A 72,089-nucleotide genomic window follows, 5' to 3' on the forward strand; every position below is an offset into this window, starting at 1 on the left:
CTGGTCAGAGGTGGTTGCAGTGGCTTGAGGTGGTGGTTTATTTATAAAATGGGAAGTGCACATTCAAGGAAACAAAATTTGAAAAATGAATGTAATGGTGTAAATAGCAACTCGCATGTTTGCGGCTGAATATTGGGCCAACTTATTTGAGTTCGGGCCCAATACCCTTCTCAGACAAGAAATAACCTTTGTCATTTCCTTGTTCTAATTCCTCCATCCCGTTGGGAGCACGAAATTGCAAAACCTAGCCTCTGCTTATGTATGCGTCGCCGGAATCTACAGAAGAACAGGCAAAACAGAGGGTTATTCCAATATTTATCGGTGATAAGATACACGTTTGAAGATAGATAGCGATATTCAATATGTCATCGAATAAGAGCGAAGAGAAATCTCAGGCCGCGGCGGAGAGAATTAAGGCGGCGGCGTTGACTGCGGCGAAGGGGCTTAGCCGTGCCCAGGCAGAGCGGGCAGCGGCAGCGGCTGCGCGGAACGTGAATGCGTACGGGCAGAAGGAGGAGGGGCCCAGCCGATGGCAGGAGAAGAGGGAGGCGAAGCGGCAGATGTATCTTATGAGCACCGAAAAGGCCGTGAAATTAGGCGAAAGGAAGGATCTCAAGCCTTCGAGATCCGCTTCTGGCGGCGCCGCGCAGTGCCAGAAGTGCTTCCAAAGCGGACACTGGACTTACGAGTGCAAGAATGAGAGGGTTTATATTTCTAGGCCTTCCCGGACGCAACAGCTTAAAAACCCTAAACTGAGGGTCGATACGCCTGTCGCGTATGATTTGGATTTGGATGGCGATGTTCCTGATGGTGATGATAAGGAGGAAAAGGAGAAGAGGAGGAGGAAGAAGAAGAAGAAGAAGAGTGAAAAGAAACGACGTCGTTATGATTCAGATAGTGAGAGTGACAGTGGGAGTGATGCATCTTCTGCCACCGGATCGGATTCTTCCTCTGAGAGTAGTTCTGGTTCTGATTCGGAGGAAGAACGGAAGCGGAGGAGGAAGAAGCAGAGGAAGAGATCAATACGCAGCCGGAGGAGTTATAGTTCATCTTCAGGGTCGGAGTCCGATGCAGGTTCTGACTCTGATTCGGATGATAAGAGCAGCCGGAGGAAGAAGAGGCGTAGTCGTAGGCGTTGAATGAGATCGTGGTCAGGTCCATGGAGACAATCATCAAGATTCTGCGATATGGTGCTTGTTTTTTATTTGGCAATGGGTAATGTAGAGTTTTGCTGGATGTTGATTTGGATGTTTGTTTATCCTTTATTGTTTCGAAATTTTAACTCGTGGTACTTGCAACTTAGGTTTATTTTTTCAACATTTAATTTTGTGGATGTGCTTTGTGTTATTGTTAGCTGCTCAAGAAGTTGGATGATATTTCCAATTTAAGCTATCGTATAATTCTGTGGTACTTTCACACTCATTTTTTTTGCCCAAGAACAAGTCTTGTCACCACTAGCCTCTAACACAATGTCATCGAAGTTCTTGTCACTCTTTATTCTTTCGCCAAAATTTAGCCGCTGGTCCTACTTGTCCTTTTCCGTATCCATCCCTTGTTTCATCGTTAGCATCTCTGCTTTGTTTTGTGCAGGTTCCATTCTCAGTTTGCAGTTCTTGTGTCAAGGTAGTCTGCTACCATAACCGTTGTAAAATCTTTATATCAAGCTATAGGAAATGACTCCCAGTTTTGGCTCCAAACGTAGAACCAATGTATTGCAACACCCTCAAAGAATTTAGCAATCCAACCAATTCGGTCTGCCCCTACAAACGCTGACAACTCTTCCTTCTTAGCCCAAATGTGTGTTTCTTCCATCTCTAGCACTGGCACTATCCTGAAGACCCGGCTGGTAGGATCAATTTGTTAGGAACCAAGAATTGCAAAAGGAAAGGAAATAATTTTTTTTATTCAATAATGAAAAGAACAAGAAATAGGGGAGCTCTCTCTCCTCCAGGGGTTTCCCCTTTACGAAGAGCTAATGTTCAATCTTCAAAATGAACTCCCCACCCCCCTCCTTTACTCTAATATTCTCTTGTTTATTGGTATGATTGGCGTGACCCATGATATCCTTCGAAGCAGTGACTACTATATTTCCTTTTAAACTCTCTTAACAGAACCCCAAGAGTTTTTTATTTTCATGCTTCCGGCGATGAATGTTTTCTTCTGCTCTCAAATTCTTGTTACCTTACTTTATTAATCTAGATTACTTTAAAAAAAGACCCAATTTAGTTTTTCTGCATCTAGATTCCTTAAACGAACTGATTTTGAGCTATTTCTTCCCTCTGTTAGCATACTGTCAATCATGTTTCTTAACTGGATTCTTGTTTCCTTTTTTTAATTAGGGTCGGTTGTGTTATTCTATTTCTTCTGGCGATGTATGTTTTCTTCTGCTCTCAAATTCTTGTTACCTTACTTTATTAATCTAGATTACATTAAAAAAAGACACAATTTAGTTTTTCTGCATCTAGATTACCTTAAACTAACTGATTTTGAGCTACTTCTTCCCTCTGTTAGCATACTGTCAATCCTGTTTCTTAACTGGATTCATGTTTCCTTTTTTTAATTAGGGTCGGTTCTGTTGTTCTATTTGTGGGTTTGTGCTTGTGTAATGAATATTACTCTATCACGTCATTTTAAAGCTCTAATGCTACCTAATACTTAATTCTCAGTATTAATAAATAGGTCTTCTGGATTAGTATTTTCTATCACATCTGGTACATCATTAGACAATATATCAGTGTAATGGATTATTGAAACCCTTATTTTCTTCCTTCCCTGCCTAAACCGTATGATTTCTACAATTTTGGAAAAGTTTGTCTCTCAGTATGGCTTGATTGGAATCTATTCTCCCCAGTATTGGTCATTGAAAACTTTTTTTCTATTTATTCATAGATTGCTGAAATGCATAGAATATGGCATTTATAATTTTTCGAGTTTCATTACCGAAATCAGAAAATGCAATATTATAATGACAGTATATTTTCTCTGTTGTTCGTTATGTATGAAATTAAATTAGTATTCTTTTGGGACATACGAAGTTTTTATATTTTATGTAGGCCATTTTCTTGTTGAAATGCTAAATAAGCTCCTTAAGACTTGGTGCTGAAACTCGTTGAGTTCACTCCTATTACTTGCAAGTGGCCCTGCCATCCATTAAATTCTAACTTGCATATCTGTTCCAGTGTCCACAAATATCAATGCATATATGATCTGTAGGTGGAAGAAGTTTCACTGTAACGCCTTTAATCTGAAATGTTTTAATCTCTTAAAGTAAAAGATATGCTTGTTTGAATGCAATTTATAGTACAACTTAAAGTCTGTACGTTTAAAAACTACTCATTTTTGCTGGTTATGGAGGTTTTCTGAAATTTCTGAATGTATGTAGGCACTTGCTCCAGGGGAAGAATGCATGGCGGGCATTTTTGTTTGGTGTAACCCAATTTGTGGCAACCGTTGTGGGAACTAGGGACTCTTCGTAACTTGGTCAAGCGAAGGTTCAGCATATCGCATTCTTCACTAGTGGATATTTTTGCTCACTGGTTATTAAAAAACAACTATTCGCCCTCACTCTTTAAACTCCAATTAATTATTCTTGACATAATTAATGATCTAAACCTTTAGTTTGTGGATTATTAAAGAAGTTTGCATGTAGTTTGTGAACTCCTGAATATTTAATTAAACGGCAATGATTAGTATTCGTGAGGACGTGTAACAACAATAATCATGTATGTTTGGATTGATTTCATTGTTTAAAATATGATGTTTAATGTATCTTTAGCTTAACTTATGTTTGGATTGATCAAGATGAATTAGCAGGAATTAAAACAATGCTACAATTAACTTTTCATAATTGTTTACATTGTTTAAAACATGATGTAATATACCAAAAGAAATGTATTTATCTCATTCTATCGAGCAAATATGTGGAACAAAAATTATTTGGACTCACAAGTTCACCAGTTAATTAGCATAAACTTCACGATATTTTCTTTACTAGCTTACGAGGTTTCAAGTTGTTTCAGTAAGTATAATCAAATTTATGGATTAATTGTTTTCATTTTCCAAGTGTTTATTGAATAATATTCATTAAGCTATTTATTCCAGTATGCTAGGATTGACATAGGACAAAATCATAATTGATGATTTTTTTTTACCATTTTGCCATTTCCTGTTCTTGTCTAAGGAATTAATGTTCAATATTCCCTTTTTGTTAGTCTTTCAAGGAATTAATGTTGTTATAGAAGTGAATGTAAAATTAATATTTTATTAATGTTACTTTAATTTGGATTTAGGATTCAATCCAATTCTCTTTCATTTTTTAAATTTATTTATTTGTAGTTGTTTTCTTGTATCAGGGGATGGAACATCCTAAATGTTTTTGTGAACAATACATTATTACTAGAAGCGAAAGGGATTCTTAGAAACTAATTCTTGTTTACCAATTTATACTGTATTGAACTGATTACTAACTTGGTAGATTCCGCAGATTTGTTATTGTCCAAAATTTTAATTCAATTATTTAATTTACGTTTAAATTATATTGATAATTTAGTCTAAAATTTATTTGATTTTAAATTTTCTGTTAGTACGAGAGAAATTGATTTATAAATTTAACTAACTAACAAGTATATATTCTAATTAAATCAAACCATTGAATAATGAATCCGTAGGACTCTTATATATATTCGACACTGGATTTATTAAATTTAGAGAAATGCATTTTACACTTGCATTATTTATTATGTGAAAGGAAGAAGAATAACACACTCATTTAGGAAAGCTCATTTAGTAAACTATAATTTATGTTCCACAAAATTTGTTCAGAAAATTTGTCTCGCAAAACTCATTTCATGTGTTCTGGAAAGCTTGTTTTGGACTAAAAAACTTGTTCAAGAAGACATCGTATGTATTCTAGAAAGCACGTTCTGAAAATTATATTTTGGAAAGTTTATTCCATAATGCATTTCATGTGTTATGAAAAATTTGTTGATAAAATCATGCTCCAAAAATTTAAGAAACCTTGTTCCGAAATTTTTTTTGGTATAGTCACTTTGTTGAACGGTACAATTGTCATTTTAAAAATTACAAAATGTATATTGAAATTATGGCGGTGCAGGAAGAAAACGCTGAAAGACATTATTTATTTCAAACTTTGCAGAAAATCATTCCATATGGGATGGACCTGGTCTGATGTTTCTTGGGCCTTAAAAAGTTCAAACACAAAGCATTCGGGGTTACTCCCTCCACCACCCCAACTTCTCCCTACACCACTCCAGATTCTTTTATTCCAAAAATACACTAGGTTAAAATTTTTTACTTTTATCATTTGCCTTTTTTTTTTACCATTTTTAAAACTCTAATTCATTCATTTGCAATCCCCACCCTCTCGCTTTTCTCTTTCTCTGTTTGCAAACAAACTCCACCCCCACTTTCTCTCTTCCTCTCTTCTTCACACCCCCACCCCCTCACTTTTCTCTTTCTTTGTTTGCACATAAACCTTTCCCCCTCACTTTCTTTCTTCCTCTCTTCTTCACACAAAGTCCCCATTCCCTTCCTGTCTCTCTTCCTTTTTTCTTTTGTTCCACATTTTTGTTGTTAATGCTTTGTTATTTTGGTGCTTGGTTCGTGTTCCTGCTCGGTTCGTGGTGTAGATTGCGTTGTGGAGTTTGGTGCTTGATTTCATTTTGTCTCCCATTTAGGTTAGTGGTTCATTTGAATTTTTGGTTGATTGGTTGTTGATTTGAATGTATATAATCTTTGTGTTGTGTATAAATTTAATGGATGTATGTGTTATGTTATGTAAGAGGTAGAAGAAGAGAATCGCGAATCCTTAAATGATGTGGAAAATCCGTTTAGCCTTCAATGGATGTTGAGATCCGTTCACGGATGTCGAAATCCGTTGAAGACTGAATGAATTTCCCATATCCATTCAAGCCTTTGAGTTTCAACTCTTTCAAAAAAAATTTGTTTTGTTGTTAGTTTATTAATTTATTTTTTCGTAGATTTTATTATTTGAACATTGTAAATGTTAATTTCTGTAGATTTTTTGTAATTTAATAATTTTTGTATTATTATTGATGCATAAAAAAATTGTTAAAACAAAAAACAAAATGTTTAATGGCTTCAACAGATTTGGGAAATCCGTTTCCGTTGAGCCTTTAATGGATGTTGATATCCATTTAAGTCTTCAATGGATATCGATATCTGCTTAAGGTAAATATGTTTTAACTACCAGGAATTAAATATTTTATAGGAGAGAAAAAGGAATGGAAAGGTGCAAGTAGAAGTATGTGGTAATATAGAGAGTAACTCTCAATAATTCGGTGTATAATTGTACTATAATACTTTATTCTCCAAAAATTAGGAAGGTTGTGACATTACTTTTCAAATACATTAGTCTTTGAAATTAAAAATAATAAGTAAATAAACATTACTAAAAATTTTATTTCCAACTATATAGTTTAGTGTTTGTAATAAATATCTAGTAAAAAAAAATCAATATAGACAAACAAAAACAATTATTCAATATTTCATCTTCAAAAAGAAAAGACGAAATGAATATCATTTGATAAATCTTGGACAAATGTTTGTTTCAATAACCAAATATTTAAAATAATAAACATTGATTATTATCATTATTTCTATTATCATGGCCAACCTTACCAATATTATTTCAATGTCATTTTTATATTTATATCAATACAATTATATTAAGATAATTATTTTTTAAAATATTGTAGTAACTTTAGGTTTATTTTCTTGTCCTCTGTTCATTATCCATTAAATATTTATCTTATATTCATCATATAACAAACTTGTTCCAATCGTCACTGACATTGCTAGTATTTTTTATTTTTGTTTCAAACAAGAGTTAGAAATATTCCAAGAGAAAAAATATTTTAAATTCCCTTGAAAAAACATGATTACTTCGAGAAAACTTGATAGGAAAAACAATTATTCTATTATTCTAAGTATATTTTTCTATAACGTATATCAATGACAAAAGAATTTCAATTTTAATTTTCTTAAATTTACTGAGTGGACCTTTTGCATTTATTGGGCCGTGTCTGTGTAACATTGTCTGGTAGTGTGGTCTGGAAGGTAAAATGCAAAGCAGAAGTCCACACTCCAAAACAAACCCAAAGATTTAACAAAGGAATAATTAATACAGGGGACCATGGTCCATGCTCGGAGGACCATGTCACTCTAGCTCTCACTCACTTCACGCAACAAAAATCAATTAAATTTTGCATCTGTTTCATGTTCTTAATTTTTATAGAAATACCTATAAAATAATTACATTGATCTTTCATTTATCGTCACATCTGCAATTCACATTAAAAAGTTACAATTTCCCAAGAATCATTCATTAATGCACCCTAACTTTTTTCTTTTTTAAATGTTCATGTTTTATACTATTGGGAACATTTAATTAACTCGTTTCCTCAACAACTCTGTAAGGAACTTTTTCTAATCTTAATTTTGTTTCAATATTAAATGAAAATATATTGTTAAACTATCGACACTCAATTATTCATCAAATATGTATTTTACGTCAAAACCAAATAAGATTAGGTATTATTCTATACTAAATCACAATGCAGAATTATATAATTGTATACGAATTTATATAAACGTAATTATGTACAAAACTATTAGTGTCAGGATTTTTTTTAAGGGTTTTTTTTAAGGATAGTTCCAATAAATTTGGGATCACACTTTAACGTGTGATCCAATCGTTTTGCTTCAGTGTAAATAATTATAAATGGTCTGTTTTGTGCGTTTTTTTACCTCCAAGCATCCTATTTCTTTTATTTACCTTTTAGATTAACAACTGGTATTAGAGCTCCATAAGAGGCCTGATCCAAACCGTGAGTGAGTGATTTCTTCCATCTCCCTCTTGGTAAGATGATAACTCCAGAATTTGTGCAACCCGCCATTCCCAAATTTGATGGTCATTATGACTTTTGGACAATGACCATGGAGAATTTCCTTAGGAGCAAGGAACTATGGAGTCTTGTGGAGGTTGGTATACCTACTCTTGTAATTGGCTCAGGATCCAATGGTGAGGTTCACAAGGGAGTTGTGGAGGCAGCCAAACTCAATGACTTGAGGGTCAAAAATTTTCTCTTTCAATCAATTGACAGGGAAATATTGGAGACTATCCTTGACAAAAGTACATCACGGACAATTTGGAATTCTATGAAACAGAAGTATCAAGGGTCTACAAGAGTGAAACACGCACAACTTCAAGCATTGAGGAAAGCATTTGAGCTACTCACCATGAAAGAAGGAGAAAAAGTGGACTACTTTCTAGGTCGCACCATGACTATAGTGAGTAAAATGAAGTCCAATGGGGAAGTAGTGGAACAGAGTGTTGTGGTGAGTAAAATATTGAGATCTCTAACCCCTAAATTCAACTACATCGTTTGTGCTATAGAAGAGTCAAATGACATTAATATTCTCACCATTGATGAGTTACATGTGAGTCTATTGGTGCATGAGCAACGAATGATCGGGGTACAAGAGGAAGAACATGTGCTCAAAGCAAGCCATGAGCACACTAGTAGCAGAAGCACTCAAGAGGAGAAGTTTGGTGGGTTTATAGGCAGTCGTGGCAGAGGAAAAGGAAGACAATCATTCAACAAGGCCACCATTGAGTGTTTTAAGTGTCATAGGCTAAGGCATTTCCAAAATGAATGCCCTGATTGAGACAATAAAGCCAAATATGCTGAATTTAATGATGAAGAGGAAATTCTCCTAATGGCACACGAGGAGCAACAAATGCAAGAGGATGAACAATGGTATTTTGATTATGGTTGTAGCAATCATATGACAGAAAAAAAGCATGGTTTCTAAATTCGGAGGAAGAACATTCCAAGACAGTAAAACTTGGCAATGATACTCATATGATGGTGGCAGCAAAACGTAGCATTCGGATGCATGTTAATGGCATCACCTAAGTACTGACTGAAGTATATTATATTCCTGAACTCAAAAATAATTTGCTGAGTATTAGACAGCTACAAGAAAAAGGTTTAGCCATTTTAATTTCAGATGGCTCCTGCAAGGTGTTTCATTCTACAAGGGGTTTGATTATGGAAACCCATATGAGTGGGAGTAGAATGTTCTATGTTACAACATTTATGACTCATACACAATCACTGTTTCTCCAATCAGAAACCAGTGAAGCTTATTTATGGCACTGTCGCTTTGCCCACCTAAATTACAAAGCGTTGAGTATCCTGGCTGAAAAAGAAATGGTGATAGGCCTATCTGCTTTAGTCCATCCGCCGAAAACATGTTCTACATGTTTGGCTGGAAAACAATCCAGAAGTTCGTTTCCAAGCCACAGTACCTGGAGAGCATCTTAACAACTACAACTAGTATATTCAGACATATGTGGACCTATCCAACCAGTTTCAAACAACAATAAAAGGTACTTTCTAACATTCGTTGATGATTTTACTAGGAAGACTTGGGTATATTTTTTGCATGAAAAATCAGAAGCATTAGCAAAGTTCAAGATGGTCAAGGCACAAGTTGAGAAGGAAGCAAGAGTTCCTATACTTTGCTTACGTACTAACCGAGGTGGAGATTTTCTCTCTAATGAGTTTGAAGAATTTTGTCACACATAAGGAATTAGAAGACAATTAACCACCCCTTACACTCCTCAGCAAAACGGTGTAATCGAACGAAAGAATAGAACGATTATGAATGCAGTTCCTTCTATGTTAAAAGAGAAGCATGTTCCCAAGGTGCTTTGGCCAAAAGCTGTCAAATGGTGTGTGCATATCCAGAACAGATGTCCAACAGTTGCTGTAGAGGATGTTACTCTAGAAGAAGCTTGGAGCAGCAGGAAACCAGTGGAGAAACATTTCAGAATTTTTTGGTGTGTGGCCTATGCACATATCCCAGATCAGAAAAGAGTGAAGTTGGATGACAAAAGCAGAAAATGTATTTTTCTGGGCATGATAAGTCTAAAGCTTGGAGATTGTATGATCTAGTCATAAAAATTGTGGTCATTAATAGAGATGTAATTTTTGAAGAAAAAGAAAGTTGGGACTGGAGTAGTTTGAAGCCAGAAACTCAGCAAGAAGAGATAATTTATGAAGCAGAAATGATACTGCAGCAGAAGATGACACTACAGCAGAAAAAATAGCAGGAAAAATAGTAGCTGATGTTGATACAAGTGAAAACAGTGAAGAAGGCAGCAGTACAAACCTGGACAGTACCAACCGGTTCATCTCAAGGAAGGAGTGCACGGGTAAGAAGAGTACCTAGGTGGTTGGTAGACTATGATACAAGTGCAAGTCTGCCAGAAGAAGAAAATTTGGCAGCCATGTTGGTGACTGAAATTGACCCAACATCATTTGAAGAAGCAGTTAGGAGTACACATTGGAGAAAGGCTATGATGAAAGAAGTAGAAGCTATAGAGAATAATCATACATGGGAACTCACATCACTACCAAAAGGAGTTTCACCAATTGGAGTTAAATGAGTTTTTAAAACGAAATTAAATGCAGAAGAGAAGGTAGAAAAACACAAGGCAAGGCTTGTAGCAAAAGGATATGCACAAAGACACGAGATTGACTACATTGAAGTTTTTGCTCATGTTGTTAGAATGGATACCATTAGATTAATTTTGGCAACTGTTGCTCACTTTAGTTGGAAGGTGTTTCAACTTGATGTCAAGAGTGTCTTTCTTAATGGAGAGTTAAAAGAAGATGTCTTTGTTCTACAACCTGAAGATTTTGTTAAGAAGGGAGAAAAAGAGAAGGTATGTTGATTGAAGAAAGCTTTGTATGGCCTCAAACAAGCACCCCGAGCCTGGTAACACAAAATTGAGACCTACTTTGCACAAGAAAAAATTGAGAAATGTCCTAGTGAACACACTTTGTTCACTCGATCACAGGGAGATAAAATTTTAATTGTTAGTTTATATGTTGATGATTTGATATTCACTAGAAATGATGAAATTATGTGTGAGGAATTTAAGCAGTCCATGATGACTAATTTTGACATGTTTGATTTGGGCATAATGAGTCACTTACTTGGCATTAAGGTTAAACAATATTCTACTGGAATATTTATTTGTTAGAGGAGATATGCATTAGAAATTTTATCACGTTTTGGAATGCAGGATAACAAGGCTGTGAAAAATCCCATGGTGCCAAGGACTCATCTGACAAAGAATAGAGAGAAACAAAGTGTTGAAAAAACTTTGTTTAAGCAACTAGTTGAAAGTCTGATCTATTTGACTGCCACTAGACCAGATTTAATGTACACAATGAGTTTACTCAGCAGATTCATGACTAATCCCACCCACTACAACACATTGGTGGCAGTAAAACGCATTCTAAGGTATATCCAAGGAACAACTGGTCTTGGAATCTGGTACAAGAAGGTGACTAATAGTTTAAGACTATTAGCTTTTTCAGATAGTGATTATGCTGAAGACTTGGATGATAGAAGAAGCACTTCTGAGTATGTGTTTATGCTAGGGGTAGGGACAATTTCTTGGGCATCCAAGAAGCAAAATGTGGTAGCTTTATCTACAACAAAAGCAGAATATATAGCAACAACTCTATGTGCTTGTTAGTGTATTTGACTTAACAGATTGTTAGAACAGATTGGGCTTAAAACTAAGACTAAAGTTGAGATTTTGTGTGATAATAGCTCTACAATACAATTCTCCAAACACCCAATATTTCATGGAAAAAGTAAACACATAGATATAAAGTTTCACTTTCTTCAGGACTTGGTGAATGATGGAGTAATCAAGTTAAGCTTTTGTAGCTCTCAAGACTAGTTAGCTTACGTTATGACAAAACCTCTAAAGTTGGACTAGCTTGAGAGACTTCGTAATTTGATTGGAATAACTAGTGTAGATGCATTAGTTTAAGGGAGGGATTGGTCTTTTAAGGGTTTTATCTATTTATTTGTTATGTTTTTGGTTGTTGCAGAACTTTCTCTTATTTTGTAGGGTAGTTTCAATAAATTAGGAATCACACTCTAATGTGTGATCCAACTGTTTTGCTTCGGTGTAAATGACTATAAATGATCTGTTTGATTATTTGAATGATAAATTTTGTGCGTTTTCTCTCCAAGCATCCTATTTCTTTTATTTACCTTTTATATTAACAATTAGTACCTATCTACAAAATTATTTGTATGCATTTTCTTTACAAATAATTTCATATGAAATATTACATATAAATATGTCTATGTATAATTTACATATATATGAACTTTTAATTTACTTATGAATTTTCACACTGAGATGTTTGTTATTAATGTGAAAATTTAATTTGAGACCAATAGTACATATGCGTTTGTATAAATATTTTTTTAAGTGTTGAAATATGGTGGATGTCGATGAGATATCATAAATTAATTGAGCAACATTTTGTTTGAAAAAATATAGCATTTGAATAACATACAATAATAGCATTTTTTTAACGTACTTATTGGAATTTTTGAAACCTACAATGACGACGGAAGCTGAAAAAGGTTGTGCTAGTTTTGTTTGAATGTTGAATGATAGCAATGGTCAATAATAGAGAAAACCTAACGAGTTTAAAGCTCCGACTCTTTAATCATGTCTCTACTTTAGCCCCCAAAAATGCATCATTGCAATTGTGGGGATCATGCTCCAACAAGACCACACTAAAAACAAAGAGCAAAATCACAGGACCTGTCAAAAACAATAGTACTCTCAAGTTTTTCTTTTTTTATCAGAAAAATATAATAACATGAGTTTGGTGTAAATAAATTGATAAATTTACTAATAAGTTATAATTCTGATATTCATTGACCATGTAGAAAATGTTATATGTAATATTAATAAATTACACCAAATATTATATTAATTAATTGGCTTGAATGGAAAAGGTGTTTGAAGGAAGATTAGTTATGATTACAAACTTATGATTTGATTTAAAGGATGGGAGCTGTCCCATTTAATATAATCCACACTTATGTTTAGTTATAAATAATTCCTTTTTTCATAATCATAATTGAATATTATAAGGAAAAGACCACCATCACCAAATAATGTTAGTTATTAAGGAGTTAGGTATTAGGATATCATTTTTATTGCTGTGATCTTTATCTAATAATAATGATAATTATAAGTGTAAATATAATTGTTTATTCTAATAGTATACATATCACATTTCTTTATATATATATATATATATATATATATATATATATATATATATATATATATATATATATATATATATATATGGATGGCAATGCAAAAAAATAAAAAAAAATAATTTATATATTTTTTAATTAAATTTAATTAAAAATAAATTAAAATTATATTTTATTAGTTTAAATTTAATTAAAATTAAATTAAATTTATATTTAATTTAATTTATATTATATTATATATATATATATTTTTTATTTTTTTTTGGTAATTTTATTTAAATTTTTTTTTATTTTTTGCGAGAATCCGTGGATACCCGTGAGTTTTAAAATATTCGCGAGTTTTTTTTAAACGGATATCCGGCAGATAGCGGATGCGATTTTATCTGACGGGTCGAATTATGGGTAAACACTATCCGTACCCGACCCAACCCGTTACCATCCTATATTAATAATATGTTTTATATTTTCCTCATCTGTATATAGAGAGAGTATTGTGTTCTTTTATATTAAGAAGAAAAAAAAAACAAGGCGTCTCTTTATAAGTTTAATTCCTGTCAATAAATACAATTTAGGAATCACACTCAAGTGACATTAATAACAAAATCAGAAGTTAAACTTGTTGACAGATATTATTATATTACATGAAATACGAATAATGACTAATTTGAATATTGTATTCTTCTATGTTTCAGACGTTGTTATCTTTTGAAGTAAACAATGTAAAAAAAATTGACGAAATTGGTTTTACGTAAGGGTTTTCACGTGGCTTATGATTGTCCTTATGCATCATTGCATAAAATTATGGCAATATATTTGACATTCTAAATCTACAATGAGAGTGGGGTATATATTATATGATATATGGTTACATATATTATCATATAAGATGCCCTTCTCATGAATTTCAAAAGGCTTACACCAATTATGTCTGTTATTGTCTGGTGTTCACATTCAAATTCACATCATGCTTATTTTGAATTCTATATTGCTTTCAAACAAAGAAGAGATGAAAGATAAGTGTTTTAAAGTCGTTTTAATAATATTTTTTATATTTTAAAAAATTCAATTTAACTAAACTTGTCTTTTTAAAATAAAAATGATAACGTAGTCAATTTTCTAAAATAACATATGAAGTTTATTTTTTTTAAAATAGAACAAAAATTTATAACAAAAATTTCTCACCGAAAATATAATCAATAAATATTAGATAAGCATTTGAAATTTAAAAGAATTTAACATGAGGTAAGGTGAACAAAATTATTGAAAAATTATAACTTACGTTTAGCTTATCATCCAACGAAATCTAATATATCTTGTTGATGTACTTAGTCAAAAAATAATGCAAATACCTTATATGATGATTATAGAGTTAGTCTTGCTGAAAGTTTTTTTTATATAATTGAAGTAGGAAACTCTCTTATTAACAAAAGAATCACAACCTCATTTTCTTACCGTAAGTCATTTTAAACTTTATGCTTAATAAAGTCTTAGACACTAAGTATAAAATGTGGCTAGTTGTTTAAATAAAATACCGTACTTCAATAAAAAAAAAATCATCCTCAACAAATTACATAAACTACAACTCCTTAGCATATTGAGTACTATAAAAAAAAAATCTTCCAACACTACAAGATTAATTAGTATTACCTACCTGTAAATTTGTAGACTATATAAAAAATTCATAAGTAAAATCAAGTTACTTACATATAAAAATTTGTATGTAGATCACTTATAAGTATTTGTTACATTCTTATAAAATATAATATAATAACTTCTTTTTTCTTCTAAAATTATAATGGTTTAAATATCATTTCATCATAAAATTAAGATTTAACCCATAAAATTATATATTTCTATTATTTTATATAGCATTTTTTATCTCACATAGGATCGTTAGTAACATCCCAAACATACAGTATCAAAACCATATAATAGGAATATCACAAATTAATAATATTACAGATAAGTCGTACAAAAGAGAAACAGTACAAATACGGCCGAACGACCTTAAAATATTACGAGGAATTTAATAACTGCACAAAAGCTGAAACTAAGTCGAACGATTTACAAAGGACCTATACCGAACGGCCTACAAAAGAAGTAGCCCAAAAGATGACCGAACGGTCACTACAAAGAGACCTATAACTGACCGAATGGTTCTACTGTTCGGTCTTAACTTCTACCTCTATCAAATTTTCTTCTTCTTCCAGTGCTTCTTCCAGTAACGCTTCTCCTTCTGCTCACATCCACACGGATGATCATTGCAACAGAAGGACACATACCGAATGTACAAAACGGATAAGATAGAAAAATAGGGTAAGCTTATGTAATTCAATTTAATCATCAACATGTATTTCACACAATTCACATAAACAAGATCATTTCATTCACTCTTACATGCAAAGCCTAATACTAGACTTTGATTGTTCGGACAGTACGAACTCTGTGTAGTTACGACGTTCGTGCACCCGGGTGATGTAGTAACTAGGATACCCTCAACAGCTGTTGTAAGACCCATGAAAAATATTTAGATTTAATAAATAGTAGTAATTTTTAATTTTGACGGATAAAAATAAAATTTAATAAAATTATGGCAAGAAAATTAAAATTTATGATAGATAATAATTTCAGAGGAAGGAGTTTAAAATTTTCAGAATTTATTTTAGAAGATTTTGAAAAAAAAAAGTGAATAGTAAAAAGTGAATAGTAAAAAAAAAAATTAAATTGTGGAAGAGATAAACACTCCACGTAGAATTGAATCATCAGAGATAAGAATTTAGCAAATGGTGATTAAAATAATATTTTTGAATAGTAAAAATGAATAGTAAAAAATGAATAGTAAAAATGAATAGTAAAATTTTTTTTGGCTATAAATAGCAAGGGAGGGAAGGCTGAAACTTGCACCAAAATTCTAGAAAAATTTGTGAGAGAAGAGAGTTGGAGGAAATTCTAGTTGTAGAGGGGAAATTCTGGAAGTTTTCGGAGAACGGTTTCAGAGGAGGAGATTAAGTCTAGAATAGAGGTAAGGGGAGCTAACCTTGAGTATTTCGTTTTGTATTATCTTGAGTCTTGAATATGCAATATTTTGCTTTTGTCTGATCTTAAATCTTGAATATGAAGTATTTTGTTTTTGTATGATCTTGAATTTCGAATGAGAACATGCTTCTGTGTTTAGATCCAAGTGTGATAGTTGTAAAATGTGATGTTGATTATGTTATGCCATTTGTATATTATTAGTTGTTTATTTTTGTATTTTTGGATGGATTAGAAGTTGTCTAACCGGCTCTGCCAGATTCAACTTCTTGTATTCCCCATACCTTTTATTGTTTTCTTATTTATTTATATTGTATTTTTGGAAGGATGAGAAGTTGTCTAACCGGCTCTGCCAGATTCAACTTCTTGTTTCCCCAGAACTTGTACTGTTCTATTTAATTTTTATTGCATCTTCCTGGAAGGATTAGAAGTTGTCTAACCGGCTCTGCGAGATTCAACTTCTTGTTTCCCCAGAACTTTTACTGTTCTATTTAATTTTTATTGCATCTTCTTGGAAGGATTAGAAGTTGTCTAACCGGCTCTGCCAGATTCAACTTCTTGTTCCCCAAGAATTTTTATATATTAAGATTATTTTAATGATTGTCAAACATTTGATTCTTCTCCGGTGACCATTTATAGTAATATTTTATTATTGTTATTTTGTTTGTAATATATTTATCTTGTATGATTTCTGAGATGAATGTATTTTATGATGTTGATATGAAATTATGCATCTGAACATGATATGAGTATTATGGAGAGATTTTGTAAGGGTATAATATGAGTTGAGGAATATGAGCATGATATGAGTCTAATGGAGAGATTCAGTAATGATATGGTATTAGTGTATATGTTGATGTTGAGGGTCCTGTAGTCGGAGGTTATCCTGATACTCTAATAATCATCCAGTCTCAAGTAGAGAAGGATGAATTATGTGGTGAGAGGGGCAGGAGATCCTGGTCTATGTGCCGGTTTTGGACATAGTGTTGAGGATTAACCTTGTGAATGATATGGAGTATTTTGGAAGTATACTTGTAAGAAAAAGTAGAAGTCATCACAAGTGCATAACCTCCCGCGACCGCTCATCAACGTATCATCCGGATGAGTGTCTACTGGGTATTGTGTTGTTTTTGGGGATTATGGGACGAGTGTCTAATAGGAATTGTGGTATGATGGTATGAGGATGTCTGGCATAAAAATTATATGATGTTTATATCAAAGCAATTATGCATGTTTTATAAATGATGTGTTGCATGTTAGCTCACCCTTACTTATTTGTGCATGTACCGGAAAAATCATATTTTTGCGATGATCGTATAACGTATTTGTTATACGGGAGCAGATGAGGGAGTGTCGTCTAATCCAGTACAAGTGAAGATGGAGGAGGAAGGATAGTAAAGAAAAACTCGGGTTGTCTTTAAGTTGAAATCTGAGTTTAAAATATGTAATTAATGTGAAATATTTTATATTTCCAAATGAATAATTGTAGAAATGTTACAGTTTTCATTTTATTTATGAAATATCAAGTGTGAGAATTTGGGATGTTACATTAGTGGTATCAGAGCAGTTCGTCCTTAGGATGATCTGCGGGTGGTATGTTTAAGTTGCCTTTCAGTGAAGAGGGCTAAGTGACATGATTTGTCATGTGTTTTTAAGTTTAAATCGTACAGTGAGTGCAACCCACTTAAGGTTTTAAGAACAGAAAAACATCTTGATAAGAGTAATAAGGGTGCACACTCATGACTTTATCAGAGACGAATTTCCTTTCTTAATTCTTAAGGTTTCGGGAGGGAAGAGTTTTGGGTAAACATTAGTGTGGCAAGGTTTGAGAAATCAACTTAATTCTTCATATAGGTGATGCTTGAAGATTGGAAGAAAGAAAATGGTGGAAGATTTGAAGATAAAGTTAAAAAAAAAAAGAAAAAAGGATAGGAATACTGAAGTAGATTAAGGATAAATCAAATATTAGACGAAGAAGAGTAGAGGTAGTATAGGTTGAATTAATATTATTATGAACATGGCAAGATAAGAAAGAAGAAGAGTTTGGAAATAGATAAAAGGATGGGTAAAGATTTATATGTCTCACTTTGATCTCTGACCAATGATGCGTGTGTGAGTAAACATGTTTATACTTACTTTTAGTTCGCATAAGATAAAAATTTGAGATTTGGTTAACACTAAATATCCTTGGGATATGGTTTTGATCTCGGGAAGCACGTTATAATTGAGGTTGCCTTGTGGTTGATGGCCTTGATAAACTCACTAGATGAGAGGTGGGAGTTGCCCTGATAAGCTTTTTGAGTGGTGGGAATTACCCTGATAATCTCTCTAGTTGAGTGGTGGGAAGTAACATGCTTAAAATGATTCGGAAGTGTACTTGCGTGGAGAAGCTCTTGAATAGAGTGATGGGAAGGGACACGATTTAATACTTGTCAATGAAACTATTAAATAGAGTGGTGGGAAGTGATACTTGGCACAATGATTTTGTGTTATGACATGTTTTGGTGATCCATAAATTCCTTATACCTTTGGGTGTAAGGTTGTAAGAGGAGAAAATATGATATATAAATGTATACAAATTGGGGTGTTTCAAAGCCAGTCGTGATGCTTGAATGGATATATTGTTTTACGCAGTTAGTATTATAATTTGTGTAGATACTTTGAAGGATATAATATGATGTGCTCTTGGTTCATGATTGTGGTATTACTAATATGTGTTATGTTGATAAAAATATGTGCCATATCGATAATTATGATCCTATAATATTCGATCCTTTTGAATTCTGTAAAGACGACATTAAATATGATTTTTAGCTTGTGTGGTCATGTGAAATTAATAATTATGCTAGTTGTTCTGTTATAGTTTAAATTTGAGTTTGAATTACAAATATGTGTTAGCATAAGAGTATACAAATGAGAGTTATTCTCAAAGAAATTTCAATTTCATTATTGAAAATGAATAAAACAATGGTGTATGATATGACAAATATCATATATTTCAATAACTCAGGTCTATAAAGTCATTAAGACTACGCAATTTTTCAATTGATGCAATTTTGTATTGTCCAAATCTCATAGGTATAATCAGATGCCTTAATCTTCGTGAAAATGATATCACTCATGTGCTAAGCAAACATATCTTATAGGGCTGTAGAAAAAAAAATCATTAACTAGCAAAGCAGATAAAGATCACAATGCATAAATAAAATAAAATGTTCACGTGTCGGCCACAAGTGGTCGTTAAGAGTATAGTCCATAAAAATATAATAGATAAATAAAAATAGTCTCCTTAAGGAGACTATTGATCGGCGAACGACAATCTCAAAGAAAGCTCTGTGGAAGGGGCTTTGATGCGAAACGGCATGGGTTGAGTAACTTTCTCTTCTTCTTCATGTATAGCGGGGATGAGAAAGAGATATAGGAGCCTTGGAGCCTGTGGAATTACCCATGAAGGATCTCCGGTGGTGCAAAAATAATAGTAGTCAGAGATAAATAAAATAAATAAAGAAGTTAAAAAAAAAAAAAAAAAGAGGAAAAGAAAGAAAGTTTACCATACATAAACGACGGAAGGAGGGAATATGAAGGTTCAGATGTACTAGGGACGTCTTGCGGCAAGCGTCGATACTTCACCCGATTTCCATGGTTCTGAAACCAACAATAGACGCTGTATTCTCCAACTTCTCCGTACTCCTTGAGTTGTCCTGTAATCTCGCGAATTTGATCTCGACTAGGATTAATGATCCCATGGTTGAAGATGTTCAACAAGATGTTAACTTGTTCCGGGGTGGACCGCCATCGTTTGTAAACTGTCTTGGCTTCGATATCCATTTTTTCTAAGTTTTTGTTCATAAAGTAAAGTAAAAGTAAAAAGATTTATTATGTTGAAGTCAAGTTTCCAATTTAAGTCAAGTTTTCCATTTTGCTTCTTCTCTTTTTAGTTTAATTTTCATTGTTCAGTCTTTGAAGTCTCAATGTCCAAAAATAGATCTGTTTCACGGTCCTTGCAACGGATCCTAACTAGATCTAAGTCCACAGAGTCCATATTTTTATTGTTGTTTAAGTTGAAATAAAAGTTTGTTTTGGTTCGTTTTAATTGGGGTACGTGGCGTTGTTCTACCTGAATGTCTCTTTCATACCTTCAAACGAAGGGAGATTAACAACGGTTTTCCAGCCTATATACCCCGTGTTTTAAGACAAATTGTTCATTAATATGACAACATATATATAACGAGTAAGAAAAAGAGAAAAAGGAAAGAGAAGTAATGAACATAATACTAAATAAGTGTAAAGCAGAAAAACATAGAAGAAAAGCTTGAACAAAGAGAAGAAGGGTTGAGAGAGAGAAAAACTTACGAACGCGGAAGTAGAGGCAGGGTCTCACTTGATAGAGGGTTCATTGAGAAGCTCTTAGACACGCTCGAAGGAGGATCTCACTCGTGTTCAGATCCCACAAGCTCTCACACTCAGAACTCTCAGCGCTCAGATCTCACTCACACTCAGAGGATCGCTCGAAAGCTCTCTCACTCAGAAGATCTCACACGCTCCAAAATCGCAACGCCTCAAAGTGTCGCTCAACGCCGTTCGCTCCTCCTTATATAGCCAAAATCTAACTGTGTCCACAGTTTCGGTCATGCATATTGGAGGCTTCAATAGTATCAGTAAAAAAAAAAAAAATTCTAGAACCAAGGGTAGTTCATTAGAGATTGGAGTACAAAGTTGGAAATTTGTAAATTGAAGGTTTTGAGTGATAGGTGATTATTTGTCATAAGTTATTACTATGACTTGTTAAGTTGCAGAAATCAGGTGTGGAAGCTAATGGTTGATTATTTTGGTGTTGTTTTTAGGTGATGAGATTTTGAATTAGAAAGTTTTTGCAAAAGGAGGAGATTTGGAGTTTATTGTTAAGTCAGTTATGACTTAGGAATCTTAGTAGGTAGAAGTCGTGTGTTGATCTTGAAAAAAGACCGTTAGAGTTTGCAGTTGGATAATGTTTTCTTGTGGGTGAGTTCAACCACGGATGTGGGGCGACCTATTCACTTGAGGAAAATTTTAAGTACATTAGTCAACCTTTATTTAGTTTTTAATGTTACTTAACTAAGAAAGTATGTGTTAGATCTTTCTCACATTTTAGAAGTAGATGCAACTACAAATAGAGAAGATATCTCATTAGAAGGGCAACCCATAAGTATCGAAAACCATCAAACAAAACGACTTAGATGAAAGATCATCAACTAAGTTTAGGAAATTAGAATGAGTGAATTTACAAGGAAACTAGAAAATAAGGTGAAATAATCATAACCTTATTTTTATGTTGAATTTTCGAGGTCGAAAATTTTTGTTGTTGGGGAGAATGTAAGACCCATGAAAAATATTTAGATTTAATAAATAGTAGTAATTTTTAATTTTGACGGATAAAAATAAAATTTAATAAAATTATGGCAAGAAAAATTAAAATTTATGATAGATAATAATTTCAGAGGAAGGAGTTTAAAATTTTCAGAATTTATTTTAGAAGATTTTGAAAAAAAAAGTGAATAGTAAAAAGTGAATAGTAAAAAGTGAATAGTAAAAAAAAATTAAATTGTGGAAGAGATAAACACTCCACGTAGAATTGAATCATCAGATATAAGAATTTAGCAAATGGTGATTAAAATAATATTTTTGAATAGTAAAAATGAATAGTAAAAAATGAATAGTAAAAATGAATAGTAAAATTTTTTTGGCTATAAATAGCAAGGGAGGGAAGGCTGAAACTTGCACCAAAATTCTAGAAAAATTTGTGAGAGAAGAGAGTTGGAGGAAATTCTAGTTGTAGAGGGGAAATTCTGGAAGTTTTCGGAGAACGGTTTCAGAGGAGGAGATTAAGTCTAGAATAGAGGTAAGGGGAGCTAACCTTGAGTATTTCGTTTTGTATTATCTTGAGTCTTGAATGTGCAATATTTTGCTTTTGTCTGATCTTAAATCTTGAATATGAAGTATTTTGTTTCTGTATGATCTTGAATTTCGAATGAGAACATGCTTCTGTGTTTAGATCCAAGTGTGATAGTTGTAAAATGTGATGTTGATTATGTTATGCCATTTGTATATTATTAGTTGTTTATTTTTGTATTTTTGGATGGATTAGAAGTTGTCTAACCGGCTCTGCCAGATTCAACTTCTTGTATTCCCCATACCTTTTATTGTTTTCTTATTTATTTATATTGTATTTTTGGAAGGATGAGAAGTTGTCTAACCGGCTCTGCCAGATTCAACTTCTTGTTTCCCCAGAACTTGTATTGTTCTATTTAATTTTTATTGCATCTTCCTGGAAGGATTAGAAGTTGTCTAACCGGCTCTGCGAGATTCAACTTCTTGTTTCCCCAGAACTTTTACTGTTCTATTTAATTTTTATTGCATCTTCTTGGAAGGATTAGAAGTTGTCTAACCAGCTCTGCCAGATTCAACTTCTTGTTCCCCAAGAATTTTTATATATTAAGATTATTTTAATGATTGTCAAACATTTGATTCTTCTCCGGTGACCATTTATAGTAATATTTTATTATTGTTATTTTGTTTGTAATATATTTATCTTGTATGATTTCTGAGATGAATGTATTTTATGATGTTGATATGAAATTATGCATCTGAACATGATATGAGTATTATAGGGAGATTTTGTAAGGGTATAATATGAGTTGAGGAATATGAGCATGATATGAGTCTAATGGAGAGATTCGGTAATGATATGATATTAGTGTATATGTTGATGTTGAGGGTCCTGTAGTCGGAGGTTATCCTGATACTCTAATAATCATCCAGTCTTAAGTAGAGAAGGATGAATTATGTGGTGAGAGGGGCAGGAGATCCTGGTCTATGTGCCGGTTTTGGACATAGTGTTGAGGATTAACCTTGTGAATGATATGGAGTATTTTGGAAGTATACTTGTAAGAAAAAGTAGAAGTCATCACAAGTGCATAACCTCCCGCGACCGCTCATCAACGTATCATCCGGATGAGTGTCTACTGGGTATTGTGTTGTTTTTGGGGATTATGGGACGAGTGTCTAATAGGAATTGTGGTATGATGGTATGAGGATGTCTGACATAAAAATTATATGATGTTTATATCAAAGCAATTATGCATGTTTTATAAATGATGTGTTGCATGTTAGCTCACCCTTACTTATTTGTGCATGTACCGGAAAAATCATATTTTTGCGATGATCGTATAACGTATTTGTTATACGGGAGCAGATGAGGGAGTGTCGTCTAATCCAGTACAAGTGAAGATGGAGGAGGAAGGATAGTAAAGAAAAACTCGGGTTGTCTTTAAGTTGAAATCTGAGTTTAAAATATGTAATTAATGTGAAATATTTTATATTTCCAAATGAATGATTGTAGAAATGTTACAGTTTTCATTTTATTTATGAAATATCAAGTGTGAGAATTTGGGATGTTAGAGCTGCCACCTGAGGTTAGTCCTATATGTCCAAATTAACCATAAGGACTAGGACCTCCTGTCATTCCTACTCATGATTTACCCTTCTCTACGTGAGAACGAGTAACCACGGAATATCAGGATGAACCGCCAGCTTAGCATGCGCACATTCATACTTTACCAAAATTTCCAACATTCATTCATGAGCTATTCCTCTCCGGACCGCTCGTTCATAATGCAATTCATTTCGTACACATCATATTTCATCATCTTTCATTAATAAGACCTCAATGAGATCAATTTGAATAAACGTCTTTGAAGATACCAAATGCCGAACATTAACTTCGACTCTAAACAAGATCGAACGCTTGGAGTGAGACCAAAGGTCTCCAATTCCAAGCGGATCAAAATCGAGAGAGAGAATCATTGGTTTAAGAAAGGGAGTGATTAACATAATATTTCTCAAGGACAATTAGAACCAAACGTTTATATACTAAGTGAGCCAATTGGATGAGCTGACTCAGGAGTTAGACCGAACACCAACAAGCCTAGGCCGAGTACTAAAACTCTAGGTCGGAACCAATTTAGACAGACACTGAGGGATATCAAATAATGGTACATAACTGGATCTAGTGAAGAGACCGAACGTCAATATATATACTTAACTTTTGAATGAGTTGAACATCAAGAAAATCAGAATGCTAGTCAAAGACTGAACACCATGATGAGCGAACCCTATTGGGCTTGGACGAACGCTCTTATTATGAAGTTAGCTTACGGAAACTAGAACGAGTACCTGGTGTAAGACCAAACACTTGCTTAGTACGAGCACTTGGTATAAGACCAAGCACTACTAAACTTATAGAGAAAAGGGTTGATGAATGTAATAGATACCATTTTAAGTAGTGTTTAAGAACATACGAAAATATTCAACTACATATAGATATACTTAAGTTTATAACCGAATACCAAGGAACGACTACCCTTGGCCGAACGCTCATGCAAGTATTACAGAATTCTTTATATCAATTCATTTCTCAACATCTATTTTCATAAAATCAAACATCCATATCATAGTAAATAATCATACTTCATATAGTCAAAACATATCAACAATCATACTTCATATACATTCAGCAACTCAACAAACATGCATTCATTAAAAACGAACGTAGAAACTAACATACAATCAAATTATATAAGCTTTCCTTACCTCTAACGTGACCGAACGCTTCCCGATAGTGTATATGGTTCACCTCTATACGTCCTTCTACCCTCAACGCTCAACAATCCAAACTACACCAAGTGAAAACCCAACACTATCAGAACCACTCATTTGAGAAGGGTGATCAACACATGAAACTAGGACTTGGTTTGCATGTCCAGGAAAACGCATGACTGAAAGAAGGGAAGAACTTACCAGCTCAGCTTCACAAACCGAACGGTTTAATTGGAAGCTCTTGACGCCGGAAGTGCTTCTGCGGTGCCTGAATGGTGATCGGAGAAGAGAAAGTGAGTATTTTCTTAGAGAGAAGATGAAGAAATCTAGAGAGAAGGAGGAGAAAATGGTTCAGAGATTTGGAGAAGAAGGTGAGCATGCAGAGAAGTGACACGAGATTTTGGAATTTGGCATTTACCACTACCGTCACCAAGACCGAACATCCACTGTCCCGCAGCCACCTGTTTTTCACTTTCTGATTTTCAGATTTTCTTCGCTTGACACCTGGCGTCCACTCAGAGGAATTTTGAGTGCGTTTTTAATGAAGTCTGACAATCGTAGTAAAATAAAGTCATTAGGATAATAAAGTAAAATCGTAAAATTGTGTGAATCATATTTTTTTTTCTACATTACCGATTGTATCATTGTCCACCTCTTTTGGCCAATGAATTAATTTCAAATAAAACTTAAATGTAATCTAATTAAAAGTAAAAACAATTAAAAATCCACTTAAATACACTTTTATTTCTTTGCTTAGTTTTGATTTAAATAAAATTCAAATCAACTAAAAGTTTAAAATGGATTTACAGCATTATTCACTTTTTTTTTATTAAAATAGAATTAAATATATTTTTGTACCTTAATTTTTAGTGAAAATTGAAATTAATCCTTCTCCAAAATATTATTCCAATTTTCTTAATTTTAGAAATGCTTGAATTTAGTTATTTTAACTAAATTTTGTTAAATTTATTTAACGTTTCAAACACATTTCAGGATAATATTTAAGTTGTTTACCATATTTGATACATTTTTAAACTTTACAAAATTAAAAATAAAAATTAAATTCATACTATTACAAAGATGAGTGACTAAATTAGTTCAAAATTTTGAAAATGGACTAATTCTACATTTTAATAAAAATTAAGAAACCAAAAATATATTTAACCATTTAAATAAAATTCAATTAATATATATAATATGTATAACATAATTTTGTTGGAAAATAAAATGTAAAATCTATATTATAATCTGAATTTGAGGTACCATACTCCATTTGACTTTTGTGATAATACATCACTTACTATAAGTAGTGGTTGGGTGATTAATGGGTTGTTTGTCTTCCGAACCTATATCGAGGTTGCGTCCCCATTTGTGAACAGTTTAGTTCACCATTTTATGTATTTCATAGTTACTAGTGTTGGAAATATGAACTTCATTTATTTATGTGGCCACAAATAAATATTTAGAATCAAAAAAATAGGTGGAAGTGGTTGGCATAGGAGTAGTAGTTAGATCAACGTTTGTTTGTTTCTTTGCTTTCATTCCACTCTCTCTTTCTCTCACCAACTCCTATAAAATATAACATTGTCTTTTCCTAACATCACGCCCTTACTTCCATACAAAATACTATACGCTCAAATACATCTTTATATACTCCTTTGTTTTCAACATTATTGAATTCTCTACATGAATAATAAATAGGTTTATTTCAGTAAATGTTGGCACAAGTTCATTTGCAATTTTTTTTAAATAGCGTTATTGCGAGAAAAAAATAAATAAATATTGGGGTGCTTCATAATTTATTATATTAATTTAGTTAATTTGGTTAGCTTTAATAAACTATGAAATGGATCGTCATGAATATTTGTTAGTAGGCAAAATTAATAAAGACACAACGATAGATTTAATCTAATAAAAATAAGACTAAAATGGATCCTTTCAAAATAGAAAATAAACTGAAATAATTTTTTTTTAGAAATTATAGTTGAACCTCTGATTGTACCTTCTGTTATTCTGTTTTCAATGTTGAACAAAGGAACAAATTACACGACAAAATTTGGTAGAAGATGCGAACTGATTTTGTTTAAAAAACATGTTGACTTTGTTTTCACAGGAATCGACGATTGAATCCAATGCTTTGGAACACTGAAGAGAGTATAACAGTTTTTATTTTATTTTATTTTATTTTATTTTATTTTATTTTATTTTATTTCTCTATCATAGTCTCTCATCTAAATTGGGAACCATTAATGATCGATTGTTGCATTAAAATTACATTTTTGCGTTCAAACTTCTTTTCAACAGAATATACATTTCATATGATTTTAAAGAAAATAAATTTATTTTTCAAAAATTCTTTAATGAATTTGACCAACAATCAAAGAAAATAGATTTTCTAAAACAGCTCAATCGAACATGAATTGAGCTTATTAGTTTAAATCTACTTAAAAATAAAGTTTCACACAACTTTATAATACATGTTCAACACATTAAGTTGAAGCTGATTTATCTAAATGAAATACGTAGATATTTTATTGTTTTCTTTTTCTATCACTTCGTCTTATTATTATACATTATTTTTTATGATTACTTGAAATTTCTATTTTTTTTCTTCCATGGATTAATTATATTTTTAGTTCAATAACTTTTTAATTTTAATTATTTTTGTAAAAACATATTTTTTTATCATTTTATAGTTGAAATTTTTGGTTTTAGTTAATATCCACGGATATTTACTATTCGCGGGTTGCAAATATTTTAATACCTGCTTATAAACGGGTCGAGTGCAGGTATTATATTATCCGTACTCACAGATATCCGGTACCCGCAAAAAAAAATTAATTTATATTTTATGAAGTTAAATTTAATTAAAATTAACATTAATTTATATTTTATAAGATTAAATTTAATTAAAATTAAATTTTAATATATATTTAATTTAACTTATATTATATTTTATATTTGTTTTTAACTTTATTTAAATTTTATAAAAAAAAAATTTTAAATATTTGTAGGTATCCATGGGTATCCACGGGTATCCGCGAATTTTAAAATATTTACGGATATTTTTTAAGCGGGTATCCATATCTGTATTTCTTTTTGTCGGGTCAGATTACGGGTAGACACTATCCGTGCCCGACCTGACCTGTTGTCATCCTACAAGTAACACTGGTTAATGTTTGTAATAAAGTTATTAGCATGTGACATTTATGATATTTTATTCAATATCTCTAAAATAAATATTTTTTTTGTCTTAAATATTTTAAAATATAAAGTCAGAAGAATGTTTACAAAGACCATTTTATAAGGTTTAAAAGTAGTATTTTCAAAACGATGATAATTTTTTTTTATAAGAACTAAATCAAAACTCGTCGATTTCATATATATTTAGACATTATTTAATTTTCATCTTAATTTATAATACATATATTAACTGTGTACGGTTAAATTAGTCCCAATAAATACAATTTTAACTAAAAAAAATATTAAGTTATTCGTATAAATGCTACAAATTTATTAAACATTTTAATTAAAGGCTTAATACCTCTTTTGGTACCTCGAAAGAGGGAGAATGTTCAGAATCGTCCTACCTTTTTAAAAATGTTCAAAATGGTCCCAAATTTTGAAAAAATTAGTCAACATAATCCTTTTTAGTTACGGTGTCAAATTTTTAATGGTGCAGCTGCCACCCTGGACAAAAGTTAATGACATGTATAGTTTATCTGATTGTGTGGCAATCCTAATTCCCAAACCCTAGTTTCCTTGTGCCGCCAGCACCATGGGCAACCGTAGGCCGCCGTCAGCCACCCTGCCGTCTTGCCGCAACCTCGCCTCACGTTTCAGGCTCCCTAAGCCGTGATTTAGAAACCATGGTTGCGCGATCAGGATTACAATTTGGATCTGGAATATCTGTCTGGATTTCTTTTCTTGCAGGTGCTCGCGATTTGCGAAGGTGGAGAAACCATGGTGTGCAGGTTGCGATCTGGAGGTGCGGCATGATGGTTCTACTGTGCGAAGAAGATGATGAACATTGGCCACAGTGGGTTTCTATCGCAGTGGGAGATGGCGCGATTTGGGTCTGGTGGAGGCAAGATGGCTAGCTCAAGGTTGGGCGAAACTCGCGAGGAGATGAATGGAAGAGTTGTGGCGGCGATTTAGGTTTCAAAAGATTTTTGGAATTGGGAATTTCTCTGTTTGGGTTTCTGCAGGTGTGTGCGAGAGAGTGCTCTTACAATGGTCATGGTGGATGGTGGTCCTTGCAGCTCTACGGCGACCTGAAAAGTGTCTCATGGTGGAGATGGAAGTCGAGGAAGATGCCGAAGATGATGATGGAGGACTCGCGACTTTGGTGTTTGCGTTCTGTATTGGTGACGGTGATGGCTACTGCGGCGATGCTGGTGTTGGGTGATGGTGAGGTTGCGGCAAGACGGCAGGGTGGCTGACGGCGGCCTACGGTTGCCCATGGTGCTGGCGGCACAAGGAAGCTAGGGTTTGGGAATTAGGGTTGCTATGGAGCCAGATAAACTAGACACGTCATTAACTTTTGTCCAGGATGACAGCTGTACCATTAGAAATTTGACTTTCTAATAAAAAAGGATTAAGTTGACCAATTTTTTCAAAAATTGGGATCGTTTTAAACATTTTAAAAAATGTAAGACGGATCCTGAACATTTCTCCACTTTCGAGGATCAAAAGAGGTATTAAGTCTTAATTAAATTACGAAAGTAAATTTACAAAATCATCGTTGAAAATGTTGACTGATATAAACATTATTATTTTATATTAACAATTTGAATTTACTTTAAGGAAATAAAATTATATAAATAAAAAATCTGAAGGCTCAACATTGTTTATATAAATAAATAACTTTTTTTCACAGTGACAGTAGGACCTCTCCTCACATGAGCATCACGGTTCCTAACATAAACTAATCATAATTTATTTATACATATACCTTTCAATTTTTTGTTATTTTGTTTATTAAAAGTAATTATGGAAATATATTCTCAATCATATATGTAGTGCAATACTTTTCATATTCATACCTAATAAAAAATATTAAATGTAATAAAGTTGTCGATGTTTATATTAACTTGTTAAAAATTATATTAAAGAGAAGGTCGTATTCATTCAATATATTAAAAACTTATATACTCACTTAAAGAAATTAAAAAAAAGAAAGGAAAAAAAAAACTTCGTCCACTAGGAGTAAAGGCAAACTACAAACTAAACAAAATTTTAAAGCATTTAAGTCTTTTCCATTATATTTGGTTGATTTTCTTGAAATAATGAGCATATTAAATTTCAGTGGAGAGACTCTATTTGACTCTCTTGTTTTATCAATTTCATCACTGCCACAAATAAATGAAGAAATAAATACCACGTGCTTCTTTTCTTTGAATATTCCAATAACTAATTCAAATACTTTGACTAATATTAGATGCAACATAGTCTAATCTCAACGGTTTTATACTACAATTACTACATCACAAATCTTATACAAAACTATTTCATCCAATTCATTTTTCACAACGCATCACATGAGTGAGCTTATTTTCTAATTTCATAATTTTTCAAAGATAAAAATGGTATATTGATGTAAATTTAATGTTTCAATCATTTATTTACTTTTTGTAACTGTTATATAACTCTTTTAATTTTAAAATGGACAATATTTAGCATTGAAATGAATTGATATTCCAGAAAAAATAAATAAAAAAGAGCATAAATACTAGTTCGTTTTAAAATGGACAATATTTAGCATTGAAATGCAATTTTCTTTTTGTATTATCATTATAAAGTTATACTAGTTCGTTTTATTGTTTCTCTACGAAAGTATCACTCTTACTTTACAATGAATATGCACCATAAATACTGTGTTAACTGGATATAAGTAGGGATGACAAAAGGTCGGATCAGGTACGGGTAGTGCTTACCTGCAACCCGACCTGCCGGATAAAATCGTATCCGTTATCTGTCGGGTACTCGGATTTAAAACCCGCGGGTACCCGCAAAAAAAAATATTTAATACATTTTAAAAATAAAATTTAAATAAAAATACAATATATATATAATATAAATTGAATTAAATATAAATTTAATTTTAATTTTAATTAAATTTAAACTAATAAAATATAATTTTATTTTATTTTTAATTAAATTTAATTAAAAAATATATAAATTATTTTTTTTAATTTTTTGCGAATAACGGGTACCCGCGAAACGGATAGTATACTACCCGTACCCGACCCGTTTAGAAACGGATATTAAAATATCCGCTACCCGTTATCCGCGGATAGTTACTATCCGCCGCAAATTTTAACCGCGGATACCTGTGTCCGCGGGTAAAATTACCATCCTTAGATATAAGAGATAATTGTTTCATATAAAATAAAAAGCAAAATTTCTGTTAAAGAAAAAAATGGAAAATGAGAAGATAATGTAACAAACAAGTACAAAAATGAAATCTGTTAATGAAGATGAGATGCAGGTAGAAGTAAATGGATGATTCCATTAAATGTGATGGCAGTCCATGCATGTGATGTGAGGTATAAAAATTTTCCAATAAAGAGACCTAATTTCTTAAGATGGAAAGGAGAGAATCAATTACAAAAATTACAAAAAGAAAGCAAAGTTGAACTCTTCCTAACTTCTCTAATTCCTAATTAGAGAAAAGCCCTCTTTCAATTTTTCTCTTATTTTTATTTATTTCAAATTGCATCCATATTTTTGTCATAGTAAAACAGTATTTTATACATTACATTTAATTCACTATTTTTCTTTATTATCTCTCTCCCTCTCTCTAATTATACAATTTAATTATTCTAAAAAAAGGTAAAGAATGATAGGGATTGGGTGAAAAACATAAAATTACTTTCTTTCCCCTCTCTCAAGTGCAATTGCTATTTTCTGAGAGTACTTTTGATCTTGGCCGTTTAAGGAGTTATCACACAGTTTCATAGTCTTAGTGCTTTGTGTGCATTGTTCTCTGACTTTTCACTCTCTTTCTCTCTCTGGTTTAGTCAAGAAGCAAGAAGAGTGGTCACTGTGTGTTATGCATTGCTCTGCTGGCCAAACCATTCTTTAATCCTTTGCGACCTTTTTGTTTCCTCTTTGCTTTTTATTTATAATTATCTTCAACTTTGACATAAATAATTAAAGTAAAAGGGCTCACTTTCCTGAATCTTGAGCTTTTCTTACTTTAATTTTGAACTCCCTAATGAACCATGCGTCTTCACTTCTTCTTCTAGCTCCTATAGTAGCCTCAACCTCAACGCCTTCCATTTTCATGCAAATTCTCTGTGGTGTTGAGCTTTCATGCCCCAATTGAGAGCTACGCTGATTGAAATTCTCTATTATTTGTTACTTACTTCAGAATCTGAAGCACAGTACAAGTCTGCAACTAGCTCAGCTTCTTCAGTGTGAATGCGTCATCCCGCCCTGTGGTTTAAGCTCTGAGCTGTTCCATGAATCCTTGTGCTTCTTCCTCTTTGCTTTCCTTCAGGTGATTACTCATTGAAAAATCACCCCTTTCTTTGTCCCTGCGTGCTAACTTGTGCTAGTAACTTAGTTTGCAGATCTGGGGTGTTTTGGTTTAGTGGTTTTCATGGGTGCCCACTTATGGGCTTCGAACTATCAAACGGGTTCCACATTGTGGGTTGGGTTTCCAAGGATGTACTTGACAGGGAGTTTTGGGGTTTATTTCTGGTGCTAGTGCTTGGTGTTTTTCTTCTTCACGTGGGGTGTGACTTCTTAATGAGGGAAACTCTTGGGGTGTTTTGGTTCAGTGCTAGTTTGCAGATCTGGGATGTTTTGGTTCAGTGGTTTTCATGAATACCCACTAATGGGCTTCAAACTATCAAATGGGTTGCACATTGTGGGTTGGGTTCCGAAGGATGTGCTTCAAAGGGAGTTTTGAGGTTTCTTTCTGGTGCCAGTGCTTGGTGTTTTTTTTGTTGATGTGCGGGTGTTACTTCTTAATGGTGGGAACTCTTGGGATTTTGTTTTTATTTTGTGTTAGATGTTTTTGTTTTTAGTTGTTGTTTTGATGAAAGCTTAGTTGTTGAACAACTTTGACTGTCAGTGGTCTTTTAATTTCCTTCCCAATACATTAAATATGGTATGTGAACAAAATTTGGGTTAATAATTCGTCCATCTGTATTCAATGTAGAAATTCGGGTAGTTCCTCTTCCGTGCAGGAAAAAAAAGGCAGGAAGGAAGCTTACATTGTTTCTTTCTGGTTGGCAAGAAAATCTGTTCTGAGAATTAACTGCAGAAATGTTAGTTCGAGCTATAAAGTCACAAGAAAGCTATATTACCTACTCCAACAACTTAATTTGACAGTAAATGTTGTTCTTGAGTTCTTTCATATTCCTCTTCAGCTAAAATCCTGGGATTCTTTTTCTTTTGGGGTTCATCTACTTGGCTTTCTAATGGGACCTTTTGTTGAAAAGCTTCTGTCTCTCAAAAATGGTTAATGTTCCAGCCAGTTGATTAATGACTTTATACTAATTAAGGAGGAATTTGTTATTTCATAGACCAAACATTTTCCTTTTCCTTCCTGACCAAGCTGTCTTAACATATTCAATTTTGTAGTCATCTTCTTCACTGCTCATTTCTCTTTGTCGTTGATTTGCAGCTATGCTTTAGGTATGAGCATTGCTTGTTTCAACTGTAACTTGAATATTCTCCTAGTGGGTATAGTTGTCATTCGATATCTTTTAATATCCACTGTTGAAAACTGAAAATGATGCTATTGCTTTCGTTCAACATCATGTAATAGTTCTTTTTTATTTTCATTTTTGTCACTTATTCCTAGTTACGCTAGGCAAGGATTGTGACTGATGTATATACCCTGCTCCAAGAGGCATGTTTTCATTAGGTTACTGTTGTTCAGTTGTTTGTGATTGTTACTCTGCAAAGTTGAAGCTGCATTAGGCATTTTTAAAATATTAAGTATGTTTCTGATATTAAGTATTTTTTGTAAGCTCAAAAGGTTTATTCCTCCATTAGATCCCTGATGGTAATGGAAATCTTACAACAAGAAAAAAGAGATTGCAAGATCTTATTCAGGGCTTGCAACTACCTTAATATTTATTGGTTGATTCAGATGTGCCTTTTAGTTAACTAGAACTATCTGTGTCATTATAATTGATAGTGCTTGCTTCTTTATGCTATTGTATTCTAACTATGATTTGTGGTCATGGTGCTAAACCAGGAAAATATGAAGGATGGCAGATATTGCTTCAAATTCATGTATCAATATCTTATACCTTATCACCAAAAAACTTGCCATGAAGTTCTACTTCCCTCGAGTGCATCCTTTCCTTTTCATGGTTCTTATTCTCTGTCCTATGGTTTTTGCTGACTTAAATTCTGATAAGCAAGCCCTTCTTGATTTTGCTGCTTCTGTCCCCCATCGCCGTGACCTAAAGTGGAATTCAGCTACTTCAATTTGTACATCTTGGGTAGGTGTCACTTGCAATCCAAATGGCACCCGTGTTGTTTCTCTCCGGCTTCCTGGAATTGGACTTGTCGGCACCATTCCGGCCAATACACTTGGCAAGATTGAATCACTCAGAAATCTCAGCCTCCGTGCCAACCTACTCAGTGGAAGTCTTCCTCCTGATATTTCTTCTCTTCCTTCTCTACAATATCTTTACCTTCAGCATAATAACCTTTCTGGTAACATACCTACTTCACTGTCCACCCACCTCAATGTACTTGATTTGTCATATAATTCCTTCACCGGTGCTATTCCAAAGACATTGCAAAACTTAACACAACTAACTAGGTTGAACCTCCAGAACAACTCCCTATCTGGTGAGATACCAAATCTCAATGTCACAAAGCTCAGGCACTTGAATTTAAGCTACAACCATTTGAATGGCTCTATCCCTGCTGCTCTTCAGACTTTCCCCAATTCTTCCTTTGAGGGTAACTCTCTATGTGGATTACCTCTAAGGCCATGCTCTGTAGCCCCCCCTGCATCTCCTCCATCATTAACTCCTGCCCCACCAACTCCTTCAAGACACAAAAGTAAATTGAGTAAGGCAGCTATCATTGCAATTGCAGTTGGTGGGGGTGTGCTATTACTTTTAGTAGCTCTCATCATTGTTCTTTGCTGTTTAAAGAAAAAGGATGGTGGAAGCCCCAGACCTACTAAAGGCAAGGGTCCTAGTGGTGGGAGAACTGACAAACCAAAAGAAGAGTTTGGAAGTGGGGTGCAAGAACCTGAGAAGAACAAGTTGGTTTTCTTTGAAGGCAGTTCTTATAATTTTGATCTAGAGGATTTGCTGAGAGCTTCGGCTGAAGTTCTTGGAAAGGGTAGTTATGGTACTGCATATAAGGCTATATTAGAAGAGTCAACAACAGTTGTAGTGAAAAGGTTGAAGGAAGTCGTGGTTGGCAAAAGGGAATTTGAACAGCAGATGGAGATTGTGAGAAGAGTTGGACAGCACCCAAATGTTGTGCCACTTCGAGCTTACTATTATTCCAAGGATGAGAAGCTTTTGGTTTATGACTACATCCCAAATGGCAATCTATCAACCCTCTTGCATGGTATGCATTTCTGTTTCTCTTGTTTCAGTTAAAACTTCTAAACTTGTTTTAGTTTTCCTTTATTATGTATTTGAGTTTATACATATTACACATGAATTTTACGTATACATAGTGTTGAACTTCATGATATTTGAATGTCTTTTGGATAATCTCATTTTCTATACCTGTGGATGTTATTCAACTTCTTATGGTATATGTACATGAGTTAAATTGGATCTGAATTCGGTGACAGGTAACAGAGCAAGTGGAAGAACTCCATTAGATTGGAACTCCCGAATAAAAATATCTGTTGGAATTGCCAGAGGAATTGCTCACGTACATTCAGTTGGCGGTCCAAAATTCACTCACGGAAATGTGAAATCTTCAAATGTCCTCCTCAACCAAGATAACGATGGCTGCATCTCTGACTTTGGCCTGACCCCACTAATGAATGTTCCTGCAACTCCTTCTAGAGCTGCAGGCTATCGCGCCCCTGAGGTGATTGAAACGCGTAAGCACTCTCACAAGTCAGATGTCTACAGTTTTGGTGTTCTCCTTCTGGAAATGCTGACCGGAAAAGCCCCGCAACAGTCTCCAGGACGTGACGATGTGGTCGATCTCCCAAGGTGGGTGCAATCTGTTGTTAGGGAGGAGTGGACAGCTGAGGTTTTTGATGTTGAGCTAATGAGGTACCAAAACATTGAAGAAGAAATGGTGCAAATGTTGCAAATTGCCATGGCCTGTGTGGCAAAGGTTCCAGATATGAGGCCCACCATGGAGGAAGTAGTGAGAATGATTGAAGAAATCCGGCAATCCGACTCCGAAAACCGGCCATCTTCGGAAGAAAATAGATCCAAGGAGGAATCAACTGCTCAGACTCCATAATTAGCTCGGCCTTTCTTTCTTGTGTTCCAAGCAAATTGTTTTCTTGAAATTGTTTCTTTCAGGAAGCAACATTCAGAGGTATATATAAGAGTGCATGAAACGGTTCTCACAAATGGAATTACTTCAGTTGTTCTGTTTTCTAGGAAGGTTTACTTTATTGGATTCTTGTGTATTAACGTTGTGATTCAATTGATGATCTTCATTCAAGAACAATCTCTCCCATTTGTTCTACTGTTAGCAATGTGTATTTCTGTATCACCAAATCATGGCATGGTTAGTCAATGATATGATAAATAATTGATACTTTCTTTTATGTCTATTGATCTTTCGATTACAGTGCGGTGATGTGTTAATATATGCTTCAAAAGGCATATGATATATATGGATAAATTTAATATTAATTTTTTACATAAATTTCGAAGGAAAATGATAATCCCATTTTGACACAGTGACGTGTCATCCTAGGTATCAATTTCTTTATTATTTTCATTTTTGTATTGTTCAGCCACGGTGGAATTGAGAGAGTGGTACGCGTGGGTTCATTTGAAATCAAAACCCACTTCGACTTCCAGTCATCTCTTTCCTTTATCTCCTTCTCTCGCACGGAAACCTCTCGTTCTTCCCTCACCTTCTCGCTAAAAGGGTTTTTTGTCGCAGTCCTCTCGTCCCCGTTGTCGTCCCTCCCTCATCTCCTTTCACTAAGGTGACCACTCAGGTGACACCTCTGCTTCCCTTGTCTTCTCTTAAGAAGGTCTCTTCCATTATCCTCTTTCTTTGTCGTGCCTCGCTCGTGTAGGTTGACGAACCCTAGCATTCATCTCCCAAGCAAGGTGCTCTGTCATTCCGCACGACACAGTTTTGTTTCATTGTCTTGTCCCATCCGTCACTGCCTGGCTGATATAGCACGTCCTGGTAAGAAACTTCTTTTTTTTTAGTTTTCGTGTTTGTGGTTTAGGGTTTCTTGATTTGAATAAAGTGTTTGTGGCATAGAAATTTTGTGAATGATTGGGTTTAGGGTTTAATTTGGGGCATTTTGAAATCCCTCTGTTGTGTGTGAAGTAATTATTAAGAAGGTTTTTGTGAATACCTTGAGTGGAGGTTGTTGGTGTATGTTTTCGTGAATGTGGTGATTGCAGTAATTCCAGTAAGGTATGTATGTTTTTGTTTTTCCTTAGGAAAGGGTTACCTAATCTTACATGTTCATTGATGGTTTTGAGGCATTCGTGCCGTACCAGTCGTTTGAATAAGAAGTTATCATTTGAACAAAAATCGTTAATTGCAGGTACACCATTTGGATGGTTCACACAGTTGAATGAGTCTGTGAAGATAAATAGAAATGTTTTAAGTGAGTTATGCAGTAAATGGATGAAATGGAGGGGTGGGTTTTTAATTAGATCTGATGTTGGTTTTAATTTGTTAGCTGTCTGTGTAGGATTAGGGTTGAGGGTAGTTAGAGACAAGATTGATTTAGGTAAGGTAGACATAGTTAGCGAGTCTAGGAAGTTGTTTGATACGTAAAATGTTGACGTTAATACGATATTCAATTTCCTTATGAATCCGCCTAAACCTGTTAGTTTAGAAGACTTTTGTAAGCTTTACATCTCTGGTTGGAACCTACAATGTAGCTTTTACTTACAATTGTCAGCTGGTGTGCTTAGTTAGTGTTGGGCCAAAAAAAATTGACCACCTGCACTCCTTCGACCAGTAACATGTCATTTGTATGCCATTCAAACTCTCCTTGAGAACGTGCTCATTGGTGGTCCCACAACTATTTAAAAGTTAAACTCAGATATAGTTAGTGACAATGTAGTTAACATTTAGTTTTGTCAGCAGGTTCCACACCTTTCTCATCTCTTTTGTAATGTCAGATATGCGCCTTTAATTCTTCTTCAATTTACTCACGAAAAAATCATCCTCTCCTTCTTTGCCAACGCCGTGATCATCAACATTGAGGGCACCACAAACTATGTAATTTGATTTCTCTTCATCACTTATAGCCCATTCCCAAGAAATTTGCAATAACAAACAAAACTTGACAAACAAATCCTACAACTAAATTTCAACAAGTTATTAATGGAAATAAAATACCTCCCTTTTAAAGAAGGACGTTTCACCCTGTAGCTACAAGGGTTTCACCCTACACTCCTAAATCTTTCTAAACCTAAAACATCTTTCTCCCTCGCACTTTCACGTTCAACTATCTCTCGCGACCCTCAACCCTTCTTTTCCTTCCTTCTCCATTCCTTCCACCTCCTTCACTTCTTCTTACATATTCGACTTCCTTCCTTTTCATAGTTGCTTTTTTATTCGGTGCATTCCTTCCTTTCTCTTCCTTGATGTATTTTTTTGTTGAAGGTTGGTGTTTATTTCCCTTCAAAGTTCAATTTTTTTTGTTGATTCATTGTATGTTTCTACATGTAGAATTAGATTGCATGTATAAAATTAGAATTGTATGGTTAAAAACTGTGTTTGAAACAAATGAGTGTGAGGGAATAGGTTAGAAAGGAGTTTTGGATGATAGAAAACATTGATCTCCTCGGATTTGGAAATACGAATCTACTTTCATCAGATTTAGAAAATCAATTCTTCCTTCATCAGATTTCGAAATCTCATGAAAATAGAATCAAATTTCCATATATGATGAAGACAAAATCGATTTTCAAAATTTGATTATGCTTTTTTAAATTAAATTAAATTTTTTTAATGATTTAATTTTATTTTAAATAGAATTTATATTTATTTAAATTTTAAATCATTAGAATTTGTTTTATTGTTAATAAATTTTAGTATTTGATATATATAATTATTTTAATTAATTAATTATATTGTTATTAAATTTTGTTGTTTTGAATTATTTAATGTTTTATTTGTTTTGTAGTTTTTTAATTTTTTTTAATTTTAAGATATTTTGTTATTATTTTAATTAAATATTAGGATTTTATAATTATATAAATATTTTAATTAATTAAATTTATTTTGGATTAAAGTTTTTTGTTTGTAATTATTTAATATTTTTTTAATATTTTAGAATTTAAAGTTTTTTATTTGTAATAATATGTTAGTATTTTATAATTACATAATTATATTAATTAATTTGATTTGAATTCAAAAAATTGTTTTGAGTAATTTAATATTTTTTTAACTAATGTTTTAGTTGTGTTTTTTAATTGTTGATTTTTTTAATAATATTATCAAATGAGTGTGAGTCAACTAGTAAAGATCTCCTTAGCTCTTCTAGTCGGTTATAGCCTCTCACTAGTGTTGCATATTCATCATGCCACTGACTAAGTTCTCTATTATGATCATTGAGGACAAGAGGTCATGAATCTTTCCCTAACTCCAATGACGTATTCATGCATTTATAGCTACAATGACCATTAGTCATGATATCAACAATATTGAAAATGCTCTATCATGGGGACTTTCCTTCGTTGCAGGTTTTGGCCTATGTTGCAAAGAAATTTCGCTGACGAAGATTCAATTGTTGAGTGGAATGTGTCTACATGCTCAAAATATGACTAATCACACTTTGTATATCTTTCTGTCCTTTGAACCTTACTCTTTTGTACACCATTTGTCTTCACTTTATGCAATGGAAGTATCATAAATGTCATTGCACGACAAACAATGTCAAGTAACTTTTGTTTGACTGTCACCTTACCTTTCAACCATTCTTCGATCATCTGAACCTCACATTGAATGGATAACTATGGATGAGATTCATTTGATACAATATTTAAAATACTCAATCTTGTCCACATGACATGAAATTCAACCATAGGAATCACATCAGGGTCATAACGTGCTAATTCATATGCACAAGGGACATCGTAGTCTGTCTCAATATGCATCAACATCGTGTACTATCCAGTTCTATATGTTATACTCGTTGTAATTCTTTAACAATGAGTCCCAAAGCATACATGCATACTTTTCTAACAAGTTTTCTGTATCTTATTCCTTTATAAGCTTCACTCATAAGATTGAAATTTTTTTCGAATGACGTCTTAATTTTCTTATGTTGCAAGAAATGATGTTGTGAATCGCATAAAGGTCATGAACGATAATTGTATTTAAGACGATTGACATAGTCATAAACATAGATTGATTTTCACAATCCATGACGTACTCTCATGTTTTCATTACCATATCTCATGCTTCGACATAATCAACTAACATTTTGCACTTCGGTTTGACATTTTTGAGAATATTAAAGCGATATACCAACTTATATGAGTCAGGAAACGCATTGTTGATGGAATTCATCAAATACAAGTCTCTATCATTGACTATGACTTGAGGATCGTGTTGGAACAATTTTTCATGAACTTAGGGAAACAAGATGAACAACAATTGTAGACTTGATATAATCTTCTAGGCGTGAATACACACTTTCCTAAAAGCAATATTTTGTCCCTTATAAGAGTGAAGGGGATCACGAAATCCGCTTTTGAATTACAAAGAAGAAATACAACGATAATACTCACTCTTAGTATTAACGTCAAACAAGAATAAAATTCTCACAAATTGATTTGTGTGTTAAGTGAATGACCGAATGTAGAGAAAAATCTATGTTTCAATAGAGCACAAGATCCATTTATATAGATGTTGATCAGACATCTTTCAAATCCAAGAGATACGAGATTCTGATTTGTTACATTTCTTCATAATTGATTGTAACTTTTCATGAATGGTTGTAACTCTTCATAATAATTGTAACTCTTCATGAATAATTGCAACTCTTCATGAATAATTGTAACTCTTCATTGGTTGTAACTCTTCATGAATATGAAAATTGTCTCTAATACTCTTAAATTCCAACAGATCGCCCTCAAATGTAAGAAATAAACATCTTAGTCTTTCAAGAGCCCAAGTGAAATTATTTTGTCATTCACTAATAAGAATGCAAATGTCGCTGAATAAGTTAACTTAGTAGATGTCACACCAACAATCTCTAGCAATGATAGTCGATATTTATTTGTTTTGTAAGTTGAATCCATCAACAAAAGAATATTAGATGCATTTAATAATTTGATTGCATCAAGATGTGTACAGAAGAGGTCACTGACAACCTCATATTCCTTCACACATCTATTCCAATTAATGTAGTTGGTAATGGAAGCATGAGATAATGTCATGGATTGTCTTAAACCTTAAAGACAAGGTTACTGCTAAAGGAAATGGTATTGTTATAAGTGAAGTGAATGATGCGCGAAAAGGCAGTTGCAAGGAGAGGACACGTGAAAGAAGAACCTTCAAGAAGGGACGCGTGGAAACACATAAGATCACGGAGGAAGAATGTTTTATTAAAGGATTTCGTTGGGTAAGAGTGGCATGAGTCTGGTAGGAATCTCCTCCCTGTTTTCTCTATGCTGTATTCTTCCCCAATTTTATTCGCTCTGAAAAATTAATTCTCATCTTCTCCTATTCTTCTTCTTCAAGTGGAATCATATTAATCAGTGAAATACTAATAGAAGAGTACACTTATTGATATATGTTATTGTTTCGGTTGTGGGGGCTGAGTCGTCTAATACCTTCACGTCCTCCTATTCTTGCTTCTTGGCCGTCCGGTCTTGCTCCTTACTCTTCGCTTCACTCCTCTGCGTGCGGGTGAAGACTTGTCAAAGATTCTCCAATGCCAAAGTCAGTTTGAGAGCAATGGTGTTTTCAATAGAACAGTAATAAATGTGCAGTAAATGCAACGTATCTACCACTCACCCTGGATCTGTATTTATAGTTTTTGCTATGGGCTTGGGATCAGTGAAAAGTTAATCACGACCCAAATTTAGCCCAATAGCTTTTAACAACTACTTACCTTAATCTTAATCCTAACCTGGTTAATTAGCGATGTGGTCGGCCGGTCTCCTGAAGTTTGGTCCTACGATCGGCCGGCCCATATAGGCAATCTGGTTAATTAGCGATATGGCCGGCCGACTTCATATGAGTTGGTGTTCAACCGGATGGCGAGCGACAAGGTCGCGTAATTGGATAATCATGGACTTACGGACGTCCGGTCTATCGCTGTCCGACCCTCCTGATGACGAGCGACAAGGTCGCGTGATTGGATAATCATGGACTTACGGACGTCCGGTCTATCGCTGTTCGGCCCTCCTGGTGACGAGCAGCAAGGTCGCGTGATTGGATAATCATGGACTTACGAACGTCCGGTCTATCGCTGTCCGGCCCTCCTGGTGACGAGCAGCAAGGTCGCGTGATTGGATAATCATGGTTATGCGGACGTCCGGTCTGTTCGCTGCCCGGTCCCTACTGGTACACAAGCCCCCCAAGCCCTAGTATACGCAGTGTAAGTAGGGCTTTGAGCGCGGTGCTTACCCTGATTGTGGGGTAGCGAGGGTCAGTGGACTGGTATTGGGCTGGATCCCATGGGCTTTGAGATCTCGGCTTTTCGAATTTGGATTTGGGCGGGAAATACACGTGTCGTGTCTGCAGTGGCGGAAGTTGAAGCGACCTCGCATCTGGAGCGTTGATCGTGCTGGCCTTCGACGGCGCAGATGTGTTTGACGGTTACAGAAAATTTTCTATAAATAGGGAGATGTGGTGTTATCATTTTCACTTTCTTCGTTTTTCTTCAAGCTCGATATTCTTTTTCCCTCAGGTAATAAATGGCTGTTGTCCATATTGATTCTTCTTCTGAGTCGTCGGGCGGAGTCGGGGGGAGTTTGGCGAGGGGCGATGGTGAGCGCGGTGCTTCTCCGAGTTCGGTGTCGTCGTCATTTCAGGAGGAGACCGTCCGGGAGCCTAGCTCTTCGGGCGTGGCGGGTAGTCGGATCATCAACGGAATTCCCATCTTTTTGCTTAAGGCCGGCCGGCTTCATATAACTTGCTGTTTATTCGGATGGCGAGCGGCAAGGTCGCGTAATTGGATAATCATGGACTTACGGACGTCCGGTCTATCGCTGCCCGACCTTCCTGATGACGAGCGGCAAGGTCGCGTGATTGGATAATGATGGACTTACGGACGTCCGGTCTATCGCTGCACGACCCTCCTGGTGACAAGTAGCAAGGTCGCGTGATTGGATAATCATGAACTTACGGACGTCCGGTCTATTGTTGCTCGGCCCTCCTGGTGACGAACAACAAGGTCGCGTGATTGGATAATCATCGTTATGCGGACGTCCAGTCTGTTCGCTGCCCGGTCCCTACTGGTACAGTTGTAAATAAAATCCCCTGCTTCACAGATAAAGACTACGAAACAAAAGATAAAGAATCAGAACACAACGTCAATTCTATTAAAAATAGCAACCTGAGTTAATGAACCACAACATAACAAAGAAAAACCTAGACAAGATAGATAACGACAACCCGACCTACTGAATAACAATATACGAACCAAAAATAACTTGGACAACAAACACAACAAAAATGTGAAAAAATAAAAAGCAAACAAAATAAACTTCCTTTCCAAAATGCTAATAGCACTAACCACAAAATGGTGGCCTGATGCAACCACGGGACTGGAAGATGTCATTCTACGCAGTGAAACAATGGTATGGTTCATCAGGCTACACGCAGTCGGAGGGACAAGAGCAGGGACGAGATGACTGAGTGAAGGTGAGGGACGAACAAGAGGCTTGCGTACGAGAAGGAGATAGAGGAAAGAGATCACTGAAAATCGAACATGATTGTGGTTTCAAATGGGGTAACCAAAACCCTTTTCGCATTTCAAATAAACGTATGCACCACTCTCCCAATTTCACCCTGGCTGAACAACACAAAAATGAAAATAAGATTCACTTCTCTGATTTAATAAAATCTTTTCATTAGTACATTTTCATTGCCATATTCAATCCAAACTTTATTATATAAGAATATTTTTTTCATAACTTTTTTTATAGAAAATTCATTTTATTTATTCAATTATGAAATTACTTGATGTATATGTTTAATTTAAGTGAGTTTATATTTATTTTAATCTTTCCAGATCAATTTATAAGGTAGGTGTGACATCCCAAATATATAGCAGATATATATGCAAAGACATCATCAATTTATAATATTAGAAAACAGTTAAGAGATGTACTTAAAGTATTATAGGATTACAGTCTTCCAGAATTTACTAAGCAATTAAAACTTTAAGAACTAGAGTATTCCAAAATAAATCCAGAATTTGAAACTTAAAACATAATAAGGTTCTTCAAAATGACATAAGGGAACTAAGAATTCCTAGTGAGTCTAAAATGTAACATCATCTTCATTTCTCTCCAATGTTGCCTCCAAAGAAACCTCATCTTCCTCTGCTCACATCCAAGTGGATGATCATTACAAAAGAAAACACATACAACAAGCACACAAACAAGCAAGGGTAAGCTAATTATATAAAAGCATGCATCATATCAAGCACATAACATACAAGAGTTAACTTAAATCAAAGCAGCTTAAGGCATACATCCTAGCATGTTATCTTCTAGACTTGACTCGTCCGGAGTTTAGAATGATAGTCGAGCTATGGCAGGTCCTGCACTCGTGGTGACTTAAGAAACTTGGGTTCCCCACCCTGCCACACTCACGAGGTTAGCCTGTTCCGGACCTTGAGGCATATTGGAAGCCCCCAAGACCAAGACCTCCTGCTACTCCTCACCACATGGATTAATCCCTCTACTTGAGTATGATTAGCCATTGGAGTTTCAGAATGACCCCCAAGACTGAGCTCATACTTTCATTCCAAAACACTAAGGATCTCACCAAGAGATCCTACACAGATGAAACTTGATTTACAACTTGGATCATACTTTCATCACTTTGTAATCATATACTTTCTACCACAATCAACATATACACAAATTATAAAAATAACATCTCCACAATTAAATCTAAGTTACTCAATACCAAGAACCAAACAGCTCCAACTAACCCATAACAGCTCATAAAATGCATTTAATTTATACATACCTACAAGTAATATAATTATTGATTAACACTCACGTTTCAATATAAGAAACAACTATCCTTACTTTATTTTATATATATATATATATATATATATATATATATATATGATACATACAGTATCTTGTAAATATACATATTTATATTATATTAGAAGCATATCAAACTCTCTTTTTAGGCACCTGTTTTGCTGCAATCAAGGTTACTCTGGATTCTAAATTAATCATAACTAATTGTCCACCCTGTAAATCATAAAGTGCAAAATGGATATTGGAGTTATTGTTTGGAAATACCAACGCATCATTAAACTAATATATATATATATATATATATATATATATATATATATATATATATATATATATATATATATATATTACGTATTTTATCTTATAAATATATATATTTACATTATATTATTATTATTATTATATATATATATATAATACGGAACGTTATAAATATATATTTTTATATATGGATCCTTACTTTAAATTTCAAACACACAGTGACTGATTTCCTAAAATTATAATTGACTAGAAATTAACACATGATAACTTTATGCATCTACAATCAACTTGTTTTATTTTATTTTCATCCTAGTATAGATCTTTCTTTACCCCAATTGGTCACCGGAGAGGATCCAAATGTCTAAACGTATCAAACTCACCTTCGACGTCAGCACATATGACTAGTCACAACTGACTGGACCAGGCCAGGGCTGCTCTATGATCAGGAATGTGCCAACTCAGGTTTTTAAGGTTCCTCTATCCTACCAACAAAGAAAGACTCTCAACAATTAACAATTAATTTATTTAAATTATGTACCATGTTCTCTTATGCTCTAAATCTGAAATGCCTAATTTTAATATTTTCACTTTCTTTCACAGCAACCTCAAACAGTACCTGTATATCTATTTAATACCCATGTACATGCTATTACAGAACCCTTACTCTAGACCTTCCAACAAGATCAATTTCAGCCAACAAACTCATTCAAAACAGATTAAATTCATCACATCACAACATGCACAATTTCACAGTTTCAGTTATAACACCTAATACAATAAAAGTCATAAAACAGTTTCACAAGAGCACACCAGTTCAACATTCATATGCATATATTTTTATAAAATAAATTCATACAAAAATAATTAGCTCCCCTTACCTTAGTGGTTACAAGCACAACACTCTTTAGAAGAAATCCCAAAACAGTACTCTTGCACAGAAGCAAGTTCAACAGGATCTACAAAATGTCAAATTGGGTACATAGACATCTCTTAGAGTTAGAATAGGTAGAGAATCTAGAGAGAAAATCCATTGATTTCATGCAACTAGAAAATTGCATGCCCTAGGTTCAAAGGAAAGGGAGGAAGAAAGATAACTTACCCGTCCAAAGCAGAATTTTAATTGGATGAATGGGAAGCTCTCAACTCCGTGAACGAAAGCACACTACCTAAGTGGTGGAAAAGTAGAGAGAAGTCAGAGCAAGAAGAAGAAATGGAGCTGAGTTTAGAGAGAGAAAGAATAATTGGATGAAGAACTCAGAGCTGGAAAATGATGCCTCTTCTAAGGTCCTAGTGTCCTTAGCTTCTTGGGCCAGGCTGCAGGATCCAATAGCCTTACATTTTCAGGCTCTTATAGTAGGGATTTCTATTAATATATTATAATTTCACTTTATTTCTTAGCTAATATTTTCAATATATTTCCTTAAGTTAACGAATTAACATTTTGTTCGTGAGATTATATATTTATAACTGATTTAATCCAAATCTAAAAATGATAACATAATAGTTTACAAAATACGATTAGGCTCTTATTCTATCTAATTGATAAATTTATCTCTAATTTAATATTATAAACCCATTTTGAATATTGATAATTATAATCTCATATCTTCGACATATGTAAGTTTGAACAAGACTAATGATAACTAAATAGTAGGTTTGAATGCCGTTGTCGTTGTCTTTGCTTAGCAGGATTACGTTTAAAACTGAAGTTGGAATACACAAAGCATGAATAAAAAAGAGTAGACGCAAACTTTGAGCAGTATACATCAATTTTAATAATGTTAGCACGCACTCAATCTTTAATCCGACACTTGTTTTGGAAATTTTGGAAAAAAATCCTTTTGTAAAAATTGTCTTAAAAATCATGTTCTGAAAATTTTGGAATGCTCGTTTCTAAAGATTGATAGAACAAGTATTCTGGAAGTTACTTTCACAAAGGATAAAATATCATTTAAAAAGAATCAAATATGTTTGAAATCTCTAAATTTTGACACAAAATTTAAATTCGTTTTTTAACTAAAATTTTATAGAATTTAGTTTCAAAACTTTGAAAAAAAAACAAATATAAATCTTTTAAAAAATAGATATAACGTTTTAAAGAATTATAGTAAGCAGATAGAAATTATGGGAATGCAGGAAATAAAAGCCCATTTTTGAACCTAAAACCCGTTTGGTTCACACAAATACAAACCACTTCAAAAAAAAATATGGTTTGGATTTAGTTGTCGAGTGGTAAAAAAAAACATTTTTCTTATTATTGATTGGTTTCAGTATTGTAGTAGCACTGTACAATTGTCCCTGAATCAACAGGCACTGTAGATTGGATAATGATAGGAAAGATCTTTCCTTTAAAATAAACTTCTGTAAAAAAATTTGACTTGAATGTATACTATTTTATCTGGAAAAGAAATTTTCACTCTAGTCTTCTATCTAATTTGTATGAAACATAAAAGCAGAAAAGAAAATTGGAACTTGGAGAGGTAAACTTAGGGGTATAATCGCGTTGTATTGACTAGGATTTGAGGTGTTCTGAAGTTCAGACCAGAGTCCTAACAATTCCCTCTCTTTCCTCTTTCACGCCTTGTTTGATTCCTGATCTCTCTGGATTTATCTTTTTCAAGCTAAACACAGCAAATATAATCAAACAGCTTCTGCTTTATATACTTGATCTTTGAAGTGAGCTAAACTGAGCCAAACATAGCCTATTTTGATGTGATGACACTAACAATCTTAAAAAGTGCAGGTTGTCCTTTAGACTAAGTTGTTCCAACCAAGCATCAACAGCAATGGCACATTCTCAAGGAACGATGGAGCCCAACACTAACCATTACCAAGGTTTGATTTTACTTTGCTTGTTCATTTTCATATTTATTAGTTTTACATAAAGATTGCAGTTGTATTCAACTTTCTGATAGAAGCCAGACCAATTTTCTGAATCACCGTGTCATATTTTGTCTGTAATAAGCTAAATTACTGCATGTGTGAGTATTGGAATATAGTACAAGTTGTGTTGAGTAATTGCTGGCTACAGCTAAAAGTAAAAATTCCCAAGCTAATAGTGCTATTGGGACCGAGGGTTGAGAAATGGTAGCTTATTAGTAAATGAACAGAGGTTATATATTTGATGTGTAAAAACTGTCTATTAGGACATGCATGAGAGATTTTCTATTCCATAACTTCAAAATTGTGTATGTATGTATGATTGTCCGATCAAAGTTTTCAACTTCTGAACTGTTTGTTTACTTGAAACTTCTGATTATATAGTGAAGAAATTTTGATTATTTGGAAACTAATTCCACTATTGTCAGGCCCTTTAGTCAAATGGTTTAATTTTTTTGAAGGATCCCAACAACAATGATCTACTTGTACCTGAAATTTCACACATTCACAAGACAAAATCATGCCATGGGATGATGATTATAGCGGTGTGTTAGCTGTTAAAATGAAGCAGCAAAGTCATTATTTATGTAAAAGAACAAAATATTTTCAAACGAATTTGAATACTTTCTCTTATTATTACCAATTTCTGGGGACAGGAGAATGTAGAGTTATGCAAACTTTTCGGCTGGTTGAGTTGATATTCCAAACAAGTAACAGTAATACAATCATTACAAGTTAGGCATAATTTTCAAAAGAAAAATGAAATTATGATGTGAGCATATAGTCAATATACAGCATAGAGTTTTATGCATTAGGGGCAGAGAAGAACTGATTAAATTAACTAAAATCTTGGTTAGATATTAGTATGTTATGGTGGAAGTGGATGTCGCAGACAAGAAGGTATTGATATTTAGTAAGGTCTGTGTTTGAACATTATTTTGATGGAGACGGTCCAACCTCAAACTTGTGACAATAATTTGGAATATATTTGTCCTTTGGTATAAACAAAAGGAAAGTTGAATCACTTGGTGCGTGTTTATTGTGCGCTTCATACTCGGAAAACGAAAGGCATGGTATGGATATGTTCAATTATAAGGGGCTAAGGCTATAGAGATTTTTGTTTTTCACTTCATGTTGCTGTGATGTGATGCTGCAGAGGAAGAAGCCTTTCACTTGTATTCTTCCCACTTTACTAATTCATGTCATTCCTATTAAAAAAATGGTTGAATCATGATTAATTTCCGGTGTTCCCTTTGCCAAATCATGCAGTGAAATTAGGCATATATCTGAATACAGTTGAAGGGTCAGGTTGACCTGTGATTTAAAATTTGTGGTGCATGGAAAATGCATAGCAGAGTGTGACACGTTTGCGATGAGGTCATAAGAAGTTGCTACAATTTAAGTGAGTGGTTAATACAAATTTGAAAGACTTAGAAGAAAAGTTAGCAAAAAAAGTAATCAAAAAGACTCTTGACTTGGTTGACAAGCAAATTGTGGGGTCACTCTTATTGTCAAATGTTTTTGCTCTCCAAGAAGGGTAACACCACACGTGTTTAACTATCTAGCACCTTTGCTTCTTCTTCAAGCCAAACAAACCCTAAATAAACCTTTTTAATTATTCTTCCTTATTTCTATCAAACACAGCGGTTAAATCTTATCTCATATCTAAATTAAGTGGGGTTTGAATTTTTGTTTCGGAATGAAGTTAAAAAAAAAGTAATTATCTCAAGCTAGTTTATGTTTGATCTAAGTTTTGCATTTAACTAAATCCTTAAAAAAAGCTAAACATGTTGACCCGATATTTAGTAGAAACCAAAAATTAAAATGGGTTTTGGTTGTTGCAACTGAACTCTAAATACGCTCTAATAATCGAATTGACAGTTCAAACAAAATATCGAACTCTTAAAACAATTTTGAATTTTTCTTGGTACCCATCTCATTTTGAAGCCTGTTTTTTAGCAGACTGATTCAATTCCGTCAAAATAGTTGGTTTTTAAAAGTAGGCTGATTTTAAGAACTAAACTAAGAAACAGATTAACTCTGTTTTCATTCAAGATAATGCAGGTTTTTTAGTTAATTCAGTTTGTCTTTTAATAGCAATTTTAATAAAGCATGCAGAGTCGTTCTGATCTGACTAAAAATTTTAACTGGTTGAACTGTTAGTTACTGGTCCAACTCAAGGAAATTATAGTCATTAAAATTGACTATAATTGAACTAACTTCATTGTTATGTTCACGGTTTAAAATTGAACTTTTTCATACCACACCCATAAGAAATTTAGAATAGGTGGATGGTAAACGAAGATATCTAATATATTAAAAATTTGTTGAACTCTTGCTTTTTTTAACAGATTGAAATATTTAATAAGATGTATCATTGTTTTTACAGTATATATTCGTAAACATATAATCGATAATAAGCTCTGGCTTTGAAATTTGAGCAAATAATTTCTCCATAAAACGCCATTTAAAAGCGACAATTGATCTTAAAAGAAGGGTCCATGTCTGATTATGATAGTTGGAATTAAGAAAGGAAGAAGAAGAGGCAGCAAGACACACGTATCTGACGATTGAGAATCGTTTGGTTTGCCCTTCGAACAACGCAGAGGTTGTCAGATAGAGCGAGGGGAGACATGGGTGTGTCATGGTCTTCCCAGCTTTGTGTTTTGTTTTATTTTAGTTTATGCTATCAAAGCATATTTTTTCAGTATGTCAGACATAAAATAAAGTGACTATTAATGAAAACGACCAATTTTTTTCCACTTGTTTGAATTACAAAGTTGGTAAAAGAAAAATAAAGCTTTGTTACGTAAGTTTTGTTGAGTATCTTCATGCCTATATTTTAGCTCTGTACATTCAAATGGCTAATAGCATATTTAGTGATCTGTTTAAAGTACGTAAAGCCTCGATTAACCGTAATCATGCAAATCCTTGTTTGTTCCTTTTATACTTTGAAAAGTACACATACCATGTCATCTGTAAGGAATTTAAAATCACCATAATTAATTCAACCAACTGACTCTTATCACTTTCTTACATTTCTTTTTATCACATATAATACATGTAATTCTTTTTCTTCTTTGTAATTTTCTCCAGGTATGAATTTGCATTATTTTAGTGTGAATGGATGGTTTTCAACGAAATCATTTAAACAGTAAGAGCTTCTCCAATAGCAGATTCCTAGTTGGAAATCCAATTGCGGTAAGTGTATTGCGGTTTGAGGTAAAAAATAGGAAAAAGAAAGTTTTTCGGGCACCACACAAATTCGGTTTGGTTGGTGAAATACAATCCGTGCACGATGATATTTCGACCTTTTTGTTGCAGATAACTAATGCTTACAGCGGGGCAGTGTCCTGAAACCTCTGCCCAGACAAATGCTGCAGAAGTTTGTACTGAAAAGACTATGTTACAGCCTCATCATGAGTTGGACTAACCCAGCCGAATACTGTCCTTGCTAAATCATAATAACTTTTCATCAAACATTGTTTGGAGAGGTGAAACAGAAGAAATACGGTCAAAACAACACATAATTGATTTATGGATTTAACTTAATCAATTGCATTGCATGATTAAACTCTTGTCGAGATTTTTAAGAAACACAATCATCTGTGTATGTTAGTTTATGTTAGTGAAGAGGTTCGACCTTTGGTGTTTTAGTTGGATGACGGTCGTGGGTGATTGGACCGCGTTGGCAAAAACAAGGAAGGCACAGAGATTGACACCAAATTCAACGCTTGGGAAAAAGTTTCCAAGTCGGGGCTCGTTAATTGCGTTTGGCGTGGTGCGAGGGAGCTAAGCTTGACCAACGTGTAAAGTTGGGAGAGTTTTGGTTAGACCCTCTTTCTCTAACCCCTTCACTGTATATGAAACCGTATATTGGGGTGGTGAAAAAGGTTGAAAAGTCACAGATAAAGTTCACATGAGGCAGCATCACACATGCCCCATCAGGAAGCACGCCCTTGTGCACATAAGGCCCGCTGGAAGTAAAAGAACAAAATTAAAAATTAGGTAGGGTTTAAAAGGAGATGATGATGAATTTTGAAGAGTAAAAAAGCTGAAAGGGTTAATTGGGGGAGTGGGAGTAGGAATATGTTAGTGGGATTTTGATGTTGTATAAGAGTAAGAGTGGGATTATAGTTGAGGAAACGGACATCATAGAAGGAAGGGAAACATGGGTTGTGACACGTCATCACTGGCAGCTGGAACATGGAACTTATGATTTTCTACTCCCCGACAAGGACACATTCACACACACACACTCGCAGGTCACCACCCTCCACTCACACACTCACACTCCTTACCTCACTCCAATGACTCCAACTCAATTTCCCTCTTCAATACAAAACCCCACTCTCACGAGAAAAATGTTTTTCACACCCTAACCCTTCCACAAACACTACTACCCCGTGCACTATAAATACCCTTTACCCTATACCCTTTCATCTCGTTTTCTTCTCCGTTTTCTCCATCCTTCCACTCTCTCTTCGCTCCGGTTACCCTAAACACATCTTTCCTCTCCCTTCCCGCCAAAACCTCCCCTCTCATCTCCACCAAGCCTTCAAGGTTCGCCCTTCAATTCTTGAACCTTCTTTTTCACTATCTTCTTCACTCACTCACTCACTCACGCTTACCCCGTGTGTGTGTGTGTGTTAGATCCTTCCACCAAAAGCGGAGTGAGATTTCATTTGAAGCGTATCCAAGGTTGGCCATATTCTCTTCTCTCTCTCTCTCTTGGAATATATCTCCAGAAGAAAAGCAAAAGTTTGTTAGTTGTTACCCATAAACATCTCGGTTTCTTTCTGCATCACCAACACCAAAAGTTTTCAAACGTCTCAATTCCCCCAGCATATACATCTACTTGTCCACTTTTCCCCCATACCCTCTAAATTCTTTCGCCCTTTAAACCCACCCTTCATGCACTCCACCACCACACCACAACTTTCCCTCTTCCACCTCTTACTCTCACACTCACTCAAAAATAAACAACCTTGACACAAAAACACACTCCTCACCCTTCAATTCTTCACTTTCTTCCATCTCTCTCTCAATCCTTTAGACATGTCCGTACACTCAACACTGAACCTCCACCCCATCAACCCCGCCACTCCAAATTCCAATTTTGATGATAACCCACCATGCAAAACCAAGACCAAAACCCAAAGGAGGCTCCTTCGGATCATAATCACCGACCACGACGCCACTGATTCTGACTCCGACGACGAACAACGACAAAACAATCCAACAACGAGGAAAGTGAAGAGAGAAATTACCCAAATCAGCATGCACCTTCCTCTCCCGGACAACTCCCTTTCTTCTTGTTCGTATTCTTCTGGTTTAGCTTCTGCTTCCTCTTGTTCCTCCGAACAAGTCTCAAAGTGCAGAAGGCCCAAAAAACCTCCACCACCCTCCGAAGCGGCCCGCCGCCGCAGCAAGTTCCGCGGCGTCCGTCAGCGGCCGTGGGGGCGATGGGCCGCCGAGATCCGCGACCCGACCCGCCGGAAACGCCTCTGGCTCGGAACCTTCGACACGGCGGAGGAAGCCGCCACAGAGTACGACAAAGCCGCCGTCAAACTCAAGGGTCCCAACGCCGTCACCAATTTCCCCCTCACAAGGCCGCCCCCGGTGGAGTCTCCTTTCGCCGCCATCGACAGCCTCAGCACCGACGGCGGCGCGTCGTACTCCGACTTGGTGGCCTCGCCGACGTCCGTTTTGACCTACGACTGCGACTCGACGCCGTTCGACAGTTACCATTACGGCGACGTGGACGCGCTCGGGTTCCACATCGACGCGCCGTTAAGTCTGGCGGACGTTGACGTCTCGCTTACGTGTCATCCATATAAGGAGGAGGAAGAGGCGTTCGATGAATTCGATCTCGACGAGTTCATGAAGTGGCCTTACTAAAAATCTCAGGGACAGTTTGGTAATTGTGCGGTGTTTGCCCATTGATGCAGTGTGGAAGTTGAAATTCCTAATGTGCCCCTCTCGGTGTTGGAGTTTGAAATTTTGTCGTACTCATTGGATCTTTGGAAGAGTGTAGAGTTGTAGTCCCATTCTACTACCACCTGAAACGGCGATTCTTTATGTCGTATTTGGCAGAATTTAATTTGTAATTATCATGAAAAGTTAAAAAAAAATTAAGTGTCAAAAGCAGTGATTGAGAAGCAGATCAGCCAAGCAAGGATTATATTGTAATTGGTATATAAATTTTGATAATTATTTAAAGAGATTTTGATATTATCTATATAGAATGATGGGTTAGTGCAAAAGGGACACATTGATAAAATTTGGCTGCTGAATCCCAGCCATCAATGTTCATATTTGAATCATTCTATTTCCACCATAAGATATTTTTAATTTATTTATTATTTCTTTGTTTGGTTTAATTGATATGGTGCTTTATGAGTTATTTATTTGCATGCTTTGACGAAATTAGTAGCTGATGGCTCTTTTGGACAGCACAAAAATCACATCAATCTCTTATTATTAGTGTTGTTTAAATAAAATGCTTTATAATAAGATTCTTGCAAGTGGGACTCTTGTGTGATTTATGAAGTACACGACTTTGATTTACCTAGCTAAAGAATAAATATTAAAATGCATATTCTGAAAATAATTGACTTGAAAAGAGAAAAAAAAAGTCCTGAACAACTATTCGAACTTCGTGTCTGGTACATGTTTTTAAAGGGTTAATACAATTTGTAGGATAATCATATAATATTCTCATCTAATAGCGAATTCAGAAACATGAATCATTCATTATACCATAGAACAAAAGAATGTTTTATACCACGAGTCTTACATGTTTTTTAATCCTTAAAATTCTCCAAATTGTATGGTTATTATGTTGTACGAAGAACCTTTTCTATAATTAGTATTTGCATTGCTGAAATGGGAATGGTTTTGTTATAGTTACCCAACAAAATATGCTTTCACTATCCACCAAAATTTTGAAGCACAAGCGTGGTGTTTTTTCAAAATTTATTGTTACTCACTTCTTATCACAGTTTATCTTATACACCTTGCAATACGTTTCTTCAAATCATTCGAGGAAAAAAAAGTCAATTATTTATACCATTATATAAAAATATTTTTTGCTTTTCTATTTACCCCTTAAAATATATGTATATAGAAAATATTTATCAATTTTTATTCCCCTTAAAAGTACATATGTATATAGAAAATATTTAAGGGGAATAAAAATCAAATAAAGAATTGACATACATGGTGCATTGAATTGGAGTTTGCAATTCTAGGTTGAAATAAACCTGATTCTATAAAATTAATATCAATAAAAAAAAGTCTTTAATTAGTTTAGTTATATTTTGACATATTTACTTATAAAGTAGTGAATCGTGAATGAGTAGTATTGATATAAATCACTTTTAAACATAGCAATCACTAAAATGGTAATACAATATTATGTTAAAATGACTTTGTTTCCAAAATACTCAGGTAAGATTATTTTTTTTTATTTTGATTTTGTAAAAAAATAGTACAATATATTTATGGAGATTTTGGTTTATTATAAAAAAGTATTTTTAAATTTTATATAAACTCTCATACTCTAATTAATATATATTATCTTCAAAGTAATCTCGTTGTTACACAATAGTAAATTGGATCATATTTATTTTATTAATGAACTTACTGTTTTTTAAACACAAATGCTAATAAATGTAATTTAAAGTTATAAAATAAAATATTACTCAAATTAGAAAGGAATCGTTTCTTTGTTTTTTTTTTAATTTATAATTAAAAGAAGAAGAAATAAGACGAGTAAAATGATGAAGCAGGCGGATCATGATTCTGATTTTGTGATTCTTTTGGTGCAGACAAAGACATTTTATAAACACTGCTCACAGTTTTTGGATTTTAAAATAAAAAATATTTTTAAAAAACTTCCATAATGTTCTCAACAAAATTATATTGGTTGGGGTATGTTTGTGTGTTTCTAAAAAATATTTGTGTAGAAAATTCAAAATAGAGAAGATGTTGAATAATTTAATTAAATAAAAAAGTAAAAAAAAAAAATTATTGCTGACATACTTAAGTTAGTTGAGATTTTTTATAGGATTTAGCATGGTCAAACTTTTTTTAACAATATCTAGGGCAGTATTATAAGAAATATCGAAATTTATTCTATTTAAAATGGATTTTTATTACTTCACAATATTTTTAATAACTCCAAATTTGTAATTTTTTAATTTACATTGTAATTTTTTATGACCTAAAATACCATTAAAATATGAAATTAATATTGAAATATTGTTTTTGTGTTGATACTCGAAGTGTTAACTTTAAGACTTTTCTAAAATTTGTGCATTGGAGTGGAGATGGTCGACATGATAAAATAAATTAGAGGTTGAAAAGTCTAGTCCTCTAAATTTGCGTTTATGTTTTCCAATCCCGTATCATTTTAATGCTCAAACTGAAAATAATTAATATCGAATTAATTGGTCAATTAAATTGTAGTTTCTACAATTTTAACCCATTAAAGTATTGATATTTTGAGTTATTTTTGTGATCGGTGTTATTATTTCTTTTATTTTAAAAAATAATATCATGCTAGAGTTTATAGTAAAACCTGTTAGAAATAACTGAAATTGTTATATATAACCATTTCCTATCTTATTGATATTATGTTAAATTTTATTTTAAAATTAATTTATGTTTGTAAAGTTTGCTAGACTCAAATTTATTTATTTTTTCTGTCTTTAGTTTTAATAAGTTTTCTGTCTCAAATTTCTCTTCTTTTAAGATTGTCAATTTTAGTTAGTTCCAAAATTGGAACTTACAATTTATTTGTTGACGAGTTGGAGACTATTTTTTTCCCATCAAATTTTAGTCAAGAATACGTGTTTTTATACCCTAAATTTCCTTAATTAATTTTATTTGAATATTTAAGTTCAGTATTGGTTAGATTATTTGAGAAAAGCGATAATCTCGTAAGTTATTTTTAATTTTGATATGGTATGATTATGCGGTGTTAAGACTTTACTTTTTTGGTCAAATTTAATTTTTCTAGTCATTACTTTTATTGCTAGTAATTTTCAGATGATAAAGTATATAACGTTTAAATTTGATTTACTTTGTTGTAATTCCCGAAATAAGTGAGCCATTTAACGAGATTGATGGATCATATATGACTAAACCTAACAATTAATTGAAAGAGTCAAATTGAGCATTATAAACTATTTTGGACAAATTGTGTTTCCTTTGAGCTTAAAATAATATTTTTTTTAACTTGTTAGATTTATTGTGGTCATTGGTGAGGTGAGTTGTTAGTTTTTTTTAATGGTGTTTTATTGCATATATAGCTTAATTAATCATTAATTTAATCTTCTCAACTGAAGGTTTTGAGTTTGAACGCTATCATTTTGAGCAAAACATTCCAAAGTACTTGTGGAAATAATTTAAGGGGAAACATTCTTTTTTTTTAAAAAAAAAAGGAAACTATTGACCAAAAGAAGATATAAGGAAGGAAGGAAAAGCTTCCAATTTTAATTTTCTTTCTTTCTTTATTTATTGAAAAAAGACAAAAAAACAAATTGCAAGTGAGTTTTATACCATTTTTACGAGAATTAAAGAGTACTTTATCTTACAAAAGGAAAAAAAAATCAACACATTTCATTTTGACCTAGGATATCTCTAATATTTCATATATATTTTTGTTTTTTCCTTTTATCTTCATACAACTAAAAAATAGTACGTGTCTTTTTCTTTCAATTCTTTCTCTACCAAATAGGCTAAAATACTATTTTACTCTATTTCTTTTCCACTTTATTTTCTGTACCACCAACCATACCATCAAGCACTCGAGAACCATATAATTCGGCTCATTTTGAATATCATACATTAGTTGAGCAAACTTTAACCATTAAACAATTTTATTTTTTTTGAATTGGGTGAAAGTCGTGATAAATAGCAAATGTATATTAATGCACAAAAGTAAGTTGCAATGAATTTCCTTATGAACCGATGATAGATTTTAGTCTAAAGTAATTAATCAAAGGGAGTATGAATATAAAAAAAAATCTCAAAGCAATGAGAACACCTAACCTAATGCTTTACACACTAACCAAATATTAATTCGATTTTTGACAATAGCTAAGTCTTATTATCGCATGCTGATTTTATAACATAATCATAGCCTAGAGCGGATGTATTCAAAATAAAGGTCATAAAGCAACATAATAATGAACCCAAAAGTTCAACAACTTCCAAGCTTTGCAATTAAATATCATAAATTAAAATAACGTTTGTGGAAGAAAACAGAACAACGCTTCATTGTTCATTAAAATGGATAAATATCAGGTGTCGCTTATATATATATATATATATATATATATATATATATATATATATATATATATATATATATATATATATATATATATATATATATATATATATATATATATATATATATATATATATATATATATATATATATATATATATATATATATATATATATATATATATATATATATATGAACAGCTAATTTTGAATCTTATTTTTTGTAAGGATCCAAATTAATTTTAATTGTTGGTTAATTTTGTTTTTTATTTTTAATGATTTAAATTAGGATATCACTAATGAAGATTAAGAAGGGTAAGTGCATTAATATCGAACCATGTGTCATCGTATTTCTCTTTAGGCTTTAGCAATGAAGTTTAGAGTTGACATCCAAACTAACCTAAACATATCTTCATTTTTTTGTCTTTTCTTTATCTAGGTGATTCAACATCGTGGTTAATCTATAATTGTCTGCTTCTAAAATTTTGACTTCGTACAAGATGAAGTCAGCGAAGTGGAAAAAGTAAATATATCAAATTTTATGTAACCATACAATAATTGATAAATAAAATCTATCCACACAATATATAAAAATGAAACTATTCAAACAAAATAACTAAATTCATTAATATCCTCGTAAGGGTCAAAACTAAACCTACTATTTAGGAGCAACATCTGTCAGCATTTAGATAAAATTCTAAATTCTAGATCACATATGCAAAAGCTGCCTATATGCCTTGGTTCCAATTTCATCAATTAAGTATAATTATAATTTAATATTTTAATTATTACATTTAACCATTTAATTTATCAGGTTATTTGGCATTGGCACTATAGACAAAGTTACCAAACAAGACAAATTTGCCTAAGATATTACGGAAATAGACAAAAAAAATTTGAAAGACAAGTCGTGGAAGGTCCAGATGACTTCGTGTCTACCTGCACGACTTCACCCTGTTTATTTGATGAGAGTTGAAGTCGTGTACCCCAAAAACAACTTTAGGGTATGATAATCGATTACCGTGCTGTAATCCATTACCCGCCTTTTTTAATAAAAAAAATTGAAGTCGTAGAGGAAGTTAACGACTTCAATAAGAGATGTCGTGCACCCCCACACATCTTTACTTTTTTTAATTTTTAATATTTTTATTAATTAAGATTATTTATAATTTGTAAAAAATGTTTTAAAATGTATTTAAAATAATTAAAATTATATATATTTTTTAACTAAAGTTTTTTAATATCATTAAATAAATAAATTTGATGGTCTTAATTATTTTTGTAATTAAATTAAATTTCTTATAAAATAATTTTAATAAAATAATTTATAACAATAATTATTATAATTATCAAATTAAAAATTCAAAAAAAATTATATTTCGTTATAATTTATTTATTTTTAATTTTTATTATTATAATATATTTTTTACAAATTAAAATTAATTAATAACAATTTTTTTATCATAAACTATTTAAATTAATAAAAATATTAAATATAAACTATTTAAATTAATAAAAAAACTAAATAATTAAAATTGTATGGGGTTGAGTCTTCTTGAAGTCGTATACCCACACACTTTCACTTTTTTAACTTTTTTTTATTTAAAATGATTTATAATTTTTAAATAATATATTTAAACGTATTTAAAATATTAAAAATTATATAAGTGTTTTAATATTATTAAATAAATAAACTTATTTTGGTTATTAAATTAATCACATTTTTGAAAATTATTTTAATTAAATAATTTATAATTATTATTATTGTAATTACATAAATTAAAATGCATAAATTTATTTTATTTTATTTTAATAAATTTTTTTAAAATAAATATTTGTTTAAGTAAATTTATTATATTCAAAAAATTATAATGAAATATATATATTTTTATTTTTTAATTACATAATTACATTAATAACAAAAATAAGTTAATTTATTATATTGAAAAAAAATTAATTTAATAACAAAAATAAGTTTATTTATTTAATAATATTAAAAAACTTTAAATATTAATTATATATAATTTTTAATATTTTAAATATATTTAAATATATTATTTAAAAATTATAAATCATTTTAAATAAAAAAAATTAAAAAAAGTGAAAGTGTGTGGGGTGCACGACTTATACAAGAAGTCGTCAACCCTACAATTTTAATTATTTAGTTTTTTTTATTAATTTAAATAGTTTATATTTAATATTTTTATTAATTTAAATAGTGTATATTGAAAAAAATTGTTATTAATTAATTATGATTTGTAAAAAAAATATACTATAATAATAAAAATAAAAAAAAATATAATAAAATATAAATTTTTTTGAATTTTTAATTAGATAATTATAATAATTATAGTTATAAATTATTTAATTGAAATTATTTTATAAGAAATTTAATTTAATTACAAAAATAATTAAAAACATGAAATGTATTTATTTAATAATATTAAAAAAAATTAATTATTAATTAGATATAATTTTAATTATTTTAAATACATTTAAAAACCTTTTTTTATAAATTATAAATTATTTAAATTAATAAAAAAATTAAAATTAAAAAAGTAAAGATGTGTGGGGTTGCACGACTTCTCTTATTGAATATGTCAATTCCCTACAATTTTAATTTTTTTAATATTTTTTTAATTAAAAAAAACGTGATAATCAATTACAACACGTGGTATTACCATATCCTAAAGTCGTTTTTGGGGTGTACGACTTCAACCCTAGTCAAATGAACAGAGTGAAGTCGTGTAGGGGGACATGACTTCTGCATTAGAAATCGTCTGACCCTCACAACTTGCCTATTTTCGTATTTTGAAAAGTTTTTGCTTACTTCCGTAATATCTTACGTAAATTTGCCTAGCTTGGTAACTTTGCCTTACCAATTAAGTTGGATAAGTTTATGTTAACTTAATTATTTTAAAATAATAATTTTTATTTTAATTTTGAATAAATATACCAAATATTTAAAGTAAAAATTTCACTTAGATGATTTTAATAATTATTTTTATAATAAACTATAATTTTATATATTTTTTATTAAATTTTAATAAAAATATATTTAAAATATACGTAAAAATTTATAGGTATTAAAACTTTACTTTTGAATTAAGTGGAATACTTACAAAATTGTAATTCACTATTTAAATTCGACTATTATCATTCATTTTACTATTTTTCTTTATCCAAAACTATTTGTTTACTCAATCCAAGTCGACTCTCTAATTTTAATTTGAATTTATTTGAATACAATAAAGTAACTTTTATTTGGTGCCACCTAGCTTATGATATAATCCTATGGATACGAAGGGTCATAAGTTTTTTTTTTTCAGAAAACAATATTAATATTTTTAAATGAAATTTTTAATAAGTTTTTTAATTTAATATCGTCGGCCTCTTGGCTTTTGGTGAGATAGAGATTTCAATGTGAGCATGGTGATTGGGCCAGTTCAACAAGATGATTTCGAAACCGTATTCTTTTTTCTTACTGCGATTGTGGTTCCCCTGTCCCCCTCCTCCTTTTCAGTTTTTACGTGTCAAGATGAGACCAAATCTAAGTTTGATTGACCACAGTTTAAAGACAATAACAAAGTGGGCCCATGGGGCCCACGAGCCCACCAATAGTTGGCTACACAGTTAATTACAATAATGCGGGCGGGCCCACTAAGCTGCTTCGTGCTTGTACATAATGGTCTTCCATTGGGCATGGGCCCCACCAATAAAGAGTTACCGGCGGCTGAGGCTTCCCAACAGTAGACACTCTCAAAGGGTGAGGTGATTGGACTTTTGAGTTACAAAAATATTTATTCTAATGTAATATAATATCATATTAATATTATAATAACATTGCTCCACAATAGTTGCATTAATTATATGAGATGTGTCTCTTATTGAACCTGTTGACAATCATCTGAAGTTAATAATGAAGATTTGAAACTGGTTTTGTTTTTGTTTCATCCAAACCCATTTTTTTATTACCTTGTATCTTCTACTAAACAAAATGCAAGTAATTAGTTCTGATTTTCTAAAATTTAGATTAAAGTGGTGCAGTTTTGTATTCAAATAATTGGTGCAATTTTAAAAAAAAAACTTATGTCAACTTTGTGTTGTATTTTTTTTTAATTTTAATTGAAGTTGTTTAGTTTGATACGATTTAGTGCATTATAATTGTTTTAATTAAAGTTGTGTCAGTTTTGTATAACTTTATATTATGATATAAATTAAAATCATAAGAGTTTGATACGACTTTAGTATATTATGATATAAATTAAAGTCGTGTAAGTTTTTTTGGTATATTATGATATAAACTAAAGTTGTGTTAGTTTTCTACAATGTTAGTACATTCTATTTTTTAAAGAAAAAATTAATTAAAGTTGTGTTAATGTGACACAATTTACTTTAGTAAAAAAAAGTTATACTAAGTTGACACGATTTTTTCACAATGAAATCATACTAATGTGACGTTACTTACCCATTTTTATAATTTTTTTAAAAAATTTGCACCATTTTTGATAAACTTGAAAGAAAAGTTGCATAATTTTTTGTGTCTTTTGCCATTCACGTGTATTGCTAGACATATTTGTTTAGAAAATTAATACATTTCCTCGCATAAACTTTTGTAGTGTATGAGATTGAGGACCTCTCAATCATGCTATTCATAGCCTTTAACCAGGTTATACAATGCAAATGAGATCTTATTGCCTACCGGAACCTAGCCGCGTACCGGATACCATGTTAGCGATATTGAATACTGAAAGACTATGAAAGATGAATCACTTGGTCAAGTGCTAGGCACATGGCACCAAATACCAGATACCAGGTAGTCTGTCTCTCACTAATGTATAAATCTTTTTTACAACTATGTTACTCATTGAGTTAGGTACCGCCTATCGATATTTTCGTATGTTTGCTGGGAAAATTTTTACGTTAGATAACTTAGCCAAAAGAAAACAAGGATGACATCTCCCACGTAAGCTAATAATGGAGTCTTTGAACCAATGGACCCATAACTGAGGTCCAATCATACGGGGTCATGGTAAGCAAAATATTCCTATAGTACTATTGTTATCATGATTTGATTTATGTTTTTCATTAATCTTAATTTTGACGAAAATCTCTAACATAAACATCGAAAAATCTTCTGCAAACATCATATCATCCGACAAAGGATAAGGAAGTTTAGAGAACGAATATTGAATAATTAAAATCAATATAGTCAAAAAAAGACTTTATACATTTGATTAAAAATCAGTATTAAAACTTTGAACTGACTAATGTATATAATTAACTACAAACCTAACATTAACATAAATGAGATAAAATAAAATTTGTAGCCATTCTACGTATATTGAAAACATACAATGATAATATAAAAAAGATAACTTGAAATCGAATTTCATAATCAACTTAATGACTCATCAAAATGTCAATATGATTTGTATTATAATTATTTTCTTACTCCAAGTTATAATTCCTTGATAATAAAAGTTTAAACTGTAATGTAAAAACATTGATTATTTTATTTTTCTACTTGACACAATATTCATATATAAACCTGGTAGTATAACAATATCAAGACATTGAATGTTATATATCAGGTCTAATATAAAATTTATTGATTGATCAATCTTATTTTAAAAAAATATAATCCTGCACGCCCAAAAATAGTTATTGGTGTTCCCAAACAGCGATTTGTTTTATTCAATACTCTTAAAACAGTTATTAGCACAGGCTTTGAATTTATATTGAACAAAAGAGAAAACTACATTTACGATTTTTACTTTGATTCGTTAGTATCGACTTTCTCAAGAAAGAGGCTTCAATCTAAAATAATTGGCAGTGTCTGCTAAAAGTACTTTTAACATAACATTACATTTTTATATTTATGTAAGATTTTAATTTTATTGAAAGATATATTTTTCAATAAATAAATAATAAATGTTTATAAATACAGTATACATGTTATTTGTATTATATTAAAAATTATATCTCTTTAAACATCATTTTATCTTAATTCTTTCTACGTTTAAAAAATAATTAGAATTTGTTAGTGTTGTCGTTAGATTAAATCCTTTAGAAGGAAACGAGATAACGGTTTCTAGTTTTCTTTTTTCTTTTCCCTTATAAAAAGGCACGGGTATTATCTTTTTAATAGGATATTGCCACTATCATTATGATCACATCATCCTTCAATATTTAAGAGCTTAAATCACACTTAATTCTTAATTTCAATCATAAAGTTTATTTTAGCATTTGAAAAGCCTCACAGATAAAGATTTAAATTATTTTTTCTAAATATTATTTTTTTCAGTTAACTAAAACATCTCTTATTAAAGATAAAATAGTGACAAAGTCTAGTTATGATTATCCTAGTGAAACTAAAGTTAAACTTAAACAAAATTACGAAGAGGATGATGTGTGTGAATTAATAAAGTAATTGACGAAAAAAGAAATCCCGAAATCAAAGGATTTAAAGACGTTGAAACTTGAAAGGTCGTGAATGGGGTTGATTTGGTGGGTCCCATGGTTGGTGACCAAAAGAGATACGAAGTTGAGAAAAAACCTATCCTACGTAGCCGCCTTCCACTATCTGCATTATATTATTATTAATTTCAAATAATTACGTTATATTGTATGGTCATACGTAGAAAGTTTTAAGGGAAAGCATGATTATAGTACTAGATTTCACCTTATTAAATGCTCCACACACTGTTTCAAATCAACTCCTTCTCAATATTCATTTCTTCTTTCAGGATGCAGAAAACAAGAACATCCTTCACACTGTCTTTGCCTCCTTGGGTAAGCCAAGTCCTCACAAATTTTAGTTACACATACCACAATTATTTTTTTGTGTAAAACTTCAAAATCAAACAACTATAATTTTAGAATGATTTTAGTAATAGAAGATTGTGGTGTAATATATTTTATTCCATCAATTAATTACAAATTAATTTTTCATTTCTAAACACTTCACAAATTAATTATGCAAATAAACTATGTTTATTGAAAAAAAAATAGATACATTGACATAATAATATTTTTGAAAATGTTATCTGTAACATCCCAAAATTTATACAGTCATCAACTATATAATAGAATATTAACATATATTAATATGACAAAACAATTTTACAAATAAAAGGGATCGGATTCACAATTTGGCCGAACGGCCTTACATAGGTACAGATAAACGTACGAGCGTTCAGTATAATAAAGAACGAACGGTTTACAAAACTAAATACCGAACGTTCAACCACAAAACTATAGCAAAAGGGCGCTCGTTCGAAAACGGCCCGCTAATCCAACTAAGCTAACAGCTCACCGAACGTCCTTCTGTTCGGCCTTCACTTCAACCTCTACAAGATTCTCATCAGCAATGAATTCTTCTTCCAGTGTTTCCTCCAAAGAAGCATCTCCCTCTGCTCACATCCACACGGATGATCATTGCAAGGACAAGACGAACGTACAGATACAGACAACACAAAGGAAACGCAAGGGTAAGCTTATTGAATTTAATCCAAGTAGTATCAAGCATTTCATACATATCAAGCACGTCAAATAATTACAACACATACATTCAACTCATTCATTAACTCAATCAAATTCCTGATACTAGACTGACTGTCCGGACTGTATGAATTCTGTGTAGCTACGACGTCCGTGCACCCAGGTGGGATAGCTGGAATACTCGTCAGCAGCCACCTGAGGTTAGTCCGTTCTGTCCAAGTTACAGTTATGGACTAAGACCTCCTGCCATTCCCACACATGACATACTCCTCTCTACTTGAGAACGAACACTCACGGAATATCAGGATGACCCGCCAGCTAAGCTTACCACATTCATACTTTACAAATCTAAATTTCCATTCAAGAGTCGTTCCTCCCTGGAACGCTCGTTCAAAATCCACAATCATAGTTTCATCTCTTATACCGTTCGCACATTATAATCTTTCCTCTAAATCACATTTTCATTCTTTGTTCCACTTCCATAAAAGGACGAGCGTTCAATCCTCTTCATAATGAGGATGAACGTCAAGAGCGAGACTGAAAGATCCTCTTTTCCAAAGGGATAAAGCTGACACTTTTTACTTGACGAACGTTATTACAATTTGAATCAGTTAAGTGAACTGACTCTAGAACAATTCGACTTATACTTAGAAAAATTCAGTGATCAAGATTTAGAGTCAATCTAACTGAATGAAAATACAAAAGAGGAGTGCTAAATGTACTAAGTACAATTTAGTTAGAATAAACCGACTGCCAGTAAATGACCGAACGCGGTACGCGAATTCACTGAAGTTTAGGACGAACACTATTTACTTTTTGGACGAACGCTTATGGGAATTCAGGACGAACGCTATTTCAGCTCGTTGATAAAGAACGAACGTTCGGTATAGGACCGAGCGCTACTTATCACTTACGCTTTGGGACGAGCGTTCGGTATAAGACCGAGCGCTACTTATCACGTACGCTTTGGGACGTACGTCTATGGGTCGAGACCATTTGCTGATTCAAAATCATAGAAATAGGATTTTATATAAGTTGTAATGGTGAAGTTATGTTTTTGACAATATGACTAAGTGTCTGAAGGTGTATTCTCAAGCTTCTCAAATCCTCACACAACACTCAGGATATTTACGTTTGGCCGAACGTTCAAACGTAAAGTTATTTATAAGAGGGCGTTCGTCCTCAAATAGAATCCTTTCCAAATGAAAGGATTCGACTATTTCAAAGAATTTACTGAGAATACCGAACGGTCAAAGACCGTTTCGATAACGAACGTTCATTATCATAGATTTCATATTCAAATTCAACTTACAGTAACACATTTTTCAGTATAAACTTTCATAAATTAAATTACTCATATCATAGTACAATCCATACTTCTCATACATTAACTCATCAACAAAATCATATGCTAAAATCTGATAACATAGATCATAATTAACAAAATTCGTAGAACATGCATCCAACACAGTACAACTTCACAGAACAATCATGCAACACAGTATAACTCAAGAATTAAATTTAATAAGCTTCCCTTACCCGGATTCAGTAGTGATCGTTCTAAGAAGATCTTGACTCGTCCAAATGTGGCTTTCTATTCTCAACTTTTCTCTTAAACTCTTCAACTAGAACTAACCAAAAGAAAACGTAGAGATTTAGTTTTCACCCTTGCATGCAGCTGAATTTGGGTTTGCAGGGAAACCAGAAACGAGCGTCTAGGTTGAGAAACTTACTGGTTACAGAGCTGGAAGTTGTTCGGTCTAAAATGAAACTCCCGGTGCAGGGAACGTTCCTACGGTGCTGAAACGTGAACGGAGAAAAGGGGTGGTAAGTTGCAGAAGAGAGAAGGAGAAGGGTTCTAGAGAGAAGGAGGAGAAATGGAGATTCTGAGTTTGGAAGGGGAGAAGGTGCGCGTGAGAGAGTGGGAGATTTTTCCAGAAAATTCACTTTTGTTCAAATCCCACTGTCAGACGGACGAGCGTCCCTCTCGTCGACACCTGCACCCCACCACTGACTTCAGAAGTTTCCAATTTGACAAGTGGCGCGCATGCATGGATCGGTGGTGGATTTTTAATGCACTGAACGCGTGGCACGGAGCATTAATGCAAGCAGAGAGATGATTCAGCACAGTAATAAATGAGGCGTGACATTATCCTAAGTTGTAATTAAGATAAAACCATAACATATATATTCAACGGTTTTATCATAATAATAGCTTATACTTCTCTCTATTTATATTCAACAATTTTATCTTAATAGTAGCTTATACTTTCTTAAATAGGATTATTTTTTACATTTTTTTACTTGTCTACAAAAACTCTTTGTTTTTTTAGTTACAAAACTCGTTATATTCCTCCTCCACCACGAAAGAGAAGCTTTTCTTGTTTTGTTCTAATAAGTGGTTGCGTTCAGGTTTATTGTGAGTTTCCTTGTCAATTTTCTTCACCCTCTCTTTGTGTTTAGCCTCTAAATAACTTATGTATTATGTCTAACATTGTAGTTCAACTATTGAAATAGTCGTATGTTTGGAACTTCTCAATGATCTGCATTGTTGCAATGACAAACCTTTGCTCCTCCCTCTATTGTTGCAACAACAAACATGCTCACATGTTTCTCTTGTTGATGTAACAATGACCTACATAATCTACTTAAAAACAAAAGCTAGAATCCCTATAAGACCATAGCCTATTAGAAATTATATGTTACAATTTTGAATTGTAGTCGAAAATGTTTGTTTTATAATATGTCCTAATAAACTGCATTTGCTTTAACCGTATCTTAACATTTAAAATAACATAGTTGAATGCTATAATAGTGAAAAATGCATTGATACATAGAGATATTAATTAGAGAATTAGTTTTTTTTAAACTTGAAATAATATTTGCATAACTCACCGTGAGTTCAACAAAACTGAGCCAAATTCTTAATTAATCAAATTCAATTTTAGTTCATTAAAGTTAACCCTAACTTAAATCTATCATAAAAAAAATAAACTCACATACTTTCGTGTTTGACAATTATATTTTCTTAATATTGTACCGTAAGACTGAACTCCCGAAGGATCTAACACTACCAAGTAGTTCACTTAGGCCGATCACTAAGGTTGACCACCCAAACCATCCTTCATCAAGACTGACAACCTAGGTCGTCCTTCATCAAGACCGACAACCCATGTTGTCCTCCTTCAAGGTTCAACTCCTTCGTGTCGAGTTCCTCTAGACCTCCTAGTATGGCCAAACAATATGGTCAAATTATCAGCGGTAATGACTCATTAAGACCCTAATACAGATTAAGGTGTGGTTGGACTATCATTAGACCAGCGAAAGGTAAAGGTTCATTACAACTACTATAAATAAAGGTCTCAGGTATGACTTCGGACATCATCTACAAAATATGCATCACTTGCTTTACTAACCAAGCGGTCATCTAGTGACATAAACATCAGAGTGTCTTCTTTAAGTAACCTCCTGCACGGTGTTGGACGATCGGTAACATGAAGAACCATCTTGGACCCCTTTGTAAACTTGGAGTATGGTGAAGACTTAGACCTCAACTCCATACTCGAAACATTTTGGCATCACCATGGAGCCCATTGTGCATCCCCTTTGTAGACATAAGGAACCAGTTGAGCGACATAGTGGAAGACGTCAATCTCACAGCTGCTTAGCCTCTTAAGGCCTCAACTGCTCGACTAGCATGGCCTCACAGGTGCTCGGCTAGACCTTGTCTCACAGGTACTCAACCTAACATGTCTCAACTGCTCAACCAGCACGGTCTCACAAGTGCTCGGCCAAACCTTGGTCTCAGGAGTACTTGGCCTAGCATCCTCACAGGTACTCGGCTAGCATGGCTTCACAGATGCTCGACCAAACAATGACCTCACAAGTACTCGACCAAACCATGACCTCATAGGTACTCAGCCTAACATGCCTCAACTCCTTGGTCAACATGGCCTCAAAAGTGCTTGGCAAGACCTTTACCTCATAAGTACTCAACCAAACCTTGGACTCACAAGTACTCGACCTAGCATGACCTCAAATTTTCTCGGCCAACATGGCCTCACAAGTACTCGGTCAAACCTTGGCTTCATAGGCACTCGACCTAGCATGGTCTCACAAGTGCTTGACCAACATGGTCTCATAAGTGCTTGGCCAAACCTTGGCCTCACAGGTACTCAACCTAACATGGCCTCATAAGTGCTCAGCCAGCATGGCCTCACAAGTGCTTGACTAGGATGACCTTACAGGTGCTCAGACAAACATTGGTCTCACGAGTACTCGGCCTACCATAACCTCAACTGTTCGGCCTCTTTAGGCTTCAATTCCTCATCCAACATGGTCTAACATGTGCTCGACTAACATGGTCTCGCAGGTGCACGACAAAAGTGGTCTCACAGGTGTACGACCAGCATGGTCTCTAAGGTGCTTGGCCAACATGGCCTCGCATGCACTTGGCTAGCATAGCCTCAGAGGAACTCAACCAAATCGTGGCTTTAACTACTCGATCAATCCTTGGCCATAATTGCTGGTACACTTCAATAATCAACAAAATTGAGTTGATCAATGTATAACAACCCACAAAGACACGTGTCAACTAAAGACTTGTTCTCATCAGAAGCGACCTCTTCACAATCCCTTCGCACATTATATCATGCTCGGGCACCACTAGGTTGTCTACCCAGGACGACCACCCATGTCAACCACTCAGGCCATCCACTAGAGCCGACCACCCATGTCGTCCTTTGTCAAGACCGACCCCCATGCCGTCCTCCTTCAAGGTTGAACTCCTCTATGTCCAATTCCTCTAGGTCGCCGAGTATGACTCATTAAGCCCCTAATGCAGATAAATGTCTAATTAGGTTTTCATTAGGCCAACGAGAGTTAAAAATCCATCACATTTACTATAAATAAGGGTCTCAAGTATGACTTCGAACATCATGCACTTAATATGCATCACTTGTTTTGTTAACCAAGTGGTCATCTACTGACTTAAGTATCATAGTGTCTTTTGTAGGTAACCTCCTGCATAGTGTTGGACGATCAATAACATGAAGAACCATCTTGGACCCCTCTACAGACTTGGAGTATGGTGAAAACTTAGACCTTGACCCCATACCTGAAACAAATACCTTAAATTCCTAAATTTTTTAATCGTAGTTTAATGTTCGCTTTATCTATTATATTTTATATCATTTATATTTGAGAGGAACTAAAGCCTTGTATTTTTCTTTTAGATTTTATCATTGAATCACAATAATTCCTAAATATATGCCTTTTAGATGTAAAATATCTTATTCAATCTGTTCCTACCACATCCAATAATCTCACATTACTTAGGAGTCGAGTCTAAGGTAGTTTAAAAATATTTCTCTCCTTCCACCCACTAAGACACCTTTTAAGGACAAAACCATGACGAGATTTCACACTCTAAAGCGGGCAATACTTCATGTATGACAATTGACCCTAGCAATGTCACTCAATGGACTTGGGATCAGAATAGTGGCGCCCACCTTATGTTAACTTTTTGGAAAGTGAACCAAACTGTTACAAGTAGTAAATGGAAGTTCCAAGTATCATTTTCCTAAGGGACTTGTGTCTTGTTTGTTTAATCTTGTTTATTTATGAAATTCAACTCAGATACAATGATGATTGAATTCATAATAATGGAATTAGATTGTAATAACATGAATTTTAAAGATTATGATTGAAATTTAAAAAAAGAACTTCATTGGAATTGAGTTTCATGAATCACATGAAGATAAAACCTTGTACAACATATCATTATGTCATTCACACATTCACATCAAGGTATACTCAGTTTAATTCCTTAAGATTGAGTTCTAAATATATATGCTAAATTACTAATTCCTTAATCTATTTAACATATAATTTACAGTAAAATCAGATGTATAAGAATAACCAAGAATTAATACCTTTCCTAGGACCAATCCTCTTAG

General features: G+C 33.2%; 3 protein-coding genes and 1 long non-coding RNA gene across 15 annotated transcripts; all 4 read left to right on the forward strand.

Moving 5' to 3' along the window:
• The first annotated feature begins 191 nt into the window (after positions 1-191).
• LOC108338705 (uncharacterized) lies at positions 192-3,779 on the forward strand. 9 transcript variants are annotated; one of them, XM_052880011.1, is made up of 5 exons: positions 193-1,215; positions 1,591-1,623; positions 1,703-1,846; positions 2,340-2,372; positions 3,383-3,779. In XM_052880011.1, exon 1 carries the CDS (start codon positions 363-365, stop codon positions 1,137-1,139), a length of 777 nt encoding a protein of 258 aa, XP_052735971.1. In that variant the 5' UTR covers positions 193-362; the 3' UTR covers positions 1,140-1,215; positions 1,591-1,623; positions 1,703-1,846; positions 2,340-2,372; positions 3,383-3,779. The 9 variants fall into 9 exon arrangements, with proteins under 9 accessions (XP_052735973.1, XP_052735975.1, XP_052735974.1 ...); XM_052880013.1 differs by lacking the exon at positions 2,340-2,372 and having other exon boundaries at positions 192-1,190; XM_052880015.1 differs by lacking the exon at positions 1,703-1,846 and having other exon boundaries at positions 192-1,190.
• A 27,992-nt stretch (positions 3,780-31,771) lies between these two features.
• On the forward strand, positions 31,772-36,569 carry LOC108338293 (probable inactive receptor kinase At5g58300). 3 transcript variants are annotated; one of them, XM_052880570.1, is made up of 4 exons: positions 31,772-32,332; positions 32,999-33,477; positions 34,046-35,388; positions 35,621-36,569. In XM_052880570.1, exons 3-4 carry the CDS (start codon positions 34,059-34,061, stop codon positions 36,250-36,252), a joined length of 1,962 nt encoding a protein of 653 aa, XP_052736530.1. In that variant the 5' UTR covers positions 31,772-32,332; positions 32,999-33,477; positions 34,046-34,058; the 3' UTR covers positions 36,253-36,569. The 3 variants fall into 3 exon arrangements, with proteins under 3 accessions (XP_052736530.1, XP_017430571.1, XP_017430572.1); XM_017575082.2 differs by lacking the exon at positions 32,999-33,477; XM_017575083.2 differs by lacking the exon at positions 31,772-32,332 and having other exon boundaries at positions 32,817-33,477.
• A 199-nt stretch (positions 36,570-36,768) lies between these two features.
• On the forward strand, positions 36,769-39,934 carry LOC108338573 (uncharacterized). Of its 2 annotated transcripts, XR_008250483.1 has the most exons (3): positions 36,769-37,164; positions 37,535-38,607; positions 39,690-39,934. It is a non-coding gene; the product is annotated as an uncharacterized LOC108338573 (long non-coding RNA). The 2 variants fall into 2 exon arrangements; XR_001833048.2 differs by lacking the exon at positions 37,535-38,607.
• A 12,476-nt stretch (positions 39,935-52,410) lies between these two features.
• LOC108337251 (pathogenesis-related genes transcriptional activator PTI6) lies at positions 52,411-55,251 on the forward strand. The gene has a single exon (XM_017573734.2). It carries the CDS (start codon positions 53,388-53,390, stop codon positions 54,228-54,230), a length of 843 nt encoding a protein of 280 aa, XP_017429223.1. The 5' UTR covers positions 52,411-53,387; the 3' UTR covers positions 54,231-55,251.
• Positions 55,252-72,089: the final 16,838 nt, after the last annotated feature.

Source organism: Vigna angularis, chromosome 7 (genome assembly GCF_016808095.1).
Source record: "Vigna angularis cultivar LongXiaoDou No.4 chromosome 7, ASM1680809v1, whole genome shotgun sequence".
NCBI classification, from domain to species: Eukaryota; Viridiplantae; Streptophyta; class Magnoliopsida; order Fabales; family Fabaceae; genus Vigna; species Vigna angularis.

Bases quoted from the DNA above. Each gene is read 5' to 3' on its own strand.
- LOC108338705 (XM_052880013.1), top strand. From the start codon at position 363: ATGTCATCGAATAAGAGCGAAGAGAAATCTCAGGCCGCGGCGGAGAGA.
- LOC108338293 (XM_052880570.1), top strand. From the start codon at position 34,059: ATGGCAGATATTGCTTCAAATTCATGTATCAATATCTTATACCTTATC. The intron at 35,389-35,620 runs GTATGCATTTCT...ATTCGGTGACAG, and splicing joins TCTATCAACCCTCTTGCATG to GTAACAGAGCAAGTGGAAGA.
- LOC108337251 (XM_017573734.2), top strand. From the start codon at position 53,388: ATGTCCGTACACTCAACACTGAACCTCCACCCCATCAACCCCGCCACT.